Raw genomic sequence first — 72,089 nt, 5'->3', positions numbered from 1 at the left:
GAGAAATGAGCCATATGTCCAACAGCACCTCTGTTTCATGGGCTTATTGTTGATTGCTTTTAACAGTGGATTACCTAATAGCAATTTTTAGTTTGAATTATCATTTGTTTACCAAACGCAGAAACAGATTTTCTCATTTTTAGCAACAGTTATGGTAAAAATACACCAGGAAAATACAGGTAACACATAATAGGTATGATAGTAATAAAGGTTAAGCCCAAATGCAGAAGCAGTATGGTAAATAAATAAGATTCAGTAGCTTGTAGAGTCACCTTTGCCAACAGTGACACTGCTTTATTGTCTTCTCTATTGTATGTATTTTTGCATGAAAAGATAGACCTTCTTTTTCACTTAAATCCAGTGCATCCTTGAAAAATAGAATACTAAAAACAAAAGCTGTACCAAATCCTTACTTAAATGAACAGGGCTCTTTGTTCAACTTTACATTGTGCTACATCCATGTTAATTTATCTTTATAACCTGACCTTTGCAGACAAGTCAAACAAAGTCTTTCACTCTAGTCATTGTACCTGCATGATGGATGTGAATAAAACTCGAACCGAAGTACTCGACAGCTGTGGGAGCTCTCTCCTTTTTCCATACAGTGTTTTAAATACAGGGCAGGTTTTTCCACTTTTAATAAATTAGCGTGTGAGGTGATAGCACATCTTTTACTCAGCATGCTGACTACTTTCATTAAACCTGCCTTACTCATCATGTGTAGTGGACACATATCTTTAGCCAAATGGAATATGATTGGATTGATTTGTTTCGGTGTGCTCTTATGAGCTAGATGGATACACTGACAAGCTGTGTAGGCTTGCTTCTATTAAGTTGGTGTTAAATAAGTCGTGTTAGCAACCACTGCATTGGGGGGATTGTTGGCCTTCATATGGCTTTTCATGCATTCATCATATTACAGCTTGTTTTCCGGCAGCTGATTAAGTTAGTTCTGTTGCTTTGCAGTGTAAATACGCTGCAGTATTTGCAGTTTGTTTACATCACTTGTGTTAAACACAAAAGAAAGTATTTCCAAGTAATGAATGGTGAAACTTAGATGAAAAGGCACTTCACTTTCTGCTGTACAAAGCATTTGATTTTTGTTGTATATCTATTTTTTCTTAATGTAATGTTACCTGTGTAGACTAGTCTATGAAACTTTAAGCTGCAGGGTGCAGCGAACAGCTGTTTGGCACATGCAGTCACATGGTTATGTGGTGAACCAGGGAGTGCTGAATTGGCAAAGCATGGATTTAAGTACTGCTCAGTCATGCTCATTTAATTGTGAGAAGCCATAATCATGATCAAAATTAAAATGTGATCAATTGTGCAAACCTAAGTTGATCTGTTTGACTTTATTATTCTCTCACGTCATTGTGTAGGGATATTGGCCCGCTCTCCTTTACAGCGATGTTTCAGTTCATTGAGGTTGACAGGTATTTGTTTATGCACAGCTCTTTTAAGGTCCCACCATGGCATTTCAATCAGGTTGAGGTATAGACTTTGACTGGACCATTGCAACATACTGATTATTTTCTTTTTTAGCCATTCTGTTGCATAGTAGATTCTCTATTGCACTGCATGACTCAATTTTGAGCAAGCATCAGCTGTCAGACAGATGGCCTCACATTTGACTCTTGTATACTTTGGTATACAGAGGTGTTCATGTTTGGCTGCAAAACGAGCCAAAATCATCACCCCTCCACCACAATGACTGTTGATATGAGATGTTTGTGCTGATATGCTTTGTTTGCTTTTTGCCAAATGTGGTCCTGTGCGTTACGGCCAAACAGTTCTTTTTTAGTCTTGTCTGTACTTAGTCCGTTGCACAGTCACACCATGGAGTATACATTTGCTAGGATATACACACCTGTGAACGCTTTCTTGAATGTTTTCCAGTTGAGAATAATCTCACCCCCTGCAGAATGATGGACTTTAAATAGTTTGGAAATGGTCTTATAACACTCCCCAGACTGATGGGCAGCAACAATTGCTTCTGTATGATCTCTTCTGATGCCTTTTCTCCTAGGCATTGTGTGAACATACACATGAATGCTCCAGAGCAGCAAACTGCCATAACTTATGTTTAGACACATAAACCTTAGAAATGACAAAGTTTACACTTTGTTTTTACCGTGACTGTATTTCCTTTTATACATACAGAATATTTTTTTATACACTGTCCAGGCAACAAACTGAGGCACTACAAAGGTTGCTGCTCATCCATCACTTTGTGGTTCAAATCATTTTAAGTTAAAGCACTGCTACTTCTTCGGTGGACAGCAGTAATAGACCTTGGGATTGTGTTTTGGCTGTTGTTTGAGTAAGAGCAGTAAAATTTCTATTAGGCACACCTGCAAGCTGAAACTGTTTCTTGAGGTGACTAAAAGCCTCATAACACTTATAGACTTGAAATGGCAAATTCAAGTATGGAAATATGTTTTTTGAAACGCTAAAAGCCTCATAACAAAAATTTGCATTTTAAAAAACATACTTAAATTTGCCATTTTAAGTCTATAAGTTTATTGATACCGAAGTGTAACTACTTGTTGAGCACTATAAGTACCCAGACGGTGTCATAACATTCAAAAATTTGACTGTGGAACACTTTTTGCTCTCTGTGGTCACCGTTTTTGTTATGTAGTATAGCAGGAAGGTGTACCAAACAGTTCGAAGGAATAAATCATCAGCAAAGGAATTGAATTCAGTGGGGATGTGGTAAACAACACTAGAAGTGACTTCAAGCCCATTGTGGAATTACCCAAGGACTGATGTTCTGACTGATGTTCTGCATAGACCTGAACCTCCTCACCCAGATCATTAACAAGACTACTGGAGCACCCAAAGTGCTTTATACATCTTGCCTCATTCACCTATTTACACATACATTCATACAAGCACCTTTTTAAAATTGCTTTTTGCATTTAAGTGCTTCCTATCTAACCTTCACGCACATTCATAATTTGATGGATGTACTTGAGACCAACCTGGGGTTAGTTTCTCCCCCAAGGTTTACTGGCATGAACCACCATGAACCCCCCCCACAAGTACCGCAGAGTTTAACTCAAAGGAATACTTTTTTTCTCTCACCTACAACGACACCAGCTACATCAAAGAACACACCAGAGAGCAGGCTATGCACTAATTATTAATACAATGAGACAGGTTTAAATTCATGCATATCTGGAGCAATGACCTCTGCCGACACATAGGTTTGTCTTTGTGATGTATCTGCTGTGACTACAGCATGGGAAAGCAATAAGCGGCACAGTTAAAAAAGTAAGAGCAGATTTATCCGGTGGTGGTAAGTAAGCCAATGATAAATGGGTTAAACAGCTGTTTTCCTTTGAAGGTAAATTAATAAAAAAAAACTTGGGAGAATGTATAACTAGGTCATATTGTAGGGGCCTTAGCTTCATAGCAAAAATGCCTAAAAATGAAGAACAGGGATAATTATAGATGTTAGAAAGTGTACTAGTATTATGCAAAAGAAGAAACATTCTTTAATCAGAAGTTAGCTATAATAGCAAGTTAAATCTAATAAAAGATGGTAATGTGGGCTGAAATCATGCAGACAAAAATTAAGTCCTATACAAATTATACCAATGTATTCTATTAATAAATACTATTTTATTTTTTTTAATTACTATTGTCAATTTTCATTTGCTGGTATATATCAAAGTCATCTGTGTACTATAGTTCAGTCCAAGCAGTCAAAGGTTGATAATCATAGACTACACTGCAATACTTATATAAAATATAAACACTGACAAGTCTATAAGGATAATAAATAGTTTCAGTTATGTGCAAAGTAACCTTTGAGAGCCTGCTGTAGAGAGGGTGATGTTGAAGGACAAAAAGTTCAGGGCTGCCATTCTGCCCCGACTCGTCCCACTGCTTCAGCAATCAATTTTGCCGTAATTACCAACAACGGCACGTGTCAGATCTGTATCTTATCTGACTGGACGAGTTGATAATAGGGGTTATCAGTGGAAGTGACTGGTGAGATCTTTCCCACGTCAAGGATACACAAGGGTATTTGAGGTCAGGGTTCCGCATGAACAGTAGCTTATCTGATTATCACATAGTACTGTTAGATAGAAAGTCTTCAATGTTTGACAAAGTCTTCTTATCTAAAGAAACACTTTACCTCCAGTACCACAAACAACAGTACAAAAAAATAATTTCACTTGAATGAATATGTCTCAGCATAAAGTTAAATAACATGAAGAACAGATACTAAGGTCTGGGGTGAGTGTAGGATATGGCCCAAAACACTTGATGTAACAGTATGACACATTATGAGAGCTACACTGTTCTGTAAAACCACACGACAGACCCAAGAGAGCATTGCATCACTTGACCCCTAATATCATGTTGAATATGATTTTTTTTTTAAATTGTTGTCAGTTAATATTATCTTTAATGTTAATCTTCAACAAAATCTACCATTTGTTATCATCTATGGTGTAGTTGTTAATCCCCCATATTCTTTTTGAAATATTAAAACATGTATTTTCTCAGTCCACTGGATTTAAATAATTACATTATTATTACAGAGGCATATATGAACAGAGTGCTATCATCCGTTCTCTGTAACATCATTTTATGTAGGTGTTAGAGTCTATCCAATCAAGCTGCCAGTTAAGACTAATATATTAAAAACTAAGACCAATATAAAGATAACCAAAAACCACAGATGAGATACACAATCTGAAAATTGGAAGATTTAGTCTCAGGACTTTTGCTGTGAATAAGCACTGCAAATCAATGAGTTAGTGTTGGTGTTCCTCACAAAACCATTTACTACATTGACTACAGGTGCAGTAGTGGTTGATACTAATCATGTAGATCAAAAATAAGATGAGTAAAATCCCAAACAATAAGTCAATGCAAGAATACACACTAAGCAATGAACATAAAAGACAAAATAATAACCATTCTCTTTCTGCTCATCTACAAGTGCATTTTTCTTCTACCTAAAATAACTTGTAAACAAATGCTGTTACAGCTTATATTTGCTGATGCTGTGAGTTACAATGTGCATTTGAACAATGAAGCTTCAGTAACAGACATGCTGTTACATAATTATTGTTTGTCTGGCTCAAGAGTCTGGCAAAAATGCAAATATCATTTTTTTTTCCAGGTGTTGAGACACAAGACAGTAGCCATTAGCCATTAGAAATAGTGATTATATATAAATGCAGTTTTTAAATCCACACCATCCACATCTGGCAGTTGTAGCTAGGTCTTAACACAATGAGGTTTTATATGTAAGATATACATATATACAGTGTTATATACACTCTACGAGAAGTGGTGATGCCTGTTCTCTGCTTTTTGAGTTTTGGATTACATGGATCTTGTGATTTATTGTTGTGGGATGGTATCTGAAGTGGTTTATTTATTCATTCTGTGACAAGAGCACTTGTCCTTTTTTTATCCAAGGACTTTTTTGAGTGTGCTGTAGTTGCTGTTTCTGTTAAAACAGACAACAACACAACCACACCAGGTGTTTTTCTTTTTCTTTTTTGTTTTGCAGTCATTATCATCCAAATCTTTATACATAAAACAGGGCAAGTTTAAAGATTCAATTCAAATATGGAAATACACATTGAATTTCTGTTTGCCACAAAATTGTCAGTCATTCTATAATTCTAATTAGAGAAAATAATCTGCAAACAATAACTGAAAAGGGTCTGTATTATCTACACTTGCTCACTGTTTAATGCGAGGATGAGAAACTGATTCATGCAGTGAATGTAATAGCTGAAGTTACAGTTGCTCACTGGGGAAAAAGCATCTGTCCCTGCAGGTGCAATATTGTTCATTTATCTGTGAGACACACACACAGAATGTATGACATTATTAAAGTTGAGAAATATCAGTTTTGAGCGTGCAGGGATGTGCCCATTTGCCACATTCAGAATGTCCCCTTTTCTCCCTGGGATCTCCTGTTGTGTATGTGTTCTTCTCTCCCGGTGTTTCTGTTTCTCTCTCTTGGTGTCCAGCATTTTCTCACCCTGGGTGTCTTCATCTGTCTCTGCTGGTTTTTATACCTCTTATTTCTCCAAATCCTGACAAGATATGAAAAATATCAAAAGATGTTTTTGAATTTGGTGTTGACCTTTTTGAGAGTCCATCAAATGATTAAAAAACAGAGCCCTTATTAGCCCATTCTGATTTGCACATCCTCTCAGCTTTACAAAAACCACACCGAACCTTGCTAAAATTGATTCCTTTGTACTTCTCTTGCACATACACACCTAATGAAATTAAAAAGGAACATTCATCCAAGAGCCTATTTTCTGGTGTCACCTACATGTTTGAAAGGTGTTTCTGAAAACTTTGTAGCTTCTTCATTAGTGGAAAATATCTGAGATAGTTAAGTTGACAAAAGTTACAACACATTCTTCAAAAACTCAAGGTATCTGTAGAAATTCTCTAATCATTCATCAGTCTTGCTTTCTGTTCTGTAAAGTTTTCAATTATTTTGCACTGTAAACTACTCACTAGTTATGAATAGATCAATCCAGAATACGATGGCGTTATTTTTGTGCCACTATTCTGAGCGCACGTAAAAAAAAAATTTCAGGTGCAAGTGTTGCATTTTGAGGAGAAATTTATTTTGAGCAAAGAAAAGCTAAATTTGAGTGAACAAAATTCATTGCTGCGTGCAAAAAATGTATTTCAGTGTTTGCTATTATCCACACACACACACACAGTAGCAGCCCCTCTCGCTCAGTTTTTGCATTTGCGCTTGCTCGCAATGTGTTGCTTGCACTCTCAACATTTCTGCCCGTGCACGTTCAACTCTTTCTGTACACCGTTATACTTGTGCCACAAACCCAGCCAATCACAGACTTGGATGCAAAAAAATCTGATTGGCTATTTTGGTCTCCGATTAGCTCGGAATGACGAAATGCAATATCCCAGAATCCATTTCGGAGTGGATTCTGGGATATTGGCGGAGTTTGAAATATTACTCTTTCTGGGTCACAAAATAAACTTTTAAGATATTTTCATGCGAGAATGGTGCTGTGTAAACTTCAAATATCTGCTCGATTTATCAAGACATCACATATTTGCAAAAGTGCTCTAATGTTTTCGGAGATGCCTGTTACCCACCAGCTGACCGGGTGGTCACTCGGGTTAAACATAATATATAAGGCCGAACTGACAAAAAATCGGCCGACTACACCACCAGGTATTATAGGATAAACCATAAAGCCTTTGAACTAAAACAAACGCTGTTGTGACAGTGATGTACACTGTCTTGTTGGTATATGTGTATGACTTGTATCACCTTCATGTTTCCCTCTCACCACATATGCAAACCGATATCATGACCAGCAGCTTTTACAGCTGTTGCTCCAGCAAACATCAGCTGATACTAGAAAGTAATATTAAATACATTCTAACAACAGCTGATCAAGCTTGAACGTGCTGCTGTTGTTTAGTGCAACATCCGCTGATTTCCTCTTTCTGGCGCAAAGTGGGAGATAAACAAGCAAGAGAGACGGGACTTGTGGCAGAAAAGCCGATCAGCTGATCATTGATCAGTTTCATGATTGAAGTAGCAACAGTAGAGAGAGGGAGAGACAATGAGAAAAGAACAGGCAGTTGTGCAGCAAAAACACAGAATAACTCCAGCTTTGAGTCTTTTTTTTTTTTCATTCTAGTTCGCGTTCCTTTCCCCTTCAATACGGATGTATTGTAATTGGTCCAGCCCAGAGTTGATCATGACCAATTGGCTAATCCACCACCTTTCATTGTTTATACCGTTACAAAAACAAACAAACAAAATGAAAAATCACCATCAGCCCACTGGGCAAATGCCCGGTATGCCCAATGGCCAGTCCAGCTATGCGGTCAGCTGTTGGGTAACAGGCATCTCCAAAAACATTAGAGCACTTTTGCTAATATGTGATGTCTTGATAAATCGAGCAGATATTTGAAGTTTACACAGCACCATTCTTACATGAAAATATCTTAAAAGTTTATTTTGTGACCCAGAAAGAGTAATATTTCAAACTCCACCACTCTGTGTTCCTCCGCCACGGCCTCGTTTTAGTTTTGGACGAAATGGATTCTGGGATATTGCATTTCGTCATTCCGAGCTGATTGGAGACCAAAACAGCCAATCAGATTTTTTTGCATCCAAGTCTGTGATTGGCTGGTTTTGTGGCACAAGTATAAAGGTGTACAGAAAGAGTTGAACACGCACGGGCAGAAATGTTGAGAGCGCAACCAACACATTGCGAGCGAGCGCAAAAACTGAGCGAGAGGGGCTGCTACTGTGTGTGTGTATGGATAATAGCAAACACTGAAATACATTTTTTGCACGCAGCAATGAATTTTGTTCACTCAGATTTAGCTTTTCTTCGCTCAAAATAAATGTCTCCTCAAAATGCAACACTTGCACCTGAAATTTTTTTTTACGTGCACTCAAATTTTTTTTTAACATGCGCTCAGAATAGTGACACAAAAATAACGCCATAGAATGCCTTATATTCAAACTTAAGGACAGGGATTGATCTCTGTCAGAGGTTTATTAATAGCACTTGGTAGACACACTTGGATGGTCAAAAAAACTGAAGTGAGACCATATTTTTGTTACTGAAGGACAATGAAGAATAACACAATAACACTTCAGCACAGAAGAAGAGTGATGGGGTGCCACACAGCCATTACCCAGCTTAAACCCAAGTTTCAGCATAGACCCCAAACTAAAGGAAAGAACCATGAAGTGCCCATCTTCCAATCAAAGGTAACATAATAGAAATGCTTTGTTAGTGTTCTTAAGTAGAATTCTCAGGTATCTGTAATCTAGTTGAGTATTTTTTCTTCTAAAAACTTTTATTCTTTTACTTGCTACATTTTTACGCAATTATCTCTATACTATACTTTCTACTGCCTCCATTTTCAAAACAGGTTTGTTATTTTAGGCTTCAGGCATTTGAGGAGAGGCATTACACTTACATTGAACCTAAATAGAAGGAAAATAACACATCCATGACAGTCCACATTGCACAGCACCTGATAAAAGAGACACAAACATACATTTTTTGTATTAATTATAGTGCTGTTCTCATAGATAAAAGTAAATCTTAACCCATGAGTGCATGCTGCACACCTCCATATGTTAAGACCCTTTCATATCGGTAGCGGGATGCACAGCACTCACTACTAACTACAGCGATGAACCCAGAATTTTTGTTGCACTGGCTACTGCGCTCTCCTTTATGCGCTCTGTGTGTACTAGATGTGACTGCGCAGTTATTTCGAAATATGTATCTCTCTGACTTTGTATCTTCTACGAGAGTTTGTGTTGCATTATGTTCAAATGTGTAATATAAGAAAGTATTGCTCATTCATAAGAAGAAAGCTTTGTAACTATTTCGATTGATGAAGTGCAAGTCGTTACCACAACATTTCTTTCCCTCTGTTATGTCTTTTGGTCAAAAGTCAGTAGTTAGTGCATAATCTGATTAAGTTACGTAAGCAAGGTGATACATAAGTTCAAATTTAAGAAATATTATATGATTCATGCTAAAAATAGTTAAAATGTGTGGGTTCGAAATTTGCTCAGAGCGAGTCGTCTTAGTCGCAAGTGATCTTTGTATTGTACGTGCGGGAATGGGAGCGAGGGAGCGCTCTGACCATTTACCTATCTTTGATGTATTTTCTCCGTAGATGCTGTGAAAAGTGCTTCGGCAGTATTAAAACAGTGAATAAGTTCATGTACACGCTAAAAGTGCCCTACACGCTTGTACCTTGGGAAACGTTCGTCTTTGTGAGTATTAATGTGTTCAGAAACAACCTTTATATGTGTTTACATGTTGTGAACTGTGATGCCAATGTAACGCACATGTTAAGCTAGGCTAATCATTAAGTTTCTCATTAAGATGTGTATTAGCTAGCAATTTATTTTCACTTTCTGTATGTTTCAGTTACAAATAAGAAATAGCAAAGAGAAGCCTTGAGAGAGGAAAGGCTTAAAAAGATCTTCAGTAAAATCAAGAAAAGCAAGCCTTGTGTGGAGATCTCGTCTATTTTGTTCGCTGGCTCTCTAGCTTCACATGGTCACGTGTAGTGAGGGCAGCACACCCCCCAAGGTCTTCTTGGGGGGAAACCTTCTTAAGGTTATCCCAGCAGCCAAATCCCAAATTAAAAAGTGATTTCCTCTATAGGTGTTAAGGCAAATAGCAAATAAAGTTTTTTTCTATATGTGTTTTACATAATATTTATCCAAGCTGAATATATCAATTAGAAATGTTGTAATCCCTTGTATTGATTTTAAAACAAATATCAGTACTCTGTAAATATCTGTACTTTTTTCACCTCTGACAATTCCCCCATGAATCTGGTTAAGAAAGACTGGATGGTACAAAAAAAACACAGCTGCTAAAGACCTAAAGCATAATGACATACAATAGTATACACTATTCATTGTATTTTGAAAGGATTAAAAGCAACTTGAATTAACTGTTGGGTCTAACTTTTTAAATGTTACCGTAGATGCTGTCGTGTTATTCAATTATACGTGGGTCCACTGTACGATTCATAACCACACTTTATTTTCTTGTTCTTGCTCTGCCCCCACATAACATAACATTCTATACAAAAACACACCGGTCTCGCCCTCTAGCTGCCATCAGCCTAACTACACTGACCGGCTGCATTAACATCTACTGTACAATGCAATTACACCACAGGTGCTAAAATATATTGTTTTTCGTACAAGACGTTCATCTTTTGAAAATCACAAAAATGTTTGATAATAAAACTGCATTAGCAATCTAGAAATTGATAATAATCTGGAAATTCAGAGTTTATTTAATTACCTTTTTTCTTCATTGCTTTTTGTTTTCATAATTCAGTTGAATGAGAAGGTGGCAGGGTTACCATGTCAAGGTAACTAAACTAGCCAATGAGCCTCTGGAAACCCACGACATATACTCCAAAAACAAAAAGCAAGAAGAGTCAGATAGGTTAAAAACCTTAAACTAGAACAGCTGCAGAACAGGAGTTATATTGACGTCTTTATTTCGCAGTGCATCTGTAACTGCGGAAAATAGGAAATACAAAATGGCAAAGTAAAATCAATAATTTGAAAATGTTAAGAGAAGATTTGACAATTGCAAATTAAGTTGCAGTGCCACTAATACTTGCATTCTGTTGTCACCTTAAGAACTTAACTTAGTACTTATTTAACTTAACGGTATGTTAAGTATTTCAGTTTGTTTTAGGATCAGCATTAATGGAAGATGCCAAATTGACATATTTAAGATTTAGACATATTTAAATTGTGCTGTACGGGAATATGGGATATATATATATATATATATATATATATATATATATATATAGCAGAAAGTGTCCAATGAACAATGTTTTTTTTTTCTCCAGTGAAAGAATTCTTAGGGACAGAATATCGTACATAGACTCACATTCAGAGTCAAACTCATTTGTATATAAATAAAGGCATACATAAAGTATTCTGTATATAGAAAAAAGGGACTGATTTTGGAAATAACAGTCAAATTATGTCCTTATGTTTGATACATTAACTTGCAAAAATAACAGTTATTGAATCATAAAGATTCAAAACATCATGATACCAGGATATACATTTTGTTTCTCCTTTGTGCTCTTGTGCTGTAAACCATGCATTTTCTTTTGGAACAGATTGGAAACCGCGTGAATTATTAGATTCAGTCCATCAGATGTGCAAAATTCAGCCTCATTTGCTGTGTTTCTGCAGTTAGCTACAAGGAACAAATCTAATGCAAATTTATGAAACTGCTTTTCAAGATGTGAGGCAAAAAAACAGTGTATGCTCAGCATTAAAAACACGCATAGACATTGTTTTGACTTATTCATAAAACTACCTTACTTGGGGTGAACACATTGTTTGATTTTCAAGTCTCATCCTCTAAGTCTCAGCTGCTACAAGAAGTCATTTAATAACATCCTTAATATGAGATTTTCCATTATTATTGTCCTAAGACAGTCTGCCATTTTGCTCTAGTGATGCAGTTGGTTTGTGTGCCTCCAGCAAAGTTTTTTTTAATGTAAATGCAAAGTAATAGAAAAAAAATACTACTACTTTATGTTTTGACCGTCTGACTTTCAGAAGAACAAACACTTTTATTTATCCTTCATCTTATCCATCTCCACATCACACCTATCTCTCCTTACTCGGCCTTCCCTGACCTGATTTGTTTTGGTCCATCATCATTTCGCCACTCCTCTTGTTGTTTCTCCCATACTCATTTCTTTTTTGTTTTCTCTGCTTGTAAAGAGGGCTTGCAAACAGACATCACTGACAATGAGAGCCAATTCTCTATCAAGAAGACTTGTCTTGTGTGTGTTATCTGTGTGCATGCATGTGTGTGTCCACCATTTTAAGTGTTTGTTTCTGTCAAGAGTAATGCAAGGTGAGAGAAAATATTAGCATATTTGCTATCTAGTTTTATACAATTGCTGATTGTTCAACAATCTTTGGAACAGAGAATGACAGGGAAGCAGCAAGACTGAGAGAGGACTCTGAGTGGAAAAGGGATTATTCAGTCTGGCTTTAATGCTGAGGTCAAGTTTATTTACAAGGAATATCATTGAAGATAAAGACACCTAAAATCCAAGCTAGATTAACGTCCTGAGCAAACAGAATATGCATAAAAGATGATTGCTTCAAGACACCCACACACTTACACAAACGTAATTTTAATCAGCCAAATATCAAGGTTTTCATACACTATTCCATGGTTACCAGTGCCTGCACCGCTAGCCATTGAATGAATTAATACCTAGCTTGAGATTTTGTACAAAATAATTATTGCTTTTATTACAACATAATCCAAACATGGGATTGTAGTTTTAGTTATTATTGGATTAATGTAATAAATTAAGGAAGAAAAAGTTAAATGAATGCATCGTAATTTGCCAAGGACCACATTTGTGTGACGTTAAGCATATCACTATACTCACCAATATAATATACTCACTTTGATAGGTACACCTGTTCAACTGCTAGTTAATGAAATAGTTTGTCAGCCAATCACATGGCAGCAAATAAATTTAAACATGTATACATGCTCATGACAATCAGAAATGCCAAAACAGGCAATTTAAGTGACTTAGAATGTGCATGGTTATTGTTGTTTTACAATCAACTGTATAGAAGACTCTTGGTAAAAACATGGGAGAATGATGACATTCACCAGGTAATATACTGAAACAAATATATGCCCTTAATGCAGTGGTTGAAAATATTCTTATGCATGTAACCCTTGTCTGTCAAGAGTTTATAGCCACTGGTTTTACCTCACTCCATTTTGTAAAAGCAGAGTAACACTTTGCTTCACTACATTTATTTTCACCACCTTGTCCCATTCCTTCATTCCCAAATGAACATTCATAAAGAAAGTTGAAATCATTTTTCACCTTTATAGCCACATAAAGCCATTTATTCTGGAAATAAACATGGATTTCAAATGCTTGGAGAAGACAAACACACTTTGGGTGACAGAAAGAGACAGAGAGAGGCATTATCATTCACCAGTTGCCTGCTACTTTCTCTGTTGTTTTAGTGCTGCTGTCTGGGGTGGAGGAATGTAAGCATTATCACCACAGACAGGCTTTATGTTCCTTGTTACACTGACTAATTGAATGTTTGTCTATATCTAATGAGGGTGGTTGCCCCTGGAGTATTTCATGTGTGTATGGGGTGTGTATGTGTGTAGTCTGTGTACAGTAGTTACCTTGATGTCGGATACACCAGTGATCTGCAGTTTTCATCAGTGTTTCAGTCAGAAAATCATGCTTTGTGGTTCTTTAAACATACAATACGCACTACAGTATACAGTTTCCAAATTTTCACTCATCGTTCAGTTATCATAAAATACTTCCTGTCAGGTGCTAAGAAAGTGAAGTGAAGAGCATTTAGAAGCAAAATTAAAGGAATGCCACAGTGACAAAGAGAAATTGAAAAGAAAGTCAAATTCTAAAAGGACAAGTCCAGTGAAAGCGCCTTACAGGTTTCTGTTTCACTCCTGTTTCACTTACAACCATAAAATCAAAATTCAGATCTCAATATTTATATTTATATATATTTGACAGCTGTGCATTTGGTTCAAATCCTTGTAATTATGATTAATTACACAATAATAATATTGTTAAGGAAGTGGGGGTTTTTTTGTTTCCGTATTCGTTTAAGTGAATGCATTAAACAAGGCCAGTTTTCTTTTTGTGAGATTCTCACTCTATTATGTTAAATGGTAAGTATTTGAACAACTTCACTGGGCAAGAGTCACTTTCATTCAAGCCTGATATTATATTGTACAGCAATCTTTCAGTATTGAATCTGTTTAAATGTTGATTTCAAAGCTGTACGAATAGGTTCACATAAAAAAAGTGCTGTGCAATGTGAAAGACATTACCTCTAGTGACAAACCTACATGGACTTCGTTACTTACCTTTAAGGGGTTTGGCTTATTAATTTGGGTTTATAAGAACTTAGTTTTATTTCTTATTTTTGTTCACAGTAGGCTTCTGTGTGTAGTGAATAAGTTCTAATGCACTCATGTACACAAACTTTCAACCGCCAAATGTCACAAAGAGAAAGTTAGCTCCCTGCTTGTGCACATACTGGTTCTGTTTGAGATTAACAAATACCAAAAGGGAGATTGAATACTTTGGTTTTATTAAGCAAGCACAGGAATACAAATGTTATTTTTTTTCTATAAACTTGTTGCTGACGATTTTCCAACTCAGCTTTAAGTTGACAAATGACACTGTACAGATCTATAATACAACACTGTATTTAGCAACCTCCCCCCCAAAAAAACGAAAAAAAGTTTGGATTGCTTTGCCTACTGCATTGAATATGCAATACTTAAGAGACCTAAGAGCAAAACAAGCATAACACCCAATATCAAACATGATTTGATATTGTTTGTCAAACTCTTAAATCATCTTTCATGTCTTCCAATACTTAAGGCAACATATCCTAAGTAGTTCAACCTTTCACGTTGTTTTTTTGGGCAAGATAGGTCATCTAGGACCTATTAGGCATGTAGCTGATGTAATTGTCTACCAGTTTGGGACAGCTGTAGTTTGTTTGTCCCAGTTTTAAATTGGCATAACTTCTTCATGGCAGAACGTCTAGGGTTCAAGGACTACTTGTGCAGCTCATCTGTTTTAACACTGCATAAAATAATACCATAAGAGCAAGTTTTGATGAAATAAACATAAAACATGTCAAACCCGCCTTCCCCCCCTGTATGTAATAAAACTGCCAAAGGACTTTTTTACATTTGCATTTTTTACTAGTTGTTCTAGGTCAAAATTCAGTTGATGTTTTTGTTCTATTCATTCCCTAGATCTCTGATAACCCAATATAATGCTTTAGTATGTAAATGTGCTTAAACAGTTTGAATAGCTAAGTGGTTCTCGAGTTGAGGTTCCTTATGATGATTGTGAACTCAGCAGAAATAACTTCTCTTTTTAACTTTTTTCTTTTTTTTTTTCCTTTTAATCATACGTAAGCTTGACAGTCTCAAGTTTAACTCATGCACTGTTAATTGAAAAAAATGCCATCATTATTTCTTTCTTCTATAATACAAGAATTTCAATGTTCAAGTCTGTTCTACAGCTCTGTTCAAGTGTGATTCGCACTACCTCTTCTCAAGGAAAGCCTGGCTATGCAATCTAACGTGGGACTGAGCCATCTGACCTAATTGACTGAAATTCAGTCTTGGCACCATTTTTAGCTGTTAAAATTTAAACATAACTCTTGGGCTTGGGCTTCACTATGAGGCTCAGTGTAGATGAATTGTCTGGTTGACTCATTCACTTGCCCACTCTAAAGTATTTTATATTTATATGCACAATCAAACAATTGCACACAGTCACATCCTTGCTTCTCAGTGGTATTGATTACCTTGTCTAGCCAACAAGGCGCTTAGTCTTGAAGGAAAATAAGACAGAAAAAGGTGTAAAACTATTGATTAGTTGTAAGGGCATGGCATTACTCAGTGAATGGTTACTGTATTCTTTAATGTTCATAAATCATTTGCATTTCTTTATTTACTGAAACAGTTTAATTTTCCATATAGATTTGCATAAAGGCACATAACACATGGAATATTGGATTTTTGTGTATGTGCGTGCATGTGTGTGTGTGTGCGCGCGACCATCTTTGGCTGAAGGCTATCTCAGGTCCTAGATTATCTGAGGACACTGTCCCTTCTTAAGACGTAGGGAGTCAAGGAAAGTCTTGATGTCCGCAAAGTGCAAAGGACATGCAATACAGAGTTTTATCTGGGACGTATTTATGGCAACAAAAATCTATCTACTCAATTTCTGTGGTCCTAAGCTATAATCATATAACTAATGTAAAAGGCCACACATGTTGCACAGCTATCTATTTAGAAGCTACAATTATTGCACCAAACTATTCCCCTCAGGAATTTGTGTTGATGTTTGTTCATCTTATGTGTATACGTGTCAGTCTGTTTTCTGGGGCTAGTTGGTGTACTTCAAGCAGATTTGAATCTGTTTTTCTGTCTCTTCTCTCTAAAGAAGAAATGAAACTACAATGTTGGGTTAAGGTTATTTTCGTCTCCTAAGCATGAGCATCTGAACTGGACCACAAAGAAGTGGCCTAATCTGATGAATAACATTTTCTTTTATATCATGTGGATTTCTGGATGCATGTACCCGCTTACCTGTGGAACACTGGCCAACAGGATGCACTATGGGAAGAAGGTAAAACAGAAGATGCACTGTGCATGTTACTTTGACACGCACCACCTGTCTAACCATTGAAGACCATGTCCGCCCTTAAATGGAAACGCCATTCCCTGATGGCTGTAGCCTCTTTCAGCATAATAATATATATATATAATTCCTAACTCATCCCATGGAGGTAGTCTTTATCCTTCAAGCTTGCATCTTCTGTCAAAGGCATGGGAGCTTGAAGTTTCTGTGAAATATCTGTCCTGTTTTTAGGACATATTTCAGATCTTGTTCCTGTTATCTGTTGAAGCCACTTTCTAAAGTAGAATTTCTAAATGTCAGCCACTCTTCTATCTGCCAGTGGTACATTCCACGCAGGGGCCTGTCCTTTTTATGATGGTTCCTGTTCCTGTGCTTCTTCTTTTCTCAGGTTTTTGCTGCCTGATGTATTCACTAAGCATGTGATCAGTTGCGGCCATCTTCCTGATGTACTCATTGATGTTTGTGGTTTCATTCTGGATAGTGGTCCTGACACTCACTAGTCCTACGCCACCTTCCTTCGACTTAGCATACAGTCTCAGGGTGCCGGATTTGGGGTGAAACCCTCCATGTATCATGAGGAGTTTCCTTGATCTCAGTGCCTCAGTCTTGATGCCAGTGGCTTCTATCTTCTCCCTATTCTACATCTTCTTCTTCCCATTCAACTTGTTCGCCAGATCCCCATTGAATTCCTGATGACAGCTCTTTGGTCCTGTAGAATTCTTGTATAGTTCTAGGTAGTTCAGGATCCATGTGTGAGGCACTGATTAATAGGCTTTCTTGTAGTCAATCGACAGGTTGCAGGTCTTACTGTCTTGAGGTCTTACTCGCCATGAGTTGGTGGTTTGCCCTTCTGGTGTTTCTGCCAATTCCTTCCCGTGCCCTGCTCATGTATTGAGCAATGTGCTTATTCATTTTCACAGGTATAATGCCAGACAGGAGCTTCTATGCTGTGTAGAGACACGTTATTGGCTATTATTTGGATGGGACCTTCTGTTTTGGGACCAGGACCATCCTGATTTTATTTAGCCATGCATCTCATCGATTAGCAATTTTTTTTTTTTTTTTTAGCCAGAAAGTGAGACCTGTCTGCCACTGTGATGGTTACTGGCTCCTGTTCGGGGAAGCTGCTATGATTTGCTTTTAGATTCACTAGGTACTGAGCATGTCTTATTTGTTGGATTCTTCTCCCACATGCTCTTCCAGTATCACTCCATCTTCTGCCTAGGTGAGGATGTTCTCGTATTGCTCCCCTTGTACTGAGAGTATACCTTGGATGGTTCAGTGGAGAACATCTGGTTTATTGTTCAGTTCACTGCCTCTTGTGGCTGTTCATCTTATAGCCGTTTGATCTCAAGGATCACTGTCTGATCAACTGCCTGGTTTCAGTGATGGGAGTACGGATTGTCAAAAATGCTACATTCACATCTTAAAGTAGACTTTCAGAGACTTCAAAAAGTCTTGGTGACCTTGCCACAAAAGGTCCAGGTTTAGCCATAATCGTCTCATTCAGGTCATTCACATCTCCTCTCTGACTGACTCCCCTCGACCATAGCATTTGTGTTGTATGTCATCAATCTCTAGTTGCAATAGCAGTTGTTTTGATGTTAGTTTAGATGTTGGGTATTGAGGAAGCCATAGGATTCTATAGGAATTCATAGAAATTGTGACAAAGGGCAGTCCACCCAACTTCCACTGGGAATGAGTCAGATATATTGGCACGAATGGGGACAAAGCTTCCATTGTTGTTGTACAGGGACCAAATAACCCATAGCAACAGGACAGATACCCCATACTCCTGAAACACCACCCCACAGACATGATGAGGGACATAGTCAAATGCCCTCTTCACAAGACTGTAGAGAATCTATAAAACATTACATCAATGAACATCAGTTAAATACTGTAAGTATATACTTAAGCTTGATTGATGCGAAGTTTAATTAGGTATTATTTAAATTAATTAATCATCATATTAATATATTGAGTTTTATGCAGTTATGTTTTTTTCTTTTTTTGTGATAAAGGATTAGAAGTAGATCCAAACCACTTTTTTGTCTGGCAATAAAAATGTAAAATAGCCAGTTAGTTCAGTTAAGCATTAAAATGGAAAATAGACAAACAGCTTGCCTGGCTCTGTCCAAAGGTAACAATGTCTGTCTACCAGTATGTCTAAATCTCATTAATTAACACACTAATATTTCTAGTTTCAGTTTATTTGCTTGTCTCTGACCAGTTGCCAAGCAACCACTAGAGATTCCAAGATTCTACAAAATAACTGGTTGTGTGCAGGAAACCTTGAGGCTCAAAAAACTAACCATCTGTAAAGGGGTTAACTTCACTTTCACTTTCACTGTTTTCTAATACAAGGTCAATATTTGTAAAGCTTTCTAGTGGAAAGAGTTGCTCTTCGTAATGAAATAAAATTTTAGATCGTAATTTATAGATTTAATTTCAAGGTATTTGAAGTTACAGTTGCTGCAAGTTTTTCACAACGAATCTGTTAAGGTTGCTCTAAAGGGGAAATTGTAAATAATAAGGAGTAGGACTTTTCTTAATATTGATTTAAAAAATGCCATCGATACAATACCGTTATCATACACATTCTCCTTACTGGTCTCATTTTCATTCATTCAGTTTTCTGTTTAGTAGGCCCCCGCAGTTAATTATATGCAAAACTATTTTATTATTTCTGTCAGTAACTCAGTCTTGCCACCATCTATGCTGCCTGTTAGCACAAGGGCCTTCAGACTTTTGGACGAGTTATTGTCATCATTTACAATTATAAAAACTAGAAATAGCACGCAGCTTTTAAAGAGCTTAGTTTGATCCTAAGTGCTAGTTTCTATTGATAGGAATTTTATGTTTGTTGCCTTGGTCACTACACTTTTGAAATAAATCATGTGCCCTTTCTCTCATTAGAGATTCTCTTATTTCCTACCTAATGCCCTGAGACCAGAAATAAAAATGATAACAGCTCTAAAACATTTTGGCTACAAAATACTACCATTGATGACTCAGATTAATTACACATAAAACATGGGCACTCAGATAATGATATGTATGTTTAAAATTCCTCACATACTGGGGATAAGATCTCCATATCACGTAGTATCAAAACAGATCCTGCCCAGTGTTGGTGTCATACTGGGATGTAGAACTGTAACGTTTCTGTTCTGTTTCTTAAGAAGTCACATGTACACATCCAGCTTAACACTAGAACTGTACATGTACAGATCCATTCTAATACTAGGAGGTGTAATTTTAAACCCATCCTGCAACAATAGCAATAATGGTATAATAATTTTACTATTTCCATCAAATTATGTGTTTGCTGCCGGTGAGTGATTTAAGTTATGAGTGCAGTTATTGACAAATGTAGTGATATGATTGGTCATATCTGTTTATTCAGATCTAAATAATTGGAAAAATCGAACTTGGTTCAAAAAAATAAAAATGACGTCCTCAGTGGTTTTAGGAAAAAGTCGATTTTTTAAAGTAGATTTTACTCTTTATTTGCTGAGATTAGCTCTCCACACTCTCGACTCTTTGCTCATATCAACTACAATTCTCCCATTGCTCCTGTACAGCCAGCAACCCTTCCACTTCACCACACATTCGGTCACACACTCCCCCACTCTGCTCTGGCTCAAAATGTTGTTCTCAGCACCGGCAGTAATTATTCATCTGTTATCTAACGACAGTTCCCTGTATATTTAATAATCTATGACATCTAAACTGCTCTGCCTTGTGTTTTAGCAGCCTTTGCATGAAAATGTGCATAAACAATTGTGTTGCTAGGCAATCCGGAGTGATGCAGAAACTATTTTATATTAATATCTTTGGGGTCAAAACCATGTGCTTGGTGGTTATAGGTAAACATATTTTTTTGTTGTTATTGTTTTGTTTTTTTCAATTTTATTTATACAGCGCCAAATCACAACAACAGTTGCCTCATGGCACTTTATATTGTAATGTAAACCCTACAATAATACATATAGAGAAAAACTCAACAATCATATGACCCCCTATGAGTAACCACTTTGGTGACAGTGGGAACGGAAAACTCCCTTTTAACAGGAAGAACCTCTGCAGCGACTGGTTGGCTAGAGATTAGGAAGACGGGATAAAAGACATGCTGTGCAATAGAGGCAGAGATTAACAAGTAACAAGTAATAACAAGTAATCATTCAATGCAGAGAGGTGTATTAACACATGGTGAGTGAGAAAGGTAACTGAAGAAGTTACTCAATGCATCAGAGGAATCCACCACCCACCTACATCTATTGCAGCATAACTAAGGGAGGATTCAGGGTCACCTGATCCAGGCCTAACTATATCCTTTAGCAAAAAGAAAAGTTTTAAGCCTAATCTTAAAAGTAGAGATAGTGTCTGTCTTCCGAATCCAAACTGGAAGCCGGTTCCATAGAAGAGGGGCCTTAAAACTGAATGCTCTGCCTCCCATTCTACTTTTAAATACTCTAGGAACAACAAGTAAGCCTGCAGGGCGAGAGCAGAGTGCTCTAATGGAGTGATATGGTTACTACAAGGTCATTAAGATAAGATGAAGATGGGGCCTGATTATTAATATATAGATATAATATATTATTATTGTATGTGAGGAGCAGGATTTTGAATTAAATTCTGGATTTAACAGGAAGCCAATGAAGGGAAGCCAAAACAGGAGAAATATGCTCCATCTTTCTAGTCCCTGTCAGTACTCCTGTTGCAGCATTTTGGATTAACTGAAGGCCTTTCAGGGAGTTTTTATGACATCCTGATAATGACAAAATTCAGTAGTCCAGCCTAGAAGTCATAAATGCATGTTTTGCAGCATCACTCATATACTGGAAGAAAGCAGTCCTACATATTTAAAGCAATTCTACATATTTAAAGTGGTTAGACACATGAACAGGTTGGTGGTGTACCAGGAGCTTCTGTTTAAGACTATCCTTCCTCCTCACCATCACCCAGCCATCCAGTTTCCCCGGCTGCTCGGGACAGTCTGCTGGGGAAAAGGCTAGTGAGGCCCACGCTACTGTTGGCTGTACCAGCTACAGGAGCTGTCTCCAATTCAGTGATTCCATGAATAAGCCTATCTCAGAAAAAGTCATGAACTTACACAATTTTTAAATTGATAACAACTTCTTTCAGTCATAACAATGAAGGTCATGGTCTTCCAGCATGATGATAACCCAAAACGTAGCCAGTCTTTAGATTCCAATCCTATAGAAAGGCTGAAGCTTCAAGTTGCCAAGCGGCAGCCAAGAACACTGAAGGATTCAACGTTTTTGTAAAGGGGAGTGGGCTAAAATCCTTCATGAGATGTATGTAAACCTGGTGACCAGCTACATTTGTCAATAACTGTCTCTCTGGTTGCCAGCAAGGATCCCATACCAAATACTGAGTTATTTTCTGCTTGGGGATCAAATATTTATGTCATTCAGTGACATGCAAATTGGTTTAATTTGTTTTTCTTGGTTTTTGATTGATATTCTGTCTCTCACCCTTAAAATGAAACTACCATGAAAACTATAAACTTTATAAGACAGCAAATTCAGTAGAGGATCAGATAATTATTTCATCCACTGTATAAACACAGAGCTATTCAATATAAATTGTACTACTGTATTACTCTACTTGATATTCTTCACCAAGCCTTAGTTATAGCACTCAACCTGCTCGTGTGAGGATTCTAGTGAAAAGATAATCAGTAAAAGTAACTGTAATTTAAACCTAAAGTAGGTGTGCTTCTTTTCCTTGCAATTACTGTTGTGCAATATCAAAGCATTGAAAAGAATTCAACTGTGTTGTGAAACCATTTTTAGTTAAAATTGTTCCTAGAACAATTCCATGCAAGCTTCGAGTTTGAACATTCAAACAATCACTATAAAGTGTTAAACAGTTGAATAAACAGAATGAAATCCATGAACTGCCTGCTATGAATTCCATGAACACTGAGGGAGATTCTGGTCACTAGTCTGCTAAATTAAGTAGTCCCCTCTACCACTAACAAGACCTTATCAGTGCTTCATCAGTCAGCAGTGGACTCAAAAAATCTTTCACATAAGACAAACATTTAGTGAATTTTGTTTGAAGCTGAGGCTTTAAAAGGGAATCTTTGGTATAACGTAGACATTGTGTCTTTTTTTTCACAAGTATGATGGTTAGGCTAATTTGAAAATTGCCTCTTTTAATTTTGTATTTCCAATTAAAAGAGACAACTGTGTGCAATGCTGCATTTCAATGAAAAGGAATGTTTTATAGTAATATTGAATGTGAAGCCCTTTTCAGACATAAATACTAAAATTGCTGGATTCATCAAAATGCTAAACACCATAATTTCTTTTTCATTTTGTCAAAGGTGTCTCTCACAGTAGTCTTCACACACACCTGCACATTCACACAAGGAGTTTTTTCTAAGTAAGTGCTTTCAGTCTAACATTAACACCAATTCATACTCCAATGGATGCATCGGAGAGCAACTTTGCGTTAGTATCTTGCCCAAGGATATTTGGCATGCAGGCTGGGAACAGCCAGGGATCAAAACACCAACCTTCCAATTAATAGATAACCTCCTCTACCACCTGAGCTACAGCCACCACAAAATGCTGAGTATGTCATGAATTTGTGTTACTTAATGGCAGTCTCATGTTTGACATGTGTGATCTGCTCATCTAAAGATTATATCTATTCACTGTTAAGCAGAGTAAGTGCCATTCTCAGTTTTTCAGGATTTAATACTTTAATAGAAAGTGAATTGAGCTTGGAAAATAACTTTCTGAGACAAGGAGAAGCAAAAGTCCCTATACATTTATGTCTCCCATGTAATATTAACTCCTCAAGCTCTAGGATAGTCTGTCCAAAAAACATCAATAAAAGCTCATCATTTGTTGGTCCAAAGTGATCTACCATTATGTGGTGCCATCCTGTTGCCTTCATCTGACAACTTTCAGTTTAGAATGTACTATGTTGATACATAAATATCACTTAGAATAAATGGGTGTATGTCGAAAAAAAGAGCTTTATTGTATTGTAATTCATAAGATTAAGCATTTTAATGACTTCTGTTTTTGAAATGTCCAACACAATCCCCATTCTGCCTTATCATTGACCACCTAATACATAGAGACATTTCCATCTGGCTGCTTATGAAAGTGTTGTGTGATTTTTATTTTATTTTTTTCAGAATTCAGGGCTACACTTATCCAGCATGGTTACACATTCTGCAGCAATACACATTCCCATCTGGTGAGCATTTAGTGGTATTGTCATTTGTTTTTTGAAAGGACAGTGAGCCAAAAAACACCTTCAAGCTCTGTAAGAGCTATTCAACCAAGATGAGCACAATGAAGTGCTGGATTAGGGGCTTTGGCTTCCACAATCATCTGACGTAAATCCTACAGAGATAGTTTGGGATGAGTTAGACTGAAGGTTTAGCTGCAAACAATTCCATTTTAGGAGGTTGGAGAGGTCATGGTATAGGTCACATGTTTGTTCAACAGATGTTATTTGTTTTATTTTATTTTATTTATTTTTATTTTTTTGTTCTTTACTTGCTGATTTACTCTGTTTTTATTCTACCTGGTTAAGTTGAGTTGGAAGTGATCTTACACCTGCAAGGCATTGGACGTAGTTCAAAAAGAATAACAGTTATAATAGTGCAGTAATTTGTGTATTGATGTGAAGAAATTCCTGGGGACCCCAGTGAAAATAGGGGGTAAACAGATTAGTTAGCATGAATTATAGTGATTGAAATGCTTTGATTAGTACCTGGCAGTAAGGGACAGATTGGATTATTGCATTTCGTATGGTCCCCATAAAGCTTTACATGCATGCTGAATTGCTGCCACAGTGTGGATGGAGCATCAAGAAAAGAACGATAGGTCAGCATTACTTAACAAAGCCATTTAAATGCACAAAGTCTTTCTCAGTCTGTCATAAATATACACCTAAAACACAGTGACACATGCTCATACACATCAATATATTCCTTCACAGAACCATATAGTGTTTTGTCTTTGCTGCCACAACTTTTTGGAATAATCCTTTGATGATGCCCCTGCGTCATTGTGGGTCTCAATGAATGTGGTAGTGTTTACTCTTGTGCATGTGCATATACATCTACAAATGTGTGTATGTGTGTGGGTGTTTCTGTGTGCTCACATATTGTGAATCCTCTGTCAGCACATCGTGTCAGGGGCTGGCTAGGACTTTTCAGAAATGCAGTCTCAAGCATATCTTATTTGGATTATGTATAAAACACTGATAGAGGCCGTCTGCTTGCATCAATCAGGAGGGCAGGCACAAGAGACAAAGGGAAGCAAAAAAGACAGGGTGGTGGAGAGTGAGGGAGAAGGCGCAAGTGATGAGATGTGTAAGGTTGTGTGGTAAGAAAGAAATAGGTAGTAAAAGTGCAGGGATAGAGCTGGCTGGATAGCTTCAAGTACAGAACCATGTAAATATGCAGAGGGGAGGATAGATTGGTAGAGAGATGGGAGTTTAACATTCAAAGAGAAAAGAGAGGGGAGATTAACAAAGGTGAGGTAGCGCATGAGAAATGCTTTATAGAGTAGTGGATTTATCAGACAAATCGAAGAGGTGAAAGAAGGAAGAGGGAGACATGGAGCAAAGGGAAAGAGGGGTAGTGGAAGAACGGGGAGGAGGAGGGGCAGTAGGCAGTGCTTGATTGATGGGCTGTAGACAAGGCCTGCCGTTCTCTAGAGCAGAACCACTTCAGCACTGGACACCTGCCAGACACTGCAGCCCTGGAGAACTCTGTGTGTGCGTGTGTGTGGTGGTGGTGGGGTGGGATGGGTGGGTGGTGGGGGGGTTCTCTTGTTACAGTCTGATGACATAGGCACACAATATTAGAGATACACTAAAAGGTGTAGGTTAATAGTGTATTTTGCATGTGTAGCATATGTGTTATACTTTTGAATTTTACCAAAACTTGCTTTAACATTTTGCGTTTTCATCTCGTGCCTCGAAATCAGTCTGGATGCTGTAAACGAAATTAAAGTAATTATCTGAATGCCAATCTTAATATCATCACAAATCATAAACACATTTAAATTAATCAGCACAGGAAGCAACGTCTAATTAAGCATAATATTTTCAGTCTAACCAACTTTAATTCTACAATAAGTTTAACTGACTGTATTCAATTACAGAAAATAATTCTGTAAAATCAACCAGTAACTGGATAAATCTACAGGTAGAGTTCATAGCTGATAAACTTTTTAAAAGCAATGACTTCAAAATTCAGAAGTTATGTATCCTCCTGTCTTCTTAGAAAAAGAAAGGATAGACATAGAGTACAGTGACCAAAAATTATACGTATACAGTACATCTTACTAATACTTAATTCATCATTGCATAGATTCAACTAGATGATGGAAACATTCATTAGAGATTTTGGTCCATATTGGACAGTCGCTGCAGATTTGTCCGCCGCATATTCATGATGCAAATCTACTATTCCAACAAATCCCAAAGGTGCTCTGTTCCACTGAGAGCTAGTGTCTGTGGAGGCCGTTTATGTGCAGTGAACTCAGATGAAGTGAATCATGTTAATGAAACCAATTTGAGATTATTTGAGGTTTCTGACATGACACATGATCAGTAATAAAAAGAAGTATATAGTATATACCTCTCTATGTATAGACAGAGTGTATAGAGGGGGCTTTAAAATCACACATTTCTCTGCAATCTCACTCTCCTTGTCTTTTTGAGGGTTCACAATCATCAATCTGTGTGTGTGTGTTGACATTGTACTGGGACAGTCTGGGTAACCTTGCCACCTGAATTAAACTCTGTGGCTTCCAGTGTGCTTATTCATTAGTAAACTATTGGTTAGCATGCATAGTCATTACACAAGACCCCTCAATCCTCAAATGAACTATTTCCCTGAAGCTTACAACTTACAACTGATAAGTTATATTATCATAAAAAAGCAATCTTTTCCTTCCAATCTCCAGCAGTGCTCATAGAAGACTTAAACTGCCTTGAGTGTCACTCACATGGTACACTGAAATTGCATTCAGTGTGTGGTTAGTGAGTTGGGTACAGTGAGGCACCGTTTCAGGTTCTGTTACCTGATTAGATACTGTTGAGGCACCTCACAATTTCAAATTAACAGTCACTGCTGAGTGCCAGGGTGATTTTTTTAAGGCTGGTGTTAAAAATCTAAATGTGTTTTTTGAGATTAACCAAGGTCAAACTTCAAAAGTTGTTGTTGAAAGCAAAGCATAATCAGTGTTGTTAGTGATTTATTTGTTATTCAGTTTAACTTGAAAAACCAGAAGGCCACATAACTTCCTGGGAGCTTAGGAGAAAGTGCTGTGCTCAGATGAAACCAAAATGAAAGACTTTGGCATCATCCCATCATGTATGAAGGAAAAGAAATACTGAGACCCAAAGACTAACATCCCCACAATCAAACATTATGGAAACATTATGCTTTGAGGCTGATTTTCTGTTGAGTGTACAGGGCGACGTCATTGGATTGAGGGGACACTGGACAGGTCCATTTATCAGAAAATCTTGAAAAATACTTTCTTCCCTCAGCCAGAACAATGATGATAGGTTGTGAATGGGTTTTCCAGCATGGTAGTGACATACCAGGAAGGCACCGAAGAAGTGGCTAAAGAAGATGCACATTAGGGTCATAGAGTGGCCTCAAGATCTCAAACCTATAGAAAATCTGTGGAGGAAGCTAAAGCTTTGAGTTGCCAAATGGCAGCCAATAAAGCTAAAGACTTAGAGATTTTCTGTAAAGAGGAGTCCAACAAAATCCCTCCTGAATGTGACCAACTACAAGAAATACCTTTTGCCAGCAAGGTTTCTCTACCAATTACTAAATCATATTTTACTTGGAGATCAAATACTTATTTTACTTAAAATGATGAAAATGTATACGTTTTATGTAATGTGTTTTTTATGTATTTATTTATTTATTTATTTATTTCATTTATTTTCTGAAAACTGCCATGAAACTCCAAGTCTGCTCATTTCTTTGTAAGTGTGCAAATGTAGAAATTCAATAGGGGGTTAAATAATTATTTCCCTCACTGTATGTCTGTGCAGCATGTTCCCATCCCAGCCGTTTGCATGATGCAATTTTGTTAGATGCCACCTGCATCTCACTATTATAAACAAAGTGACTTTTGGTATTGGCACTTTGAAGCAATGGCTGTGGCTGCAGTGTCCTATTTTAGAGACCATCAAAGTCTCCAGGTTTCGATTCTGCTCAGACTTTTACATATTAGTTTTGCTTATTTTGAAGTGACTCACTGATTTGTTCCTTTTTAATTTAGTCTTTTATGTACATTTTTAGTTAAAAGTACAATTATTTTGTTACATATAGGTGTCAAAAGGTACTTGATTAGCTTTAAGCTATAGATCCTGTTTAGGTTAGGAAAAGAGTGTGGTGTGGCTTAAAATACATTCTTTCACAACAGTTTAACAACCTTAAAAAATGATGAGCGGCAAGTGACAACCCCATCTTACTGATGCTATAACTTGGTGCATCACTTTGAAAGGGCATCATTCATGTTTACATAACTGAAAAACCTTTGGTAAAATGGCATTATTTGACACTTTTAAAATTACATCAAACACTATTTGTGAGTGTTTTTCTCCTCTTGTCAGGTGAAAGGAACACAAAATAAATAACCCTCACCATCTCCAACACAAGCACTCACACTAATTGATATTTTTAGTCTTTTATTTCTCTCTTTTCTTTCAGGATTACCTTTTTTCTTCAACTTTCTTCTTAAATAGTTCTCTCCTCTTACTAATGCTTTTCACATATTCCTCATAACAAGCCTGTGGCCATTAAATCATGTTGCCTCTTTGTATTTGAGCTGTTAAAGAGTAGAAATCACAAGCTGCTGTAAACAGTTTAGTGAATTTGATCGGGGACAATGTTTAATCAAAGAATAACCAGCGAATAAAATACAGAAAGAGACGATTTGATTAACATAAAGATAAAACCAGAGAAATGCTTTCTCTTTTGATGAGCTCTTCTCCATGAAAAAAACACTCTGTTAAAAGAAAAAAAAGAGCCTAATGGGAATTTCAGTGCTTTTGTATTTTGATCAGAATGAAGGTTGTTAATGTGTAGTAACAGCAAATGAGAGAGAAAAAAGAGAGCTGGGAGAGCTGAGAGAGAAAAAAAAGGAAAAGTGGCCTTTCATAGCTAAATTAAAATTTTAAGCGCTGCTAAATGCATTTCTCTGCCCACCCATTGAGCAGGCATTTCTGTAAGTAATTATGTCCTGACCCTTTATGAACTATGTTAAAACCTCAGCTTTAACTCCATCTTTTTTTTTTCATTTCTCCATCAACCCCCTCCACACACACACACACACACTGCCACCACTCCAACCTTTACCTTCCTCATCCTCTTGTTCTCTCTCTCTCGTTTCTCCTGGCAGAGGTTACTCATGAAGACAACTTCATTTTTATTCATGTGCTCATTCATGTGAAGAGCTCTCTGAAATGATTTTGTGAAAATTGGAGCCTTTGTGTTTTGGTAATTACTCGGGAAAACACAGATGACAACATTTCTCTTGCAACCATTGTTAGCGTAACTCTGTGGTAATGAGCCACTTTTTACAGAAAAGCAAAGGGAGACAGGGGATCTTCAGCAAAGAGGACAGGACTGAATGCATAGCCACTTTACCAAAAAGGGGGACTGTGGCTTTACAGAATATTAACACGTCAGTCCTGAGTTTACGCTATTAGCAGCCAATTTGCTTAAACACTTTTATGGCCGGGGTAAGAGGTTAACTCTCATCATTCATGCTTCGGCATATACTGTGGCATTTATTGCTACAAATTAGGTTTTAAAAAAGTAATAAGATATATTTAAAAGCTGTAATGTATGCTTGGAGGTGAACTGATAGTGTCAGCAACCATTAAGGCATTATGAAGAGAGAGATACTGGCAAACTACAAATGATTCTTGGCCTTATGAGTCAATGTAAGTTATTTTCATGGTTAAGCATTACTCTGGTTGTTTTGTAAGGTCATAAAATGATTTATTTTTTTTGTATCAGTTAAACAGATTTTAATCAGTCAGTAGTAAGAAATCAAGCAGAAAATATGTTAGCATTAAATGGCTTACAGTTCATTTATGGTCATTTATGGGGGATTTTTCCCCTTTTTTAATAAATGACACAAAGATATTCATTGTTAAATACATTAAATAAGTAATATATTTATAAGCAGTCAACTAGATTTGAAGCTTAATCTTTTTTAGTGTAAAGAGTAATAACCAAAAACGTTTTTTTTGCTTCTATGCCACAGAAGGCTTTGAGGTAAGATTATTCTGCCAACTGAGTTTTCAGTAACCTTTAATTTTTTTAACATACGGTACCAGGATGACCTGGAAATTTCATAAATGATGCTTCTTGCAATCATTTAGTGTTTATGTCCTCACCCAGGTGACGTAGTCATGGTTGATTGAAGCACTCCTTTGATCCACAGCCTCCTTGAAGAGACTTATACTGCCATGCCATTTAACTCTCACCAACTTTCACTTTAACCTACTGACCCAATGTGAGGCCCAGCATGTTCTGAATCCTGTAGCGGGACAGGCATCTAACCCCAACACGGTTGTCTGTTTAGGTAAGGGCAACGGCAACATATCAAACGGCCACACTATGACCAACCAGTGCTGGTCAAGTTACTTGAAAAAGGTAATCAGTTACTAATTATTTATTACTTGTCCAAAAGAGTAATCCTGTTACTTTACTTATTACTGATTACTTATTTTCAAAAGTAATTAGTTACTTAGTTACTTTTTAAAAACATGATACACAACCTGAATAGGTAATAAAGCAATAGATCTTTCAGCCCAATTCTACCTTTTCTGCATAATCCATCATACAAAATATAATTAAATGAAAAAGTATCTTTTTAAAACCTGCTTTTATCAATTTTAATGTTTTAACTTTATGCATATTGCATCAAGCAAAACTTAAATTACATGCAACAGTCTCTGAATTGAAGAAATTTGTTTATCTTTAAACCTATATTCTGCATGTTCCAGCATATAAAATAAAATAATGTTTTGTGTTTACACTCACTCTTTCAAACAGATGCAAGTAAAACACAGCAGAAAATAAATAAAACCTATTATCTATTTTCACTTGTTTAGGAGGAGTGGGGCGGGTGGACGTTTGCCCTAGTGCAGGTGTGCCGCAGCCGTCATGTCAGTGGAGGAATCCGGGGGCTTCTCAGTGAATTTCACATTCCCGTGGCAGCCTGCTTAGTACTTGCTCAGAAGTTTTGGGGTTTTTTTGCTGTAGAAAGAAGTTTTCTTCCCACGCAGTGTACAGCGGACACTAATGTTTTTGTCACTTTTTACATAATCAAACTCAAAGTAAGGTCAGTACTGCACGGTCGTACTCTCTCGGGCATTCTATATATTATCCATTGTTGATCTGCACACGTCTGTTACCACGAATGTTGCACACGCTAACGTCATTCCCATCGGCAATTAAGGGTATTTAAGCCCCGAGAAAGGTGAGCTCTGGGCCAGAGTGCCATTTGTGTGGTTTACAGCTAGTGAGCTGAGTGTTTTTGTGGTGTTTCCAGCTAGTGAGCGGCGTTTTCCTTTTGACTTTATGCTTTATTGACCAACGCCCGAGTTTTGTTTGTGTTACTTTTATGGTGATAGCGGCTTGTCCGTCTCTTTTAGTTGAATTACTTCAATAAAACTGTTTTATTTAACTGTTTCGCCTCCTTGACTCCTTTTTCTGACCCGGTCACTTTTGTTACTTCCCCCTCACCGCCTAGACCCCCCCAGGGGAACGTAACATCATTGTCATGAGACACTCTCGCAAACAAAATCCCGGTTTAGTAACGCAGTAACGCAGCGTGCTTACGGGAAAGCAACCATAATCGAATTACTTTTTTTGCAATAATTTCTTACTTTACTAGTTACTTGAAAAAAGTAATCGGATTACAGTTACTACCCATCTCTGTTACCAACAGATGCTGATTGATAGGCAAATATTGAGGGCCTCCCTTAACCAGAAATTGTGGTAACAGGGTAACCAATTCTGCACACTTACTCAAAACAAAAATCATTCTGGTACCAGTAAATGTACCAGAATGAACCAGTAAATGAACCAGAATTCTGGTACCAGTAAATGTGAACCATACCATGGCAAAGATAACTGTTTTACTTCTTTTCCCAGTCTATCAGAAACATCACTAAGGTCTAGGGGAATTAATGTTAAAAATGTAAATGTCAAAACCCACATATCAGTGAGAGTGATGGGTTATTGTGAGTTGAGTTATAAGTCACTTTGAACAAGCTTTTAGTGACCTTTTCTTTTTAAAAATGCCAAGTTCAGCTTTATGTGCTTTCTTCTGAGATAATAGATGGATGCTGATGGAAGAAAGGAGAAGAAGATATGAGGACATGAGAGGGCGTGGCAATACAACTTTTTCATAATGCCTTATGAAAAATATATAATATATATATATATATATATATATATATATATATATATATAAGATATAGTTGTTTATATTGTCCTTATATCTGTGTTGAAGAACTGCAATTAAAATAAAAATGTAGCTCCTTCAGTTGTTCAGGCAGGAGTTTACTAAGATCAAACAATCATGTTGGCTTCAATGAAATATAACCAATCAACTAACATATTTCCAGCTGAATATGTTTTATTATTTAATCAATATAAGTTCACATGAGCGAATGAGGGTGAAATCAAAGATAACCACAAGGATGTAATGACTAAGCGGCTGCGTAGAGACAAGAAAATGGAAGAAGGAAAAAAGGATTAAAGAATGGAAAAAAACTGTGTTAGAAGGCATGAGTAATAATAGGAAAAGAACAGCAAATGATAGAGAGGGCTATTGGCAATAAGTCTAAACCCACCAATCCCATCCTGCAGATTTATAATAGGAAAGGTAGGCTTGTTACAAGCTTCTGTGCTTCTTGCTTTACAGAGCAAATAAAAGGTAGACATAATTAAGACTACCGAAGGTATAAATCTTATATGTGAATGGCCCATTGCACACATCGACCGCACAAGTAATTTACATGGCCCTTTGAGAATTTGCCTTGGAGTTTTCTCTGACACTCACAGTGGTGAGAGAAAGACAAATATGAACTGCACTTTGTAGGATGGATTTCAAAGCTAAGATTACACCTGTTTTCACATTTCAATTCTTAATAACCATTTCTCCCTTTTATCCTATAAGAGTACAATGTGACAATATATTTTATTGCTTCTCATATAATCACCTTTATGAGGTTTTAGATCAAATGTAAGATCTATCGCATTGAGTATATGCAGCATCAGTAAGTATTATTTAATGCTTTATTTTTTAATTATAAATTATTGTAATGATTATAATTTTTTTTTCTTTAGGGTTTTAAGGTAAAAGAAATCTACCATCTAAGTATATTGCGATCAATGCAGACTGGAAATAATGTCTTTTTAAATCATAATAAATCATTTTTCTTAATTTAAATCTCAGTGACATACTACTAAGTGTATTCTTTCGTAACTGCACATCCCAAAGTGCTGTCTTTGCTATCATTCAGTACGTTCCCAACTACCGGTCTCGTATCATTGATCAGAAATGAAAATTTAAATTTTCATTTAATTTTCTAAATTTCAATCGTGGCACTTAAAGTTGCAAATATGAAAGTCTGTCCTATTACTACCTGTCTTGCTATGTTAAATTAGCATGGTCTTAGACAAGCTGACTGCAAAGCTTCATTTAGGCTGAGAAATTGTTTTTTTCACAAGAATATGAGCAGAAAATGGCACTTAATGAAGTAATTATACATGTTTCATGACTTAGAATTACAAACTGAAAAACAAAACAACAATAAAAGAATAAAATACAAATTAACTACCGTGCCATCCTAGCTGAAAGATTGTAGTGTTAATACAGTTGCTTTGTTCCATCTGCAAATGATGGGAAAGTCAACCAAAACTCTCTTTAAAATTTAGTTGAACATGGGTAGTAACTTTACAAAGACTATCTAGTTCGGTTTCAGTTTTTCTTGTAACGTTACTGAAACTCAAACTACATACCAAAACATTTCCAGCCCCATTACATTTTCCTCTTTTTTTGTATTATGACTCTCTCTCAGATGGCAGGAGTTACCAGCATGGAAGATGATGCAGAGGTTCAGGAAAGACACTACAGCTTTACCCTTGCTAGAGGGGTTAAAGCAACCATTTGAAGATGGTCTTAATTGGGTGAGGTGGGGGTATTAGAATGCAGGTTCCAGACCAATGGCTGTAGGTGTAAAGAGGAGAAAAGAGATTTAATTGATCCCCTAGTGGTGCATACAACTTGGCATCCCTCTCAGATAAAGGTAGGGAAATGTTACGCAGGACTGGCTTACCCATTGCAGTCAAGCGTCACTACACTCCAGTCATTATCTGATGCTGTACTTTAATAAAATCTTTTCATTATTAATATAATCCCTTATTTATCCATGTTAAAAATCTCAATGAGATATAATTGGACAAATATCACAAGCCTTCAAAAATACTTTACAAATGCTACTACTAATATCACTACTACCTCTAATAATAATGATGATGTTTGAATTATTATACTTTTTGTAGTATCACCTAATTTTCATGACTGACTTGGAAAGGTGAAAAGACAGTATATAGTATATTAGAGTAGTGAGGGTGCAGACTGTATAGCAATCACCAAAGCAATTCAATTAGGCATAATATACTGATGTAATCTAATATAATGACAACTCATACTCTTAAAGTTTGGCCGAGGCACTAAGAAAACATGAAGTGATTTTTATTGCAGATATAGATGGCGGGATAGGTTATTGCTTAAAATGAGAGACTTAAAGTCTGGTGTGCATTTATCTTGTGTTTGCGTGCAGAAGATACAAAGATATGGAAAAGGGAGGGGTTGTCTTATGATAGAGCAGCAATGACAGATTTGTTTATGAAATGTGGTTTTGTAACCTGCAAAAATTACTCACAAAGTCACTTACTATTTAGATGCTTGGATTGATATATTAGTTTGCAGGGAAATGTTTTCTCTTGACACTCACAATTTCATGCATTCCTTACTGATGTGCAAACCCTGTCTTCTAAGAATTATGTTCTCATACGTCTACACTGCATTCTCAATTAGGTTTCAAGAGAAGTATATTTTCTCTCCAGCAAAACATTACAATTTGAAAGACAAATGAAGTAGGCCTACCTAACAAAGGCATAATCCGCTATCATCACAAATGATCAGGAAACTAGGATTCCCAGTATAAAATGCTGGAATGGTCCACTAGGTTCTGGGTTCCCTATATCCTTCATTCTGTTGTGACCATGCAGACTGTAAAAGTACTGCATGCTTCAACCAGTTTCCATAATTGTCTTGTTATTTTAGTACTTTTAAGTTTTGTTTTCATTAAGAATTTAAGTTTGTTTGCAGCCACTTTTCGGTTAACAACAAAATTACATACAGTGCAATGGAAAGGTATTTGCCCCTTTCAAAATTAATATTTATCTTTCTCTAATGTTAAAATTTGTTTGATAATCTGAACCGTGTGACAAAATTTGTTTGATGTTCTGAAACACGTGTGACAAGTACGCAAAAAAAAAAAAAAATCATAAAAGATTTTGTTACCCAAGTTTAATCAAACACTGATTGCAAACAAAAATAAACTGTGAACAAAAACAAAATCTAAAAGAAAACAGAAAAAAAGTCCTAAATTTAAAATAATAAAATGAAATACTGAATCAAAATTTGTTTGATGATCCAAAACATGTACATGCCAAAGATACAAATAAATAAGGAATGACAAATATATTTTTTGCAGCACTATATGTAGATTTAGAAAAATATGTCAACACTTCTAGAAATTTACTACCAATATGCAAGCCTCTGCACTAGCAGCAATGCAACAGCAATGCTGTGTATGTTCCAGAAATTTTCCACATCATAGAAAAGTCCCTTTTGGAAGAGTAACAAAGTCTGTCTGTGTCAGTGTGTAAATCACTGATCTGTTGTTGTTCATGTTTTGTGGGAGCTTTTTTGTTTGGTCTCGCTGTACATTTTTATTTTCACCAGCTATTTGCTTTAACTTTCGCTCACTATTTGACTAGATTCGTGCACAAATGTGAAATACCTGTTTACATTTGAATTTCCAGTTTGGCTTAAATAAATACTGTGCAAAAGTCTTGAACTGCCTCTTATAAAATATATATTTTGCTTGGAAGATGAGAAATAGGTGCATTGTTTCAAAGAACATCTGTGGACATTAATAAAAAATATACTATAAATGGCAAAATATTCCATTCTAGCAAGCTGGAATTGTATGATAGATCAAAATCTAACAGTAATTTTCAGCTTTCATATTTCCATCAATTTTGACAAGATCCCCAACACCAGCAGCAGAGGTCTCTTGATCTTGTTGTTGATCTTTTATTGTATATCTCAGTCTTTTCTCTCTCTTTCACTCCTTGAGAATGGCTTTTGACAGCCACCCTTCCACTGAGGCCATTTCTGATGAGGCTTCGACAATCAGTAGATGGATCAACTTAAGGGTCAGACGCATCCCACACATTGTGTGTCAGGCCTTTGCTGGATTTTCCTTTTCCTATTTCTTAAGGACATGACTTTCAGATATTGTTCAGTTGTTGTCTTAGAAAAAAAATATAGACCTGCCATTTCTTTTTTTGTTCCCCACTTGTCTATTTTCCTAAAACCATTAAGGGCACACTACAAACTATGATCATACCAATATTTCTCTTAAAATGGTCAGGTACAAGGACTCGACTGAAAATGAGTGAAAACACAGTCAATATCCAAAGAAAAACTTTGAAAGATCTTCAGAAGATCTTCAGAAAAGCTAGGAGAACTATTGCTAAGGATACAAGCAAAAAATCCAAACTGGGTCCTCGGAACCAAAATAAAAAGAAACAAGGGCTGGCTTCAGACTTTTTGCACATGTTGAAAAACAGTGCTTAAGGATACTGTTCAAATATAATGCCAAGAACTCGTGACCAAACTAACAAGTCCTAGCTCACTAGTTCTATTAATGGGATCTGAAAAGACACAAGCAAACCTTATTGTAGGAAGTATATGATTTACTGGAGAAGTAATTTAAATTTCAGTTTAGTTATATAGTTACATAAGAATGTTTTGTTTTTGTTTTGTTTTTTAAGAAACAGGACTCGATGTGCTATGACTCTTTTCTCTGTTTAACCGCACCTCACTTTAAACACACTCTTAAGAACACAACTGCATAAAACACCAAGTACAACTTCTAAATGATAATCATAAGATAAAGTCCTATATTACCTTGGCCTATGTGTCTCAGTGTCTTCCAGTTTCCCTATTCTCCACAGAACTCTACTCTAATCATCCATTTAACTTCTCCACTGTGGGAATTTTTTTTTTAATCAAAGCCAAAATCAAACAAGTGGAGAAAGAACCTGCTCCAGTGGAGGTAGTAGCTATGTGAAATTCCATCATGTGAAATAGGTGCTCATCTGGCCTGGTCTCAGTGGTTCGGGTGAAAAATCCCATTACAGGCTGAGACAGAAATAACCAAAACACCTCTTACCAAAGCCACTCTTCTTTTTCTTTTCCACTTACACCTACTCATTATTCTCTGCCTCATTCTTTCATCCACTTGTCAGAAGTTTTCCAGGTGGTTGCATTTTACCTTTCCTCAGCTCCCCTCCCTAGCTTCATCTCCATTGATATTCTTATCAGTGGTCTTATATCTAATCTTTTTAAGACATACACCCTTCTCTTTTTTTCTCCCAGGTCCTTTGCACCCTTTTTCACTTCGTCATTACTTAAACTAATTTCATCATCTCTTCCCTGTCTTTACCTATGTCTTTATTTCTTTCTTATATTTATTCTATATACATCAAGGCAATTACATGAACTATTTCCTCTGCAAGATTTCTGCAAGTGCTACCTAAAGCTTATATATTTAAACTTTAACCTAGAGCACCAAAAAATAGCGCAAAATAGAAATCTCTGAATAATATACATCAGTCTGTCTAGCCATAGTCTTTATTTTCTATATCAATATAAACCCACTCTGCCATTTATCTTATCTAGTACTGATGTGTTATAGATTTACCGGTATAATGTCTAACCTTTTGCATTAAAGTATAACCGCAGATAAATGTACAAAACATTGTCATTTAGTACTTTATCACTGCTTTGCTTACCATCACTCTTTTGCAGTGAGTCTATAACAGTGATAACATAATTATATTCCATTTCCTAACACTTCACATACAAACGCACAAAATCTATTGTCAGTGAACATAATAAAAAGATTAAAGAAGAGACAGATAAGAAAGGCAGTTGGAACTTTCTAATTAAAGACAGGTTGGCTTTTTAATCTGAGAAATAATGAGCCTGAGTAAGACGGCATTGTTGGTACTTTCTGAATATCAGAAATATTTTATATCTATTTTAGGAAGTTTGTTCATACCTTTTACTAGGGATGGGTATCGTTTAGGTTTTATCCGATACCAGTACCAAACCGGTACTTTTGAAATGGTGCCGGTGCTTAAACGGTGCTCGAACCGGTGCTTAAAGAATCAAGAACACAAACTTTGTCCGAAAACCTCTCATGTTTAACTGTTTCCCACTTTTTCGCATGTAACTACGACTGTGTTTGCTAGTACATGCATTAATTTAATAACGTGGTTAGCCTGCTCAACGTAAATTACACACGAACAACATTAAGCTACTGACCCAGAGAAGAACGGCTGCTGCTGCCATCATCATCCGTCATCATTTCTGCTACACTGGCAGGGCTAGGGGCCAGGACTCTGCTCTTCGGGATCATGTTGCTAACTCCGGGTCAATAACAGGCACCACACCCGCAGTAGATGTGCTCGGTGTGAGGTCTTGCAGCAAGCTATCAAATACGGTGCATTTCTCGGCTTTTAAAAAAACGCTATGCGTGACCAGGTGTTTCATCAGATTCGAGGTGTTACCTCCTTTGCACAGTATCACAGTATCAACATAATAGCACTTGTTGCAGGCTGCTGAGTTTGCATCTTTTGCTGTGAAGTACAGCCAAACTTTTGACTGTTTCGCCTTAGTCATTTTAAATCTGTAGCTCTGCTCTAAAAGAACGTACGTACCTGGGCCCATCTACTATGCTTGCAAAGGTAAAATGATTGGCTAGAATCCAAAGTGTATGATATCTCAGTAAAAAAAAAAAGCACCGAAATGAAGCACCGAAATGTGCGCTGCTTTACGGTCTGGTTACTACCCATCCCTACCTTTTACTAATCTTCATATTTACTTATCAATATGTAGCCTGGCTAAATTAACCAGCCCAGAACACGGATTATCTTTGGGGTTCTTTTAATCTGAATAATCAAGTAAGCGCTCAGAGGAAAATAAAAGTTTGTAAAAATAAGAAAATACAATTGTTACAGACAGTTCTTATCCAGTGACAGCTTTGTGCACTGGTAACCCACTGCTACTGCAGGTTATTTTCCCAACTTTATCAGCATCTGGAACTCAAAGATGTTTAGCGTCAATTTGTGACTGATATAAACCCATCCAGAAACAAAACAAACTTAGCAGTGCAAAAATAACTGTAGTGGTTTCTCCTGCTAATATACAGAGCCAAGATTAAACAGTTAACAAGGTACATTTTCCCTCTTACCCACAGAGATAGTATAATACAAGTATGAACTCAAATACATACAGTGCATTAATCCAGCAGAAACCGGAATAAGATCCCTCTGAGATGAATGGCGAAGTCGGTTGCAGCAACTCCTGGTGCCTTAACTGTTCCACACTTTGCGTTTTAAACAGACCACGCAGCAAAAAACGGCATTGCACACCCACATAACACCAATGCAAGCTAGCACTTCTGTGAATGTCTCCGTAGATCCCCATCATCCCTTGCGCTCTCAGAGGTACCCCAAAAGAAACAGCGCCATCCAGTGGCATGTCCCATAATACCGACCTTCCACCTGGCTACAAATACAAAGATTATATTCACAACTTTTATGCAATTATATAATCTTTCAAAGACAGGCTGGATTTCTTGACACAAAAAACCAAGTTTTGAACATCTCATTTAAGCCATTGTAACGCCACAAAGTCGCACTGCAAGTTAATTTGCACCTAGGTACTATGCAGTGACCACTCACAGTGCCAGTTTCTAACACTGTTGTGGTGGGGCGTGGCCGGCGGTGCCGTGCAGGGAGGGCGGACGCACCTGCACGGCATCCTTAATCACGTCCGCCAAGTTAAAAACACGAGGACTCAGGGTTTGGGTGGTTGTGGTGTGAGGTGATGTAAATAAAATGGCTCTAAACACTGATCCCTGGACCCGCCGTGCCTTATTCACACCACACTGGTGCCGAAACCCAGGAGGTGGCATGGCGGGTACTTACCAGAGCTAGGGAAGGGAAGAGCTGGCCGAGATGGTGGCCGAAATGGCGGCCACCCAGCGGGAGCAGGCGGCGGAGGTGCGTTGCCAACAGGAAGAGCTGCGGAAGGAGAGCGAACGCCACCTGGGGAAGATGGCAGAGCTGGCAGCGCTGCTCCAGGCCTGGGCGACCTCGACGCCGCCACCCCCACCGGGGTATACTGATGGTGGGAAAGCGGTGGAGGAGCTGTGTGGGGCACCTCGGCAGCCGGAGGTGGTGGACGAGTCACGCGGGGGTCCGAGCCTGCCGGAGGAGGAGGAACAGCCGGATGAAGGGCTGCTCCTGCCCAGCCGCCCATGAGCCCCAGCCCAACGTCACGCCGGCTGCGCCGCTGCTTGCCACATGGGTGGCCTCCGGTCCAGCTCCGGGGCTGCCATTGGATACGTGGGCGATCCCCGGACCCACCTCATCACCGGCGCCGCTGGATGAGTGGGCGGCCACCAGAACAGACACCTCCGTCTCGCTAGGCCAGGGCCCGGGGGTGCCGACAGTCCGGACTGATCCCCTCTCCCGCTCGCGGTGGGGGGAGTAGGTTCGGCCGGATGGCTCCCCGGCCTCAGTTGGGCAATGGGGGTATGTGGTGGGGCGTGGCCGGCGGTGCCATGCAGGGAGGGCGGACGCACCTGCACGGCATCCTTAATCACGTCCGCCAAGTTAAAAACACGAGGACTCAGGGGTTGGGTGGTTGTGGTGTGAGGTGATGTAAATAAAATGGCTCTAAACACTGATCCCTGGACCCGCCGTGCCTTATTCACACCACAACTGTTAATTAGTTATTTGAACTGAAGGCTTGTTAGATTACCTGATATTTTAAAGAATAAAAGTTTAGTCAACAGCACTTCAGTTACGGAAGGCATTGTTATACATTTAGCAGAAAACTTTCTGTTTTGCTACTAAAACAGAGGACCCCAGCTATCACACAAAAATACATAAAAATTGAAATTGAAATTTTAGAGAGCTAAGAAATACACATTAATTAAAAACTTTTTAAAAAATCTGGTTTGCAGAGGACACTGCAGCAGAGCTGATACATCAGTTAATACTTGTAGGTTGTTACTTTATATCCACACTGTGGAGCTGAAGAATTTTAAAACAGACTTAGAAATAGAACTAGTTTATTATTGTTATAGTATTATACATCCATTTATTAGCTTCCACGTATCTAAAGTTGGGTCACAATGGCAGCAGGTTAAGCAAGGTATTCCAGACATCTTTCCCCACAGCAACACATTTATGTTCTCAGTCAAGTCATTCCAAAGTCAAACAAGGTATATAAACCTGGGTTCTGGGTCTTCCCTATGTATTTGGAAAAACTCCAAGTGGAGGCAGTTAGGAGACATCCTAACCAGATGCCCCAGCTACTGTAGGTGCCTCATTCTAGGGATTTCACAATCACTTGCAAACCATTCAGCTGTTTGCTGAAGGTCAAGCACCAATGAAGCCAACAAAACCGCATCATCTGCAATAAACAGGAATGCTATTCTGAAATTTCCGAAAAGGACCTATTTTTCCCACCTTATGATTCTGTCCTTGAATATTACAAATATGATTGGAGACAAGGGTCAAGCCTAGAGGAGTGCAATACTTCCAAAAAAGCATTCCTGACTTGCCAAGAATGCAGACACAGCTCTCATTTTGACTGTACCAGCAAATCCAGAACCATATATTTTCACAGCACACCCCATTTTTTGCAATTCTGGGAAAGAGATGTTGACGACATGGTCAAACTCCAATGATCTCTCCAGCAGTCCTGCATGGGTGAAATTCGTGTTCACTGTTTCACAGCCAGGACAAAATGCTATTCCTGCTTAATGTAAGGTTGGTCTAATGTCCAACACTCTGGAAGAACGGCAGGCTTAGCAATGTGGAACACTTTCAATTTTTGAAATTGGGGAACATCACCCAGGTCTGCCATTCTGCTGGTAGTCTCTCAGACATCTGTACAACATGAAAGAGCTGTGCCCTCCCCCATGTGTCTTCCCCATGAGTGTTCAGTCTCTGCATTCTCCACAGCAGATATTTTGATCTGTTCATAAGTTCCTCAATTTAATCTTTCTACTATCTGACAATCCCCATTTTTGGTTAGCAGTTCTCCTTTCTTACCAAACATGGCCTGGGCAAACCCCTGTTTTCAAATCCTGAGTCACAAGATTATTTGCCAGAACTGAGGTCAGCCACAAGTCCTAGTTTCCTTTAACACTTCAATTTGTGATGCAAGGGCTGCTTATTTTTCAAACCTAGTCTCTAGGAGCAGAGGTAACCCTAAGGTTTTATTTGACACTATTAGGGATATTGTTGCTGCTGTCCCAATTTCTTCAAATGAAGACTGTGAAAATTTTCTTTCCTTCTTTGTTGAAAAGGTTAGCAATGTAAGGAGCAACATCTCTCCTTCCATGTACCATTGGCCTGTTCCGATTTTACTTAAGCCTGTCATATTTGAAAATTTTCACCAGTGTCTTTACCTGAGTTATTGAAGCTGGTTACTTCAATTAGATCATCCTCTTGCCCCCTTGATATTTTATCTGGGTCTTTGTTTAAAAATGTTTTTGAGTCTATTGGTCCTAGTGTTCTTAAAATTATTAATGCATCTCTACTCTCTGGTCAGGTCCCTGGTTACTGTAAAAGTGCTGTCATTCACCCACTTTTAAAAAAGCCTAAACTTGATCCTTCTTTGCTTTCCAGTTACAGACCTATCTCAAAATTGCCTTTTATTGCCAAGATTTTAGAAAAGGTTGTGGCCAAGCAACTCACAGTTGTTCTAGATGAACATAATATTCTTGATAACTTTCAATCTGGCTTTCGTAAGGCTCACTCTACCGAAACTGCACTTCTTAGAGTGTCTAATGATAATTTGATGAATTATGATGCTGGTGAGTGCACTGTTTTGATGTTGCTGGATCTGACCTCTGCTTTTGACACTGTTGATCATCTTATTTTGTTAGATAGATTAAACCACTGGGTGGGTGTATCGGGTACCGCATTGGAATGGTTTAAATCCTATTTGTCAAATCGATCTTTCTCTGTGGCTACCTCTAAGTTCAGATCCTCCGTCAGCTCTCTTGCCTATGGGGTGCCTCAGGGCTCTGTCTTGGGACCGTTATTGTTTTTGTTGTATTTACTCCCTCTTCTGCAACTTCTTAGCTCTTTCTCTGACATTTCATATCATTGTTATGCAGATGATATTCAGCTATATATCTCTTTTAAGCCACCTGATGTTGCTAAACTCCAAATCTTGCAGTCCTGCTTAGATTCCGTTAGAGATTGGATGGCTGGTAATTACCTTCAACTAAATGCTGATAAAACGGAAGTCATTGTCTTTGCTCCTGAGAAATTTGTTCCCCTCGTGGTTAAAAATCTAGGCCCTCTTGCTTCTTATATTAAATCTTCCATTAGGAACCTTGGTGTTACATTTGATCCAGCTCTGACGCTGGACACACACGTTAGATCCTCGGTTCGCTCTTGTTTTTACCATTTAAGAAATATCGCTAAGCTGAGTCCCTTTGTGTCACGTTCCGAATTGGAAATGATTATTCATGTTTTTGTTTCATCTCGCTTAGACTATTGTAATTCCTTGTTTACTTGCTTAAGTACTGCCTCCCTGGAACGACTGCAGGGTGTTCAAAATGCTGCTGCTAGGCTTCTGATAAAGCATCACAAATACGCCCATGCCACTCCCCTGCTGATTCAACTGCATTGGCTCCCTGTCAAGTTCAGGGTCCATTTTAAGATCATAATCATGACTTATAGGGCCCTGCACGGTGTAGCTCCAACTTACATAAGTGATCTTCTTCTTCCTTATCACCCCAGCAGGTCCCTGAGGTCTTGTGACCAGGGGTTGCTGGTTGTCCAGCATACAAGGTTAAAAATAAAAGGTGACAGAGCGTTTGTATCAGTGGCTCCCAGACTCTGGAACTCGCTCCCTTTAAGTTTGAGATCTGTGGACTCAGTCATGTCTTTTAAAAAGCAGTTTAAAACGTATCGGTTTAAACTTGCTTTTGGTTGATTTTGTTTTGTTTTAGATTTTAATGTCTGTTTTCTGCCTTTGTAAAGCACTTTGTGATTTTATCTTGAAAGGTGCTATATAAATAAAATTTTACTTTACTTTACTTTACTTTATACATACTCCACACACCCACCTGTCTTTCCGTGCTTCCTAGCTCATACCATGACTTTAGTATTATATGCTAAGCGTTGTGCTTGAATGTCTACTGCACATGTAGTTTTGAGTGAGTGTGGACTTAAGGGTGCTTTAATGTGCATGTGCTATCCACTGGACACTAGCACCTTATTACAGAATCAGATTATTCCTGTGTTTATCAGTGACATGATAAAGCACCGGGCTGAAGCACTAAGTATTCATTTGGGTTTCTGACAAGACTTTATGTATGGTCTGTAAATTATGGTCCCTCTACAAAATGTAAGGTTATTACTGAAACGAATGCTTCCACTCTAAGCATCAGTAATAGCTATGGAGTATGTGTGTGTCTGTAAGTGTGTGAGTTATATGAGTCCAAGAGCATTTTTGTCTTTCTCAGAGTGTGAGTGTAATGATGGTAGTGTGGGTGGAGCACATGCATTTTTAAATTGAAAACATGACACACCCGCAGTGATGATTTAGTACTAGGCAAGAGAAGTGTTTGGAACACTGAATAAGGCCTTTGAACAGTGCAGTGGAGAGACAGAGAGAGGGCTATAGTGTTATTCAGAACTGCAAGTACAGTTGCACTCTGGGAGAGGCACTTAATATTACCAGTCTGCTGGATGCCAAGTTTTCTCATCCACAAAGTTGAATAATTTTATTCAGGCCATTATTGAGGCAGTTTATCCAAAATAGACTTGGGAGCGTTTCAGTGGTGTTACCTTTATAGATTCTACAGGGATAATTTAATGTGCCAAACTTATATTGTAATGTTACTGCATTGTTAATAAATGAACATTTCTGGATTATGTGTAAGCAAAATATTGCATTTACACATGGGTGGGACCATTATTCCACCACTATTTTCTTGGAGGTTAAAAGACCTAATTTGGGATCCAAATACATATGATAATGTAAGACGGATATATTCTCCCTTTTAGAAATACTGATATAAGATAAATCCTCTTTTGAAACTTCACTTTACAGATGCATGTCTCATCTGGTGTGTTTTTTATTTTTTGATTAAATGTTTCAAAAACCAGCTTTTCAGTTATATGCACGTTAACACCCCACTCTTAAACAATGTGTTATGAGAACTTATCAGCTCATCAGAACTTCAATATTTTAGTTATATTTGACACTTGCATTTTAATTCCAATCAAACTTACATTGAACTAGACAAATTTAATTTAATTTAATTTAATTTATTTTTTTTATTTATTTATTTATTTATTTTTATTTTCTATACCTGCTATGTTAACATTTACATTCAAAACAGTGAGTATCAGAAAAAAAAACCCCAACAACAACAAACCCCACCATCATCCAGTCTTGTCCAGTCTTGCAGTTCACCTGCTTCCAGACCACTGTACTTTGAATTAATGCAGTGTTGTTCTATCCCTTGAGGTAATAGTAGTAGCGTAAGTATAGTGTGTAGATCACCCCAAACATTACCAATAAGTCCATCATTAGATCTTGGTAATGAACCGGGTCATTGTCATTACTATAACAGGGCTGCTGTACCGTCTCAGATCTGGCTTATCAGATTTGTCCTGAATGAATAGACAGTGATCACAAATGAATCCAGTAATTCACAAGATGATTTTATGACAAATCACCTCTCCAGTTCATCATCATCAACATTTTCATGAGGAAGATGGTTTACTAGTTATGTAAACTAGTTATGACCCAGAGGATTCTGCAAATCATCATTATACCTTCATGTATTTATGCCTCACTCAGTAACATTTGGTGTGTAGGAGTTACGTTCGAAAGCTATGTATTATTTTTAATTACAACTCTCTATTTTTTGTTGTTTTGAGAACAATTAACATATGAATAGGTAAGAACAGATGCCACCAAAACCCAAGTGATCAACAGAGGCAAGACTGAGATGGTATGAATTTGTGCAAAGGAGGGATAGTGGCTATACCAGACAATGGGTGCTGAAGATTTAGCTGAAAGGCAGGAGAAGAGGAGGAAGACTTTAGAGAAGATTCAAGGACGTAGTGAAGGAGGAGAAGCACAGGGATGATGTGACAGAGGAGGATGGTAGAGATAGGCTGAGGTGGAGGCAGATGATTATCTGTGTAAACCCTAAAGGGTTCAACTGAAAGAAGACAACAACATGAAAAATAAATAAATAAATAAATAATAATAATAATAATAATAATAATAATAATAATAATAAAATGTTTTAAATTATCTTCTGTATGGCTTTTAAAACAAAATAAGTAAATATTCATTCATTTAAAACAAAGAAAAAAAAATCATTTCCAAATCACATAAACTCTAGATAGACTAAATTAAGCATGTTAGTATTTTAATGAGCTATTTTCCCTACATAGCCAAGTGCAGAAGACTTACTGTGCAAATCTTAAATAATTCTTAAAAGACCAGATATCCATATAGAAAATTATAATACTTACTGTAAAACAAATAATATTGTTAATGGTCAACAGCGATAAATGCAGAGCCACCTTATGACAAGTGTTTCTGGGCTTTCAATGTGTCTAACTGCTCATGTTTCAAAAGCAAACAATTGCAGATAAGTGGAGCAGTCGTACACCCACTATATATTTGATGTAATTCCCATAAGGGGAAAAAATACAAAAGGACAAGGACTCCAATGAGATCATCAGTTTTCTTGAACACATGTTCGTGATGGGGGCCTATGCCAGCTGACATAGGACAGGAAGCAGGCTACAGCATGGATAGATCACCAGGCCAATCAAAACATATACATAAAAAATGCATATATTGATATAATGAGACAAAAAAAATAATACAAAGTTGACTAATGCTAGAACTCAAAATCTCCATTTGAGTTTCATGTTAAATTTTCCATTTTGAAACTTGACACTGACATTACAGTCTTTAATGGTTTGACTTTTGACATGGCAATGTGGTCGATCAGTGTAATTACAAGGCTATAATTCAAAGTATCTTATTGTTTATTTCTGTCTAAATTTACTTTGACCAGCTACAACAATTAACCACTTGTATATTGCCAAAAGAGTTACAGACCATCAGGGCATAGTAACATACAGCGCGCACACAATAAAACACAAACACACAAAGTTTATATTAGCAATTTCTACCTTTGAGGTTATGTTAAATAGAGTTACCATAGTTTTTTTTTTTTTAAGTTCAAAAGTCCAAAAGTTCTTTATAGTACAGTTTTATTGTGCTTTCTAATATCATACACGTTCTGAGTGGTATTCCACACACTATTTACAAAAATAGTTTTCCTGTTTTTCAAAGAAATCTTCATACATAATGATGTGAACTGATTAAAACCATGACATTCTAATTTCTTCAACAAAATGTCATGATCAGTTATATCAGTTGGTGCTGTGAAGTTCAGCAGTGCCACACAAACCATTTTCTTCTCATCTATACTTCATAACCAATCATCTGTAATTTGAGTTAAATCAGTAACTGTAGAATCACAAAACATAACATAACATAACATTTAGGCTGATCATATACAGTTCTTTGTATAATTTTACAATTAATTTAAAGGTAGCAAACGTATTAAATTGACTGTTATAACCCCAAAGTATTTTGCTGTTTTTTTCTGCAGTGGAACTAATTTAGCTATTTTTCCATGACTGTGGACATGTACTTTGAGTGAAGCTCTGATTTAAATCATGACAAAAAGCAGAAGCAATAAAATTAGCAACAATTTTAATTAGTGTCACATCAAGCCAGTCAGTACCTGGAGTTCTTTTTTTTTTTTTTTAAGGTTTTACAGAGATCTCGGATGTTGTTTCTGGATCTACTGGAGTCACTTGCTCAGTTTTGGGGGTCACTGTCCAAAATGCTCTGATTACCACTGAGACCACTGTTAACTTCACCTTCCACATCTTCTCCAGCTTCTATCTCAGCCTTTGGTATTTGCCAAGATTCTCATGTTCCTTCTATGTGTGGTTGGTTAGCCATCAGCAGTTTGTGTGTATCTGTAAGTCCCACAGGATCTTAGCTTGGTCATTCTTAAGCACCTTAGGGGGATGTCCAATTTTGAGCTTGGGACTTCCATGCTATACTCAGTACAGATTTTCCTCTATATACTCTGCCAGCCACTTGGTACCTGCCAGTATCTTTCAACCTGCTTTTATGTGCTGTACTCTCTCAGGTGCATCTTTGCACAGTCTGCACCTGGGGTCTTGCCTGGTGTGGTAGATCCCAGCCTCTATGGATCTTGTGCTTAGAGGTTGTTCCTGTACCGCCATGATTAATGCCTCTGTGCTATCTTTCAGTTCCGCTTTGTCCAGCTTTCCAAAGCCAAATTCAGTTCAATTGTATTTATACAGTACCAAATCACTACAACAATCACCTCAAGGCAATTTATGTTGTAATGGGGACCCTACAATAATACATACAGACAAAAATCCATCAATCATATGATTGTTGGAAAGGAAAAACTCCTTTTTAACAGGAAGAAACCTCCAGCAGAACTAGACTCAGGGAGGGGCGGCAATTTGCTGTGAAAGGTTGGAGTGAGAAAAGGAAGACAGCATAAAAAGCACGCTGTGGAAGAGAGCCAGGGATTAATAACAAATAAGAGTCAATGCTGAGAGGTCTATTAACACATAGTGAGTGAGAAAGGTCACTGAAGAAGAAATACACAGTGCATCATGGGATCCCCCAAAAGCCTACACCTATTGAAGCATAATTAAGGGAGGATTCAGGGCCACCTGATCCAGCCCTAAGTGTATGCTTTAGCAAAAAGGAAAGTTTTAAGCCTAATCTTAAATATAGAGATAGCATCCGTCTCCCAAATCCAAACTGGAAGCTTGTTCCACAGAAGAGCAGCCTGAAAACTAAAGGCTCTGCCTCTCAGTCTACTTTTAAATACTCAAGGAACAACAAGTAAGACTTCAGTGCGAGAGTGAACTGCTCTAATGAGGTGATATGGTAATATAAGGTCATTAAGCTAAGATGGGGCGTGATTATTCAAGACCTTGTTTGTGAAAAGCAGGATTTTGAATTCAATTCTGGATTTAACAGGGAGCCAATGAAGAGAAGCCAATATAGGAAAAATATTCTCTCTCTTTCTAGTCCCTCTCTAGTTTCTGGACAGTAGTCCAGCCTAGAAGTAATATATGTATGAATTAGTTTTTCAGGGTTACTCTGAAACAGAATTTCTAATTTTAGAAATACTGCGCAAATGGAAGAAAGCAGTCATACATATTTGTTTAATATATGTGCATTGAAGGACATGGTCAAAAGTGACTCCATGATTCCTCAAAGTGTTTACTGGAGGCCAAGGTAATGCCATCCAGAGTAAGAATCTGGTTAGATATCATATTTCTAGGATTTTCAGGGCCAAGTACAATAACCTCAGTTTTATCTGAATTAAGAAGCAGAAAGTTAGCGGCCATCCTGGTCTTTATGTCTTTAAGACATTCCTGCAGTTTAACTATTGGTGTGTGTTATCTGGCTTCATGTATAGATAAAGTTGGGTGTCATCTGCATAGCAGTAAAAATGTATCTTATGCCTTCTCATGATACTGCCTAAGGGAAGCATGTATAATGTAAAAACAGAATTGGTCCTAGCACGGAACCCTGTGGAACTCCATAGTTGACCTTAGTGTGTGAAGCGCACTCTCCATTTACATCAGCAAATTGAAGGCCTGTGGTACATATAGCCAATTATCAGACACAGGTGGTTCATATTTAAAATTGAAGCATTAATTAATGTTAGGACTTACGCAATTATGACTAATGTATTGGCTCATGTATTTCCATGTGTTAAATAATTTAAGGGTAATTTGTTATATCACTGATCTTATTTTCATAATACATTTTTCCTTCTATTTAACTTAGTAACAACATTCCGTAATTTATAATATAGCTGGCAGTTTATTTTATAATTTGATTTACTGCCTAATATTTTGCCTGAATGTGCTCTACAATATGCTCCTTCAATTATCTATCCAGCCATGATGTTCTGACATTTATGACAGTAAATGTTCTCAGTGGTGTAGGTTTTCCAACCACTGGCATAAATAAAGCATGAAAATTTGCCAGTGTCTGCATCAGCCTCCCCTAATGCATTTGATTTGCCCAAGCAAACACCCAGCTTAAGTACATTTATTTTGTAACTGCTTGTTTGGGCAAAAAAGCTGTTGTGATGCTGAGAAGTAATTGACTCCATGAACTCATAAATGTATACTTTTTTTCTCTGACATTAGTTAGTGTTATTAATGTGTTTATGAAAATATATAGTTATTAAATATGTATTAACATTATTAGAAATGTTAATCAAAATTCAAAATTTAAAAAGTTTCTGTGTCTTTGTTCTTCAAAATCATAATTAGAAAGTTTAATACACCCTCTGAATACATGTACATGGTTTTTTTTTTTTTTAATGCCACTACACATTACTCAGGAATTTACTTGCTGTATCCTTTGGCCATAAACCCCATTTTGCTATCCTCAATATCATCCAACCTCGATAGGTAAGAATGCTAGCTATGCTGGGCTTCCAGTGTTCGTTGAAAATGAATGGCAGAGGACAACGAGGTTAATTGGTGTCATAGAGTTAGCAACAGCAAGGGTGCATATCGTATCATCAGCCATTATAGCTGTCTGGGCTCTCATAACAGACTGCTAATCCAGGAAGAGGGACGTCTGGTGGTTGACAATAACGAAAGAATGAAAGAGAGAGAGCAAGGAGTGATGAGTTCTGTGTCTGTGTGTACATCATATACCTCAGGCCAGGTCGTGGTTCACTGGCTGCTGTCCTCTAGATAAGAAAATACAGTAGTTTGTATGCAGATTAAGTAACTGATGAGTGCCCTTGGTGAAACCAGCAAAGACATGGGTCAGCTTTAAACTGGTAGTTATACATCTTGACATATCCTCTCTTAATGACTTGAGAAAAAAATAAATTTTTGCATTGTTGATTGAAATTTTGTGTATGTGTATGAATGTGTATGCATGTGAACCGTGTTGTTCTAGCTGTCTTATTGAGTATTCATAGCCACGAAAAAATGAAATCATCACATTCATTTCAGTTACACCATTCAAATCATGAAATCCCTTTGCCACCAATCACTGTCTTCCTCAGCAGATGCTGCTGTACCATCTTGTCACATAAATTAATGAATGTCTATCTGGTGTTGATGATGTTCTTCTCAGCAGATGCAGTTTGACTTGTTAGGCCAAAATAAATAATAGAAGCTGACAAACTTCAGCTTGCATCAAGAGCAGACCCTCAAGCATAAAAACTGCGGCACACTTCAGCTAGATTTTCCATCAGCAAGTGGTATGAAATATGCAATAATTATTCTATTAAACATTGCTATATTCAATAATGAGATGGGAAAATTCTGAGCATGCAAGCCTCCAAAGAAAAGTAATGATATCGCTTGGGACAGGCACACGCTAAATACTGTGAGCTGTCTGGAGACAGAGAACCTTGAACAAAGTATGTGTGAATGACTGTGTGTGTGTGTATGTGTGTGTGTGAGAGTGAGAGAGAAAGGGATCCAGAGAATATGTATTGGAATGTGACTAAAAGCCAGATCCTTTCTATATGCGTGCACACAAGCATGTGAATACTTATGCATGTAGGTTTTTCTTTCATTTAGGGTAATTAAAAGCTAATATGCAGCAAAATCAGCTCTGCGCTTTCTCCACAATTAGTAGTCATCTATGAAAAAAGCACACACACTTCCATTTTTTTAAGCTGTTACTTAATTATGATAGATTTTCCTCTCATTCTCCTTCGTTTACCCCTCACATTTTTCTGCTTTTCCATAATGAAAACATAACTAGCTGAGTCATTTTTAATCGGCCATGTTATTATGGATTTTGATCAAAAGACATTTTTCTTAGCTTACTACAGCTTGATTTAAGACTGTTTTCTTTTTCTCCTTTGTCATTATCGGTTTAACTTATTAGAGCTCATTGAATTGTGCGTGGAGTCACATAGAGGAAAAAATGTTGCAAAATGGAAAAACTTTTTTTCCCTCTGCATGGCTCCACAAAGTTAGAGTATGTTATCTACAAATTAAATGTTCTGGCCATTGAGGAATAAAGCTTAGATTATGCACTTTTTTCAAAGTGATGCATTAGCTATTAAATATAATGTAAGGCATTCCTGAGAGTGTCATTAAAGCTTAAAAAATTACATTTATGTTTTAAAAAATACCAAAGGTGAAAAATACTTGTGCGGTTTATATAATACATAGCAACATTTAAATGTTACACTTGATAAGAATGTCAGGGTCTCCTTATCCTGTGTCTATCATATGCCCTCTATTCTAATGTCTAATGTAAAGATGATTCACACAAAGTAAAGCTCCTCTCTAGCAGTTCTTTGTGGGCTAAAGGTGATTTACACAACAAAAACAAACTTCAAGTCTCCTCAGTAGTTCGTCTCTGTATTTAAAAGTCCGGTACCACTTTACAATAAGACTCCCCTTATAGATGGCTAATAAATAGTTTATAGCTATGTTATTAACTAATCTGTAAATGCTTTATAAACCATTATTAATGGTTTATTATGTATTAGTTAAGGGTGAGAAAGAGAAAAACCTGACCGGTTTCTTGCCAAATAGTGAGCCAAATGTGTTCACCTATATATTTCATCTAGAGTTGCTATAATAAACATTCCAGACTAAGTTACTATCTTGTAAGCACAATCAGCATTTGTAAACATATTTTTTTAGCATATAATATTGTACTTCATAAATGCATTATAAGTATCCACAACTATCAATCGGAGCTTTGTTGTAAAGTGTAAAGCATAACACTATTTAGTAATGAATAATAAACATTTGTAAATGCAAAATGGGAGCCTTATTGTAAAGTGTAAATCATAACATCATTTATTAATGACAAAAGTGAGACTTAAATGTATAACGTCACCATTTATTACACTTGGACCTAAATTACAGTCAGTGCTTGAAATAACATTTAACTACTGTCAAAAATGGCAATGTATTGTAAGAGTACCACATGTAACATTATATGTGTTATTTAAAACACTAAACAGCCACCCCCTCCAAAAAGGTTCATGCCAGACTGGTTCAGACTGGAAATATTTTGTGTACATCCTTGAACAAACGTTCCAGTCCAGGGTGTCATGAACCAAGCCAAGATGACCATTCAAGAACCATGAGGTGTTCCTCCAGCAACTTCTCAGTACGATTTCCTCTGTCTACAGACATGTCCTTTGATGGTCATCCAAGCTCTTTCGATATGTTGTGTATGACTGCCAGATTGAGGATCTACAAACCACCTGCTGTGATTTACAGTGTAGGCATTCTTGTAGGCTCTCCACTCATCACTGATAATGGCACTACCTGACTTAACATGCTGTCTGATCAGAGGAACAAGGTGGCGCCTTGATCGTTTTTCAACAAGTTTTAACATGAACCTTCTTTGCCTTTTCTCTTTAATTCCCATCAGTCCAAATACCCATTTCTTCCTTTTCCCTGCATTTCCAAAGCGTCCATGTGCATACTGAAAACAAAAAAAAAAATAAAATTACACAGAATATTTAGAAAGAAACATTCAAAAATTAGTTTGCTTTTTAAAATTTTAGTCATATTCCTGTTATTAAAGTAAATTGGATTTTAACTTCACTACCTAACAGCATGGCCAAGATGTTGGTTGAATGTCTGTTTTCTGGTGTTTTTGTTGAAATATTTTATTTTTATTTATAACAATCGTGAGCAAGCAATGACCTGCCTCTTCTCATTACTGCGCACAAGCGTAAATTCTTGGGAAAGCTAGACTTGCACCACCAACTGAACCTACCATACCCAGACTGGAGCTGTGTGCGGCAGTGCTAGCCGTAGAAATTGCTGAGTTTATCGTTCAAGAGATCAATATCCAAATTGATGCGGTCACCTTCTACTGTGACAGTAAAGTGGTGCTGGGCTACATTCATAATCAGTCCAAACGTTTCTATGTGTATGTCCACAACAGGGTCCAGAGAATCCGCCAGTCCACACAACCGAATCAGTGGAGGTATGTACCTACAGAGCATAACCCAGCTGACCATGCTTCTAGGTCTGTTCAAGCCTCACAGCTCACCAGAAAAAACTGGTTCACGGGTCCAACATTTCTATACAAGTCACAGCCAAGCAGTGAGCAACTCGAAACCTTTGAGCTTATCAACCCAGACGCAGATGTTGAGGTACGACCACAAGTTACAACCTGTGTTACAAGTCAAAAGGACAAGTTGCTGGGTTGTGAGAGTTTCACAAAATTCTCTTCCTGGAAGTCTATACAGAGAGGAGTTGCAACACTCATTCATGTGGTTTGTTCTTTTACGGCAACCAGCCGAGGGACCAACAGATGTAATGGTTGGCATTGTTGCCGTAAACCTCTCACAGCTGACGAGTTGTCCAAGGCATCTACAGTGATTCTTCTTGCTGTGCAACAAGCTTCTTTCCTTGAAGAGTAAGATGCTCTCTCCAAGGGAGCTGGTGTTTCCAAGAGAAGCTCTCTAACGAAACTCAACCATAGATGCAGATGGTCTGCTAAAGGTTGGAGGCAGGTTGACATTAGCTGACTTAAGCGACAAAGAAAGGCATCCAGTCATTCTGCCAGGCAAACACCATGTATCCACGTTGCTCATCAAACACTATCATGAGCAGGTCGCGCATCTAGGTCGTACCATCACAGAAGGTGCCATTCGAGCTGCTGGCATATGGCTAGTTGGCGGCAAGCGATGCATGAGTACTGTTCTTCATGGATGTGTCACCTGTCGAAAGCTTCGTGGGAAAAGAGAGAAACAAATGATGTCAGACCTGCCGCAGGAGAGACTAAGCACTTCACCACCCTTTACCTACACTGGTGTGGACATTTTCGCTGTGATAGCCAGGCGCACAAGAGGAGGCATTGCTCAGAGTAAGCATTGGGCCGTTTTCTTCACTTGCATGAGCACACGTGCAGTCCACATAGCAGTGATAGAGTCTTTAGAGACCTCTTTGTTCATCAACTCCTTGAGAAGATTCTTTGCAATCCGAGGTCCTTATGAACACTTATACTCAGACTGTGGAACCAATTTCGTTGGTGCTTGCAAAGAGTTAGATTTCCAAAAAATTGTGTCGAAGTCAGAAGTTCAGAGATACACCAACAATCACGGATGTACATGGCATTTCAATCTGCTTCACTCCTCGCACATGGGTGGTGCATGGGAGCGCATGATAGAAGTTGCAAGGAGAATCCTAGACTCAATGCTGATGCGTACTCCCTCCTCCAGTTTGACCCACGAAGTCCTGTGCACCCTGATGGCGGAGGTGACGGCCATCATCAACTCCAGACCGCTTGTCTCTGTCTCTTCAGATCCAGACATCCCTCAGATACTTACCCCAGCAATGCTTCTCACTCAGAAACAGAGTGTTCCACCTCTTCCAGGGACATTCACTGAGAAGGACCTGTATAAGCAACAGTGGTGGCAAGTGCAAAGATTGGCCGACCAATTCTGGAATAGTTGGAAACATGAATACTTGCAGACACTTCAACTTCGTCGTAAATGGCAAGAGTCCAGCCCAAACATTGAAAGAGGTGACATTGTCTTGATGAAAGATGATAGTACATGCTGGAATGATTGGCACATGGCTCTTGTAACAAACACTTTCTCCCGGCAGTGATGGAAAGGTCCGTAAGATCGAGATCCGGGTCGTCAAAGACAGAGTGGCCAAAGTGTTCTTCAGGCCTATAACGGAGGTTGTTATGGTTTCAAAAAAACAGGACTGAAAAGGTTATGTCGTGGTTTGAATATTGATATATGGCATCTTAACAAATACCAGACGGGGAGTGTTCGGCTCTTAATTTTATTGCAATATAGGCGCTCTTTGTACTGAGCTAATTTTATTTTTGAAATCTTGAAATTTTTGTTTTATTTTGTAAATTCGTTACAGGAAATGACAAGAAGTCAGCCATGTTTGTTTAGTTCCTAGCGGGTCACATGTGGGGAAGGTTTATCCACCGACATTTGCGTTTTGTTTGTGCCATCAAGACCACTGACTGTAAGTTTTCATTTGCATTGAATTGTAGGATTGTATTTTATGTATATTTTGTGGAAATATTTGCTGTAGATAAATACTTTAATAGTTGTGTGCTAACACTAATGGATGTGTATTGGAATCTATGTTTGTCGTGCTAATGATGCTAAGTTAATTGTAGCTATGTCATTTGTATTTCAGTTTTACTCCATGAAGAAATACATACTAATTAAAAGGAGTTGGACGCTACATCCTGACTTCGCAAGTTATTTCAAGTGGAGTTAGGCTACTGCTGAATTGTGTAGCATACACACATAAGGAGAGCAGGATAGCGGTCCCCAATGTTTACCAGGAGCTACTGTCCAACAGGCCAAGTGGAGAGACGGTACTAGCTTTTGCTAAGCGATGTGAGGCTGCAATTCAAGGCAGTGATGAAGTAAAAAACTGAATAGAAAGTATGAAGGCCGCTGGTACTTTGCTTCCAATTCGAAGAGGGAAATCTGTCTGAAATTCTAATTAGTTCTAAGTCGTTTTGTTTGTTTTGAGTATATTGAATTGAGCAAAAACAACCATTTTTCAAAGATCTGTTCATGTATGTGTTGAGTTTCCACACAAGTAATAGATTTACCTGTTAGTTTATTTTATTGTTTTTTTTTTAATATTTTGATTTGTATAAATGTGTGTAGAGTAAATAATACAGCTGTGCAGTTTCAGTTAAGGTATAATAATTTATTATATTATAATTATAATTTTCCTTTGTTTTATGCCAGTGGTGAATTTAGGGATGGGATTTGTTTCCTTAATATAGTTTTAGCTATCTTTATATATATACACACTTATATATAAGTGTATATAAGTTTAGCAACGCTAAATAACTGTTGGTGCTTTATACTTTTTATAGTAAAGCCCAGTAATACTTACACATGTTTGTTGGTCATAAATAAATGTTGACATGTTTTAAACTTTACAACGAGGCTCTCTTTTGTCATTTATAAATGTTTAGTAGTCATTAATAAATGGTGTTATGCTTTACACTTTAGCTCCGATTGATAGATGTGGATACTTATAATGCATTTATGAAGTACAATTTTGTATGCTAAAAAATATGTTTACAAATGCTGATTGTGCTTACAAGATAGTAACTTAGTCTGAAATGTTTAATATAGCAACTCTAGATGAAATATATAGGTGAACACATTTGGCTCACTATTTGGCAAGAAACCAGCCATGAGTACTTTCTCTTTTTTTTCTGGCCGTGTTCATCATTGCATGTTTAGGTCATTATTTTTGTATTTGCTGTGGTTCCACTGAGTTCAAGATGAGTTATTATGAAGACTACATACACACACAAACACGGTCAAAAAACAAAGAAAAGTACAACAGACAACTATCACACATCAATGCCAGCTCAGCCACTGATCTAGAGAATGCAGGAAAGAGAGAGATGATAGAGTGGCATGCTTTCGCTGAATATGTATATTGCTTGTGAGGAAACTCATCTTAGTGGCAGCCAGCCACACACTGATACAAGTACACTTGTGCTTGACAATTTCCAGGTGAGCTCACTACTTTAGATTGATGGCGTAGACAGAGCAGCATATGTTTCCTCATCTCTCTCTATATATACTGTCCATTTTAGTCTCTCATTGTCGGTCTTTTAGTTTGGTCTATTTGGATCAATCATCAATCTCTTGCTCTTTTTCCATTGCTCTTCCCTTCCCGTTCACTTGTCTTACCTCCCATTGCACACCCTGCTCCCTTTCAATATATTACAGACAATCTCCATTCCACATGAATCCACTTAGCACAATGGAGACTAAACAAATGTGTGTGTCAAACCCAGATGCCGTGATCTCAATGCCGTATAAAGGGACAAATGGAGAAGGGACAGACACTTGCGTAAAAAGGAGAGGGTAGGAAAGAAAGAGGCCAACAAAAAGGCACATTGGGTTGGATATTTGTGTCTATATAATGTTAGATAAAAGAATGACTGAGAGAATACAACTAACAAAACACAGAATGGCAATTTTTATGCATATATAAAAAAAACAAAGACTTGTGTGCTGAAAAGATTAGCACACAAGTCTGTGTGCTAATCAGCATGTAGTGAGGTACCTTTATACCAAACAGAAAGACCTCAACAAGGAGCACATTTAGAAGAACACTGAGTACTCCGCAGATTAATTTGTGATTTAAAATTGTCAATCTCACGATGAGGGCACCAATACAATTCAATTCAGGTTTGCTTATATATGCCAAATCACAAGAACAGTTACCTCCAGGTGCTTTGTAATGTAAGGTAAAGACACTAAATATAAAGACAAACTGCTCATAATAAAGCAATTTGCAGTGGTGGAATGGAAGAAGATCAGTTATTTTTGTTCTTGTTAAAAATCCTTTTAACAGAAAGGAACAGGGAGGAGCGGCCATCTGCCGCAACTGTATCTGGGGTGGGGGGGGGGGCAAAAAACAGATCAACAGAGAGTCAAGACAAAAATGACATGCTGCGTGCGGCGTGCTATATAAACATGTGGGGAGTGAGTGGAGAAGTGCTTGGTGTAGCAAAAAGAAACAAGGCATAGTCCCACAGCAGTCTTATCCTATAATAATAATGGATTGGATTTATATAGCGCTTTTCAAGGCACTCAAAGCGCTTTACAATGCCACTATTCACTCACTCTCACATTCACACACTGGTAGAGGCAAGCTACAGTTGTAGCCACAGCTGCCCTGGGACAGAGTGACAGAAGCGAGGCTGCCATATCGCGCCATCGGCCCCTCTGGCCAACACCAGTAGGCGGTAGGGTAAAGTGTCTTGCCCAAGGACGCAACAACCAGGATAGAGAGCCCGGGGATCGAACCGCCGACCTTCCTATATCAGCATAACTAAGGGATGGTTCCTTGGTCACTTGATCCAGCACTAACTGTAAGCTTTATCAAACAGGAAAGTTTTGAGACTAATCTTAAAACTGCTCCTAGAAACTTTAGAAACTTTAGAAACAAGGAGTATGCCTGCAGTCTGACGGAAATGTGCTCTGTTAGGATAATATGATATTATGAGGTCTTTAAGATATGATGGGGCCTGATCATTCAAGACTTTGAATGTGAGGAGAATGAGTTTAAATTCATTTCCACATTTAACAGGGTACTAGTGAACAGAAGCTATTACATATCTCAATTTCTTGTTCATGATAGTAGTCTTGCTGCAGTGTTTTTCTAATTGTATTGCAATTTTACTATGAAAATATTTGGTACATTGTTTTAATTTGTCTTGATGCCAAGAAGTTAGGGGTTGTATACTCCAGCTGCCATGTGAGAGTTTTGCTTCAGTGGACAACTGGGAAGAATAAAGTTGTCAAAAGTTCTGTTTGAGAGTATAATGTACTTAATGATACAGCTGTGGGACTGCTAATAGCTGCTTCTTTTTTTGTTTGTTTGCTTGTTTAAATTTTATTTGAAAATAAATTCAAAATGCCATCTCTATCAAAAATTAATGGAATACCCTGTCAGGCTGTGTCACGGTATATAATGCAGAGAGAAAAGCCGACTCTTATTTCCTTCCCTGTCTAAAGACAGATTCAGCACTTCTCAAGTTTTTGTTGAACACAGCTTGATACTTGCACAGGGGAATCACAGACAGGTAAGTTTCTGGATCTGACACTGGGGTTCACTGAGAGAGAGGAAAAGACAGTTAGTCAAGGAGAAATGGAGGAAAGTGATCTGAACACTGTTTAGGTGGTTGAGAAGAGTGAATAAACTGGCTTACATGTGTTAGTAAATGAAGCATCTTGGGAACGAGGGCAAAGATGGAGAGTGCTGGAAGTTGTAGGAGGTCAATCAGGTAGGTGGTGAAAATGGGGAATGTTTCAGCGGAGGTTTCCAAAGAGTCCAAGGATCCAGGCAAACAGGGAAAACTAAAATTTAAAAGACTGTAAAGTCATGGGGAAAAGGTTCACAGAGTTCACAGAAGAGCCTGATTACCACACTAGATATGCAGATAATTTGATAGAGACTGAATGCAGGATCTGGGGTGATAAACTGTAAGTAGTTACAGGGACATAGGGGTGGAGGATAGTGCCTCCATCAAAAGATAGGGTCATGCCTCCACAACATAGCCTAGGCATCAGGAAGACATCCAAAAAATACAAAATAAAAAAACAAACCAATGCCTACCATGACAGAGCTGAAAAGAAATGTGGGGTTGTTCCTGTTTTCCTCTATCAGTGATGAATAGTGAGATGTCCTAGCTTTATAGAAATCATTTTTATAGTGCAACAAATAATTTTTCCATCTCAAATGGTGATCTTCTCCAAGAGTGCAATGCAATTTCCTCTCCTACTTATAAGTCATCTGTTTTAAGGTGTGTGTATATGAGTATGTGAGGTATACCAGGGAGTCAAACTTCTCTGATTTGTTAGTTTCTGTTTCAGAGTAGCCACAGTGTCCAGCATTGCACGTACTGAGTATGAAACACTATTAACAAGATCAATTTCTTTGGGCGCAAAGTTCAGGCTGCTGCTCAGCATTGTGTTGGCACATGGCATTGAAGGACATAACAAAGAATGAAGCACTTCTTTAAATTTCATCACAGTGCATTAAGAACCACATCTAGTGAACTGAAACAGTTTTTAAAGTGCTTTATACTCTATTATTGTATGTGAAATTAAATGTTATCAAGAAATGGTCTGATAAAAAGTAATTTTCAGGGAAAAATCCGGTTAAATGTTCAGTTTATTTGCCATATGTCAAATATCAGGACAAGATCAAGATTGTGGATAAAATGTCTAAGAAATCAGATACAAACTCTGAAAAAGAGCCAGGCGGCAAGTAGTTAACAAACCGCAAAACTGATTGTTGCGCTTTCCAGCTAGGGTGCACAAGGCTAAGAGTAAGGCTTTCAAATGAATTATAACTCTGTGTAGATCTTTGGTTTATTACTAAGCTATAGCGAAATATTGTTTGTATGGTCAAAGGAGCTTGCAAAGAAAAGCGTCTGGACTTCTTTAAGTTGCTTGAAGACGTTTCACCTCATCCGAGAGCGATGACCTGGATGACTGAGAACCTTCACAGACATTGTTTGTATGCTTCCTCCTTAGCCTGTGCTACAAGGATTCTGAAAGTATGACTCTGGGGTATTAACTCGTTTAAACTAAGATTTTCTTAGCTTCCTGTGAGGCAAAATAATTGAATACAGGGTTTATTAAAAAGAATCATCCAATTTCACAGTTAATTAATTAATAAGAAAGAGGGGATTCGGGACTTTCACGTGGTTGCCGGTAGGTATAACAGCAGCAGTGGCTGCATCACTCTAGACACGCTCGCAAAGGTATGGGCCGAGTTTGTTTGTTTGTTGAATCGACTTATGCTGTTCATCTGAAAGGGGACACATTAAGCACTTGAGAACATTGTAAGTTGTAAAACTTTATATTCACGTATATATTTTAAAATTTATCGCAAACTTCTACATCTATTACATAAAAAATATAGCTTATATATTCTTTTTTGATATACCTTGTATTTTGATCAAATATTAAATCATTAACAAAGAGGGCTTTAGAAGAGAGTCACCTGATTGGCCAAATGTAATTCTTTTGCTTTTAGTGAAATTAAAACTGTTCTATTGGTTTTGTTTGCTTTTGTAAGTTCTTTGATAATTTCATGATTTCTCACGAAAACTTTTTTTTGTTTATCTTTAGGTGGTCTGCGACATAATCTCTGGGAGTTTGGGATTTTACGGGTTACAACAGCCATTCTGTTCAAATAAGAAAGGTCTCTATTACAATGAACAATGCTTTTGCTGTCTGTCATTACAGATGATAGAATCTCCTCCACCATTAAGAAGCAGGACGGAGTGAGAACCAAGGCAGAACTGACCGTTGTCTCATGGGATAGCATGGCTGTGGATGGCACGGAAAGGCCTAGCCTCTGAAGTTTCTTTGTGGAAGTAGGATGACAGTCGATGGGGATGCAGATTTCCTTGGGGACCCTGGTCCACTTGAGTTCCCTGCAGTACTCTCTGAGTGGAGAAAAGTCCTATTCATTCAGTGTACTACATTTGTACTACATTTGTTGACCAGCTGGATGTCGCAGCACAGGATGGAATTTTGAAGTTTTCCAGATCTTGTTCTTTCGTCCTGTGGTAAATGATTTTGGCAATCTTTTTTTTCCATATATGAAAAAGTGGTTAGTGCTGTCAGCAGTCAATTCCTTGCAGTGTGTCCTACTACAACAACCATGGTCACATTCTACCAACTGCACAAATACTAAACAGATTGAAAATATGAATAAGAATCACCTTTATTGACCAATTATGTGTACAAATACAATAGATTAGTTTTGCTCTCATAAAATAGGCACATAGAATAACAGAATAGGCACAATACTGTCACAATACTGTCTATAGTAATAACACAGACAATAACAACATATATATGTAACTTATTTTCTATTAAACATTTTGTTTTGGTTTTTAATCTCCTGGGTGGGTGTTATGAGTCTCTCTCTCTCTCTGTGTGTGTGTGTGTGTGTGTGTGTGTGTGTGTGTGTGTGTGTGTGTGTGTGTGTGTGTGTGTGTGTGTGCGTGTGTGTGTGTGTGCAGACATTCACTGTTTGATGACAAAGGCATGTGCCACTGTTGGGTCACTGTCTGGTTGCTGATAAGTTTATTAAAGTCATTACTTATAATATGACCAAATTGCTCTGTCTGTTTCTATTTAATAATATGCTGCAATCTGTGTGAGTCCGCAAAGGTTTGCGTTCGCTAATTTAATTTGTGTTTTTTAAAGTGTTTTATCTCGAGCATACAAGGCTGATGCTAGCATGCTAAGTTAGCCTGGTCACTAGCCTGGTAGGGTAAAAGAAATCTATGCCATACTTTGATAATGTCATGCATTCTGCCCTTTTATAAGGGAAGCCAGCCCTAGCAGACACACAACTCATTGTTCTCTGTATTCTTGTATTACAACTGGTTGATACTGATACTAAACAGCCACAGATCAAGTACTGTCTCTTGTCTCATCATGTATATAACATGAATGCAGCACTATGGATGATACCTACTACAACCAGCTGATCTACACTATAGCAGCAGTGATCAGTGAGATGCTTGGCCACAAGGACACAAGGAGCAGTACCCTCCATGGTAAAGGAGAATAGGTTAAGGTACAATGAAGAAGGTGAATAAGAAGTACAGCAAGCTGTTAATACCTGAGGCCTTGGAAATTGCCAGCTGTATATTGTGTTGGTTAGCCATCACCATTTTGTCCATCTGTATCTGGAAGTCCCACAGGATATTACGTCAGTCATTCTCGACCGCCCTAGGGGGTGTCTCCCATTTTAACTTCGCGTCTTCCAGGACATACTTGGTGTATACTATGTTGCCCACTTGATTATGGCATTCCATGTATGCCAAGCCTAGTAGTAAGTAAGTAAGTAAAATGTATTTATATAGCACTTTTTAAGACAAAAACGCTGTTACAAAGTGCTTCACATAAAAACATGTCAAACGAACAATATTAGAAGAAATATAAAAGCATATCAAACAAGCAATAGTACAATATAAATATAAAATAAGACAACATATTACCCAAATGCCTGTCTAAACAGATGAGTTTTAAGCTGTTTTTTAAAAGAGGCCACCGTGTCGATGGTGCGTAGTGAGGAGGGTAAACCGTTCCACAGTATTGGAGCCAGGGTTTGAAAAGCGTGATCCCCCTTTGTTTTCAGACGAGTCCGTGGAATAGATAGACGACCACTATCAGTGGATCTAAGAGTTCGCTTTGGAGAATAGGGTTTGAGAAGCTCCGAGATGTAGATGGGGGCCTCACCTTGTAGAGACATAAACGTAAAGGTGAGGATTTTAAACTTATATCTATACCCAATCGGAAGCCAATGCAAGGATTTTAGTATAGGAGTGATATGGGAAAATTTATTGCTGTGGGTTAAAAGCCTTGCTGCAGCATTTTGAACCGCTTGGAGCCGATTTAGTGAGGCCTTAGATACACAGGAGAAAAGTGCATTACAATAGTCTAGCCGGGAGGAAATAAAGGTGTGGACAAGCATCTGCAGTTCGGTTGTGGAGACAATAGTCCTGAGTTTGGCAATATTTCTTAAGTGGAAAAAGCAGGAACGGGTCACGGATTTAATATGAACGTCAAAGGACAAAGATTGGTCAAAAATTATCCCAAGATTCCGAGCAGTGGCTTTTATCGTCGATGAAAAAGCACCCAGATGTTGACTAATTTGAGGCTTGATATTCTCTGGGGCAAGGATTAAGCACTCGGTCTTATCTGCGTTCAGTTGCAGGAAATTGTTTGTCATCCAAAGATTAATTTCCTTAAGACAGTCCATACGAGTGGATAACTTGTCTAATTCCCAAGATTTAAAAGAAATGTATAATTGGATGTCGTCTGCATACAAATGATAAGAAATATTTTTGAAACCGCTAATGATCCGGCCTAAGGGAAGAATATATAGTGAAAATAACAGGGGGCTTAAAACCGAACCTTGTGGAACTCCACATAGGAACTTCGCCACGTCTGATTGGAAGTTTCCCACTGAAACTAGAAGCGTCCTATCTTCCAGAAATGAGGTGAACCACTTTAGAACAGATCCAGATATCCCTACCATGCAATTTAAGCGATGGATTAAGATCTGATGGTCAACGGTATCAAAGGCTGAACTAAGGTCCAGAAGAACCAGGACTGAGCAATCACCCCTGTCTGCAGCCATCAAGAGGTCATTTGTGACTTTCAGCAGAGCTGTTTCTGTAGAGTGTAACTTTCTAAAACCCGATTGGAATTTATCAAGAATGTTATGCTTCTCCAGCGCTTTCTTTACTTGTAGCCAAACAACTTTTTCTAAGATTTTAGAGATAAAAGGAAGTTTTGAGATGGGCCTGTAGCTTGACTGAAGTGTTGGATCCAGGTTAGGCTTTTTCAGCAGAGGTTGAATAACCCCCTGTTTAAAGCACCTGGGGACAGAGCCAGATAGCAATGAATGGTTTATCAGCGTGACCACAGAGGGCCCGATGGTCTCAAAAACTTTACAAAATAGATGAGTAGGTAAGACATCAGCTAAACTCGTTGAAGGATTCAATTGAGTCAGTGTTTCCAATAAATCCTCTAAAGAAACTGGGAGGAAAGATTCCATAATTATGGAGTGTGGACGATCATGGTTGGTGGGGTTACCTGAGGGAGTTATGTTACCTCTTAGGCAACTAATCTTATCTTGAAAAAATTTTAAAAATTCATTACAGTCTTTATCTGAAAAGACAGGTATACATGGTGTATACCTGTCTAGCATCTTGCTAGATGCTAGACAGGTATACACTGTCTATACAGGTATACACTGCTAGCATCTTGCACCTTGCTGTTATGTGCTAGATTGTCTCAGGGGCATCATGGCACGGCCTGCACCTGGGGTCTTGCCTGGTGTGATAGACACCAGCCTCTATGGACCCTGTGCTTAGCGCTCGTTCCTGTGCTGCCATGATTAGTGCCTGTGTGCTGTCTTTCAGTCCAGCTTTGTCCAACCACTGGTAGGATTTCTGGATGCCAGAAACTTCCTCTATCTGCCGGTGGTACATACCGTGAAGGGGCCTGTCCCTCTGTGATGATTCCTCCTCTTCCTCCTCTTGGGTTTCTGCTGCCTGAGGTATTCACTGAGAATGCAGTCAGTTGGGGCCATCTTCCTGATGTATTCGTGGATGTTTGTTGTCTCATCCTGAACTGTGATACTGACAATCACCAGTCCTCAGCCTCCTTCCTTCCACTTAGCGTACAGCCTCAGGGTGCTGGACTTGGGGTGAAACCCTCCATGCATGGCCAGGAGCTTCCTGGGCTGGATGTCAGTGGCTTCTATCTATTGCTTTGGCCAGCTTAATATCCCAGCAGGGTACCTGATTACTTGCAGGGTGTAGGTGTTGATAGCCCAGATCGTGTTCTTACTGTTCAGCTGACTCCACAGCATTTCCACAGCGCGACAAAGCTCCTCCAGGGGTTGTTCCAGCCACAGATTGAGAAGACTCTCAACAGTGTAAATGATGTCGTCTTATAGCTCCTCAGAAGGATTGAAAACTGCTGGGTCCATGCTGGCTGTGAATTATTAAGGACCCAAAATGCAGGTGGCTTCTGAGGTGAGCGAGCTTTATTGCCACAGTGATGTACAACACAAAAGAAAGGGTGGCGAGAAACAGAACTGAAAACACTCTAAACTGGGAAAACAAAAACTTAAACAACAAAACCTGAAAATGAACGAGGGTACCTTGCAGGGAGAACAACGCGGGGAGAATGTACAGGAAGCCGGGGCAAAATACACAGAATGACCGAGGGGAATAACACAGACGAACCAGCAACGAGGACGAGAGAACACACACTATAAATACACACACCAGTAATCAGGGGATGGGAAACAGGAGGGAAACACACCTGGGAGACATAACAGCTGACGAGGCAGGGGAAACGTAAACAGAACACACTGATATCAGACAGAGACCTTCAAAGTAAAACAGGAAACACACCAACTGAACACAACACACACCAACTAAACACAGGCTCGGGGACACAGACATAGGAACATGAAACGTGAAATAGGAGAGTACAAAAACCCAAGATAAACAAAACCACAGAATAATAATAAACTTAACATAAACACGGAGTCACAGACTCCGGACCATGACAGATTGTAACACTGGTTACCAGTAAAAAAAATAAAATAAAGTAATGCACTCCTTTCCAGGAAGCCCCATAGACCATCACTTTTCAAAATAATCTGTGCAAGTTATTGAATATGGCTAATAAGTAATACAAATAATATGAAAGTTACTTACATGTCAAAGATGGTGTTTGAGATCTTGAAGAATCTAAACGTGATAAGGAAATGAAAGAAAGTGCATGAGAAAAAAAATGCAAACATTTTCGTTTTTTCCCAAGATAATTCAATATAAAAGATTCTCTTACTAATGCACAAAATGAACAGTGTAATTAAAGGTTTGAAAGGCACTGCATGTGTTTATATGGTAAACTGACTAATTCAAACAGCAAACACTAGCAGTGCAAAAATGTATCTAACCAGCTGACAGACTTTAAAGTCACAGGAAGATATATCAAAATGGTGACTTATGCCAGAACAAATGACTTGACAGATATAAATCCTAAATTTACTTTAAGTAAAAAATTGGTGACATAGAAATAGTGGTTTTCAAATTTTCACATCTCTCACCCCCATTCTCTGCGACCTGCTGGAGCGGGGGGGCTAGGAGGAGGAGTTGGCCGTCCGACTGCGGTCTGGAGTGTGGGGCCTCCCTGCTGCTGCGGAGTCGGGGCGGTCTGCCTCTCCCCACCGCAGGGAAAAGGGTAACACCACCTGGGTCTGGGTGCAGTTCCCCCCTCCAGGGGCAAGGGTACCTAGACCCGGTTTGTAGAGTACGCTTGGGGAGTGTGATCGTGTGTACAGCGTCTCTTTATGTCTGTCTCCACGTTGGTTGAGTGTGGAGTAAGTGCATATGAGAGCATGAGGGTGGGAATGGATGTTTGTATATGTGTGTGCCTGTATTTCTGTGTCTATATGTCAGGTTGGGTGTCAGGTGCCACCTCTCTGGGGACATCTTAGGCCCTCCAAGGTTTGGAGGCCTATCTCCCCCTACCACCACTTCCCCTGCCAGTGGTGGACTCCCTCAGACATCGGTGCGTTGGTGGGTCTTTGTGTCCGGGGATGGGCGTCCAGTTACACACCGGCTCACTCCTTGGCGGCCGCTTATTGGGGCCTGGAGCCTGGGGCTCGCTCGGGCCACCTCGGAGGTGGGGTGCCCCCCGGCCTCTCGGCCTGGGGCTCGGTCACTCAGGCACGGCTGGCTGCCGGCGGAGCTCACGGGCGCGTCACTGCAATTCCCCCTGGCTTCTGCTCCGCGGCTGCTGAGTGAGCCCTCATCTGGGACTCTCCTCAGCTCTTTCTGGGACAGTGGCGCGGCTGCCCCTCTGTTGGTCTTCCTTGGTCTCTTGTGTTCTGGGGACCTCTGGATGTCTGGAGTTTTGATCTCCTCCATACCTGCTTCATACCCTGGAGGACGGGGCTGTGGCCCCCCCACACCCTCTAGCAGATCATTACATGAAGGAACCTTTTAAAAAAAAAAAAAAAAAAAAAAAACAAGCGCGTCCATGCTCACAGGTGTACACACGGGTGATCAGACCCACAAACTACACCCTTTTTGGCTCCTACCTCAAAGCACACTGTGTTCTGTTGATCTTATGTGCTGCACAATAATGTTTAATATTTAGTATTTACTGTCATATTCCCATATATCATTGTGATGTTGTTTATTCTATTACTCTTGTTCTCTTCTGCTTGTTTTCTTTTTTCTTTCTCAGCAGATGACCCAGGTGATTGATATATGCATTTTTTTTCTTCTTTTTTTTCCTGCTCATTCTGTTGGTTTTTGTTTTTTGCCCTTCTCCCCCGTCCCTCTTCTCAGCTGTTTCTCTTTCCCTCTTTCTTTCTCCCCTTCTTTCCCCCAGTCAAGTCTGTCCCGTACTCAGTAAGTGAAAATAAAATGAACAATAAAAGGTGAATCAAATGGACCATTACGGCAAAGCTGGGATGGTCAATTTGGTAAAGTAAATCCGTTGGGCATCTTTCTTTGCCTTTAGACAACAATTCTGATGGCAAAAGAGCCAAACGGGACAGGCAAAAAATAAATAAATAAATAAATCCTAAATTTCCTTTAAGTAAAAAATTGGTGACATAGAAATAGTGGTTTTCAAATTTTCACATGGCTTTTTAATGTTTTATTAAATTATTAAGAAGCCAGATGACTTCAAAACATTTACAAATTACTATAAGACCATACCAGTCAGGTCTCCACGGCTCTACTCTGTCCGAACATACATTTGCAGGGTTAGGCAGTCGCCAGTCCCAGCCCGTTACAATGGTATGGTTTCTCTTGGAATAGCTGCGCCAGCAGCATGTAATGGCTGCCACTACACTCACAAACTAGGAGTCTCCCCAACTACTAAAAAGTAGGGCAACTCCCCGTAGTGGTGCTATACCACAATAATAAGGGGTGTTACAGCTGACACAGGGTCTTTAGCTGAAAACCTGTTTTTAAGTTTTTCAGTGTAGTCTAAGGAGCATGGAAACAAAACAGCTGGACTTCTTCAAGTTTCTTAATGAGGTTTCACCTCTCATCTGAGAAATGTTTTTAGTTCTAAAACCAAATGTTGGAGAGTCTTAGGTATCGAAACCCTAGTGGGGTTTAAATGTAATTCATATACCTTCGTCTCTCCACCATCTGGTTTTATAACTGAAAAAGTTTCTCGGATGAGTGGTAAAATTGTAAAAAAAAGTCCAGTTGCTGTCTTTCCAAACTCCTTAGACTACCATGACTTGGATGACTGAGAACCTAGACAAAGCTTTTCAGTGTAGCACCTCTTTGCTACTCTGATCTCTTTTGACAGTGTGTTTTTAGCCTGGTTATACAAATTCTGTCCCCACTTCAGTAGGCTTCCTCCTTAGCCCAATGAATCTGCCTAGATTTTTGCTGTAAACCAGAGTTTGTTATTGTATCTGTGGAAGGCTTATTTGGCATATGGATGACCTCACAAAAATTGGTGTAGGATGTCACAGTGGCACTGAGATCATTCTGGTTTGTAGCTGCAGCCTCAAAAACTACAGGCCTGCAGTCAAAGCAGGTGCCACTAAGAAGAAGTCAAAACCAGGAGCAAGGACATTGCAGAGTATATTTTTTTCAGTTTTATTTCTACAAAGTCTCATCCCAAAAGGTTGATTCTGTTCATCTGGATGTAACGTTTTCATTGGGAGAAACGTTTCCTCACTCGTCCAAGTGACTTCTTCAGTCTCAGCTGACGGCAGGTTTCCCCAAACTTATAAACAGTACTTTTTGCACAATAACTGAAAGTAGCCCACTGAATGAACAATGGGCTGTGAGTTCAGTTTCTTGATCATTAATATGCAAATTGTCATGACCATTGATCAACAACAACTGATCAAAGCCCATTGATTAAAGACTATTGATCATTGATCAAAGACCACTCATCAATGGCTATGAGTACCATTCAGAGAGTTGGGGAATAGCTGCATTGTAAGATTGTGAAAGATGTACCCTTAGGCCCCCTCTTCGATTCAGAGATGGATTTTCCCTTTTCATGTAACTGGCTTCCTTGACTCCCCGCTCAAACCAGCATTCCTCCCTGTTGAGGATGTGTACATCCTCATCATTGAAAGAGTGTCCACTGGCCTGTAGGTGTAAAGTCCTGCCCTGATGAGGTAGCTCTTCTGTGTTGTGCCATCCACTTTGCCAGAGGTTGTTTGGTTTCTCCGACGTATAAATCCTGGCAATCCTCCTGGCACTTAACAGCATACACTACTCTGTTTGTGTAGAGGGACCCGATCCTTGGGTGGACTAATTTTTGGTGCAGCGTGTTTTGGGGTTTAAAAGCCACAGAGCATTTAGAAAAAATGTGTCTCAACTGTTCCGATACTGACACATATGGGATCACTAAGGATTTTCGCTTAGGCAGCATTTTTTCTTCTCCCCTGGATCGGCTGGAGCTTTCTTTAGATGCCTTCCCATCTTTAACAAATGCCTGACTGGGATAAGCACATTTACTCAGGGCCTTCTTGATGTGATGTTTTTCTGCTTCCCTGGCCGCTGTGTCTGTGGGGATGGTGATCGCTCTATGTTGTAGCGTCCTGATGGGTCCTGATGACACCCAATTTGTGCTCCAGTGGATAATGAGAGTCAAACCTTAAATACTGATCCGTATGCGTAGGTTTACGGTACACATCTGCTTTTAAACGTCCCCCATTACTGATGGAAATCTCACAGTCTAAGAAGGCTAACCTGCCACTTTTCATATCCTCCCTGGTGAATTTGACGTGTTGGTCCACTGAGTTAATGTGATCTGTGAATTGTGATACGTCCTGAGATTTGATTTTCACCCAGGTGTCATCCATTTACCTGAACCAATGACTTGGTGGTGTTCCAGGGTAGGATAACAAAGTCCTCTTTTCCACTTCTCCCAAGTTGGCTACAATGGGTGAAACTGGGGAACCCATGGCACATCCATGTTTCTGCCTGTAGTACCTGAATTCCCGTGTATGTCAAATAAGTGGAATTAAGACACAGTTCCAAAAGCAAACACATTTGGTCAGTGCTTGTCACTTGGATGAGTGACAAAACATTTCTCAGAGGACTTAAATACACAGGATGGTAATGAGGGAAGTCTAAACACCTGGGAAGGCACAGCTGACACAATTAATCATTGCACCACAGGGAAAAGTAAAACTAAACACACTGAACATAGAAACAAGACTTTCAAAATGACAACAGGTAACATGGAAAGACATAGACATGACAACACAAGCTTGACAATAGAACATGGAACACACAGACATGAAATACATGGGGAGACACAGGACACAAGGAGAGACTCAAGGAAACAGATAAGGGAAACAAAGGCATGGACATAATTAGCAGTAAAACATAGAAGACAAGACAGACTGCACAGAAAACAGAAAAGACACAAAACCAAGGAAACATAGATGAAACAAAAACTAGAAAAAAAGCTCAACTAAACCCTAACTAATTAATAACATGAGAACTTGGAACGAACTCAACATAAGAAAATCGAATATACAAAATAAACTGAAAGTGCTGGGTTTAAGACCCAGTCCCCTGGCAAGCAAAATGGAAGTGTGTGCTACTGAATGTGATTTTGGG

Source organism: Simochromis diagramma, unplaced genomic scaffold (genome assembly GCF_900408965.1).
Source record: "Simochromis diagramma unplaced genomic scaffold, fSimDia1.1 OVJJ01000487.1, whole genome shotgun sequence".
In the NCBI taxonomy this organism is placed as follows: domain Eukaryota; kingdom Metazoa; phylum Chordata; class Actinopteri; order Cichliformes; family Cichlidae; genus Simochromis; species Simochromis diagramma.
Note: the sequence above shows the minus strand (reverse complement) of the source record.